General features: G+C 35.7%; 4 protein-coding genes and 1 pseudogene across 6 annotated transcripts; 3 read left to right on the plus strand and 2 right to left on the minus strand.

Moving 5' to 3' along the window:
• Window positions 1-3,200: 3,200 nt before the first annotated feature.
• LOC143576638 (phosphoinositide phospholipase C 2-like) lies at window positions 3,201-35,110 on the minus strand. The gene is made up of 9 exons (XM_077060684.1): window positions 34,813-35,110; window positions 5,720-5,916; window positions 5,389-5,524; window positions 5,070-5,315; window positions 4,674-4,885; window positions 4,344-4,461; window positions 3,843-3,995; window positions 3,670-3,756; window positions 3,201-3,581 (listed from the first exon to the last, which is right to left on the minus strand). The coding sequence occupies exons 1-9, from the start codon at window positions 35,014-35,016 to the stop codon at window positions 3,288-3,290; spliced, it is 1,647 nt and encodes a 548-aa protein (XP_076916799.1). The 5' UTR covers window positions 35,017-35,110; the 3' UTR covers window positions 3,201-3,287.
• Window positions 35,111-41,886: 6,776 nt separating this feature from the next.
• LOC143576639 (G-type lectin S-receptor-like serine/threonine-protein kinase At4g27290) lies at window positions 41,887-44,985 on the plus strand. 2 transcript variants are annotated; one of them, XM_077060686.1, is made up of 7 exons: window positions 41,887-43,203; window positions 43,355-43,486; window positions 43,578-43,735; window positions 43,803-44,013; window positions 44,083-44,320; window positions 44,422-44,572; window positions 44,685-44,985. In XM_077060686.1, exons 1-7 carry the CDS (start codon window positions 41,910-41,912, stop codon window positions 44,973-44,975), a joined length of 2,475 nt encoding a protein of 824 aa, XP_076916801.1. In that variant the 5' UTR covers window positions 41,887-41,909; the 3' UTR covers window positions 44,976-44,985. The 2 variants fall into 2 exon arrangements, with proteins under 2 accessions (XP_076916801.1, XP_076916800.1); XM_077060685.1 differs by having other exon boundaries at window positions 43,803-44,320.
• Window positions 44,986-58,436: 13,451 nt separating this feature from the next.
• Window positions 58,437-60,669, plus strand: LOC143576653 (sesquiterpene synthase TPS1-like; annotated as a pseudogene). Its single transcript, XR_013142981.1, has 6 exons — window positions 58,437-58,743; window positions 58,817-59,201; window positions 59,305-59,522; window positions 59,622-59,760; window positions 59,930-60,178; window positions 60,241-60,669. The product of XR_013142981.1 is annotated as a sesquiterpene synthase TPS1-like (transcript).
• Window positions 60,670-62,199: 1,530 nt separating this feature from the next.
• LOC143576640 (pyridoxal 5'-phosphate synthase subunit PDX1.3-like) lies at window positions 62,200-64,796 on the minus strand. Its single transcript, XM_077060687.1, has 2 exons — window positions 64,218-64,796; window positions 62,200-62,757 (listed from the first exon to the last, which is right to left on the minus strand). Exons 1-2 carry the CDS (start codon window positions 64,726-64,728, stop codon window positions 62,342-62,344), a joined length of 927 nt encoding a protein of 308 aa, XP_076916802.1. The 5' UTR covers window positions 64,729-64,796; the 3' UTR covers window positions 62,200-62,341.
• A 2,833-nt stretch (window positions 64,797-67,629) lies between these two features.
• LOC143576641 (uncharacterized) lies at window positions 67,630-71,394 on the plus strand. The gene is made up of 7 exons (XM_077060688.1): window positions 67,630-67,717; window positions 67,816-67,886; window positions 68,501-68,634; window positions 69,698-69,843; window positions 69,928-69,999; window positions 70,096-70,188; window positions 70,958-71,394. The coding sequence occupies exons 1-7, from the start codon at window positions 67,654-67,656 to the stop codon at window positions 71,140-71,142; spliced, it is 765 nt and encodes a 254-aa protein (XP_076916803.1). The 5' UTR covers window positions 67,630-67,653; the 3' UTR covers window positions 71,143-71,394.
• Window positions 71,395-72,089: the final 695 nt, after the last annotated feature.

Raw genomic sequence — 72,089 nt, forward strand, 5'->3', positions numbered from 1 at the left:
ACGTTTTCCAATATTAAAAAAATGGCGCCTTTCTCGTTGGTTACACAACGAAATATTACGATTGCATGTTTTGCACTTCACAATTTTATACGGAAAGAGGGTTTAAGCGATGACCTTTTTGATGAATATGATCACCCAAATGTACGTTTTCAAGATGGAGATGAAGATGCACAAGATAATGGTGAAGAAGGAGAAGCTCGACATGGAAGTGCAGCGGATCGTGAATTCATGAGTCAACTTCGAGATCAAATAGCACAACAATTAATGCAAAACAATGTGCTTTGAGTTTATTTTATGTTATGTGTTTTTTAAACTTGTTTTTAATATTATAATTTTATGTAACTTGAATATTAAATAACTTCTATCCAGTGAGATAAGTTTGATAATTTACATATTTTCAGTTTATGCAGACAGTATCAACTTATAAAAACAAACAGTCTTATTTTTTCAGCTTACAGAGCTTCAGACCACATCTTCAGCTGCAGACATAAAAACAGATGAAATCAGCTTACAGACAGTTTATGTCTGCAAAAACAAACAGCACCTAAATCATCATCACCTTCACACATTCTCTCCACCTTCCTCCACCTATCCTCACCACCGCACAACCACCGTCAAAGTCCACGCCAACGCACAACAACTGATACAGTCCGGCACGGTGGTGGCCGTTCTCCCAAAGGATGCAGCAGCAGCCATGAATGAAGGAGGATACAAACTCTTGGATATCAGGCCAGAATGGGAGAGAGAGAGGTCACGTGTTGCAGGATCAATGCACGTGCCATTGTTTGTCCAGGATATGGATAATGGACCCGTAACACTGTTGAAGAAATGGGTTCACTTTGGTTATATTGGGTTGTGGACTGGTCAGAGTTTTACTATGATTAATAGTGAGTTTCTTGATCAAGTGGAGAAGATGGTTCCTGATAAGTCAACCAAACTTATTGTTGCATGTGGTGAAGGTTTAAGGTATATAACATTAACTAATTAATAACTAACCTAAGTAACTTTAAAAGTATTCATGGATGTTTATATGTATATATACTGGAGCATCACAATGTAGCGGTTTCGGGGCGCTTTTATGGATGGAGGGGGGGGGGGGGGGGGCGTCGTTCTTGTAGAAGAACGCGCTGTATTAGGTTGGGTTTTCTTTTTCGTATTTTAGATAAATGATGCGCGCTTTACTTTTTTATGAATGTTTATATATTTTATAAATGTAGTCTTTTAGAAAAAATAAATTATTATAATTTATAATACATAAATGAATTAGTTGCTTTATTTTATAGTATAAAAGATAACTTTGGTGTCCTGAGGGCCCTTATTGGGCCACTTGACGGCATCTTAGTGGTTTACGACATTTTTTTTTGGTTTAGTTATCATCACTGTTTTGAAACCCGGCCCGGCCGGTCGGACCGGGACCCGATCTCAGAACCGGGCCGGGTGAGGTATTTGACCCGTTTTTGAAAAACCCGGCCGGATTTGCCGGGTGGCGGTCGGCCCGGACCCGGTGATCCGGCGGGTCGACCGGTAAAACCCATTTTTTATTAAATCTAAAATAAAATGTGCATGGTGGGATTTGAACTTGGGTCTTTTCCTAGATAGAAGCTTTAATAATTACCCATGAACCAACCAACCAACCTTCATTAATGTTTTTATTGATCAAATATATATCATATATATTCAAAAAACAATATATGAAACATAAATAAACATTAAAGTTTGTTATTATTATTATTTTTTGTTATTATTAATTTTTATATGTATATGAATTATATATATAAATATGTATATATTTAAATTATTTATGACGTCATCCGGGTCAAACACCGGTCCGACCTTTGACCCGGTAAGGCGTCCGGGTCGACGCCCGGGTCGGGTCTGAAAACATTGGTTATCATACAGTAACTAACATAATGTAAATCGACCGAATGTCAATTTTATTTTTTTAGTTTCAATACTATAAAGAACATGATGATGGAAGCCAACCGAATTCATGTAGACTCACCGTATTTTGTTTTAGTCATGGTATTGTAACGATGTGGCGAAAATCAATTGAATGCCAAATTTGTTTTTGTTTTAGCTTTAGTTTTAGTTTTAGTTTCAGTTTCAGTTTCAGTAAGGTAACACACTTGACGGAGACCGGCCGAATTTGCATTGACACACCGCTTGAACAGCTAGGATCGACAACGCTCGGATTTAACCAACGCCCGAGTTTTACCGACAGACACAACCCCATTGGTCCAACTCAATTATTATATATATATTTTTTGTTTTAGTTTCGATACCATAACGCACGTAACCGAAACCAACCTAATTCGCGTCGACTTACCACATCGACGCTTGGGTTTATCACCGCCCATGTTTCACTGAAGCCCAACTCGCCGGATGAAACACTAGTTAGTAATAAATTTAAAAAAGTTGTGCTGCAATGGAAATGTTAGTGTTTTTATCCAAGTTTTTTTTTAAATACGAGTTTCTTTTTTTGTTGCAACTGATTGGACGCGTTTAATAGCGTTTTAACCCTTACTGCTGTCATATTTTGATTTCGGTCCGTAGTTGTTTATTAATTCTTTATGTTTCAGGTCAATGATGGCAACATCAAAGTTATATAACAATGGATATACTAATTTGGGATGGTTGGCTGGCGGATTCAACCGTGCCATTGAAGGAGATTTCCCAGAAGTTGAGGGGCCAGAGAAGTTGCAGTATGCCACCATTGGAGGTGTATCCTATTACTTCCTTAAGCTCCTGCTTTTGTTACAAGCTGTGGGGAAGAATAATTGACTTTGACCTTTAAAAGTCAAATATACCCATGGATCTTTATGTCCCTTCAAGTTTTGAAACATTTTGAAGTTAATTTAAGAATTTTTGTACACATTGTCAAGGTCTATGATGGTAACATATGGTAAATGATAATGCACTACCCAAAATATCATTTCCAATTGCTTTTAAAGTAAATAGATGATCTTTGACTTTTAGAGGTCAAACTTGATATGCCAAAGTTCAAAATCAAGATACAATCCATCACTTATTTAACACCTAAAGTTATCATTTTTATATGTTTTTTTTTCTTCATTTTTTATGTAATTACTTAACCTATCTTGAAAATTTGACGAGATTACTTCAATATTGAATTGAAATTTAGAGTATTTGACTTTAAAACCTCTTTTATTCCTATAATACTGTATACAAACATATATTTTTTTTATTGTCCAACATTTACAATCACATATATTAATCACAATATCATAAAACAAAACATAAGATATATGATTATAAGTTTATATAACTTATACAAAATCAAAACGCATAAGCAGCTTCACAGACTTGTATTTATCACCCTTTTGATCATGAAGCGGTACTGCTTGAATCCCGGACCGTAATTCAAACACGGGAAGACAAGTTTGTCCTCCAAAATCATCTTTTTCGGTCATATCATATTCATGAACCTCTACACGAAGCAATGCAAGCTCAGGAACCGTTAACGGGAACTCAAATTCTTCTTCCCATTTTGGTGTCCAGTCATCTTGTAGGATCTTTGTTTTCTTCATAACTGAATCAGCTTGAACTCCAGCAATTCCAATCTAAAACATAGGTTTGACTCATCAGTTTTCAAAGTCAAAACATAAAAAAAAAGTCAACTTATTTTGGAAAATGAGTAGTAGAGTGAACCTTGACATAGAAATCTGGTGGAGAATATATGTCAAAATGTGTTCTTTTGAAATCCAAATGCCACCCATCACCCATATATACTTTCACCTTCAAAACATATAATTAAGTCTACAATTAATTAAACTTGAATTTACATAATGAAAGTTTAAAAAGACTATATAAGTTTGTGATACCTTGAGTGTCTTTTTGACAGGAAGTGTGTTTTTAGGATCAAAGATCTTGTCGTCGGGGCCGTTTTTAAGGAACAGGTCTGGTTTCTTAACGTACCCGCAGCCTCCATTGGCTCTGAACATTCCTTGCATCAGCCATAGTGACCTCCCATGGGTCTGTGGTAACCGAAAACATTAGTGCAACTATACTAAACAGGCCAAGCTGGGTAGGGTAACGGGTCAAATCTCGTCATTTCTTTTTAAAAAAGTTCAAACAAGACAACATCGTATTAGGTTGTGCCGCTATTTTATTTATTTCTTTTCTTAATAGCTAATATAATAGCTTTGTAAAGTTTCAAGTTCTGTATTTGTTGTAAAAGTTACATAAACAGTTTTGTAAAAGGATGAAATAGTCATTTTACACAGACTTAACAGAATTTCTAACAGAAGTTAGTGTTAATGAAAATGATTCTCAATTTGACCCTCTTTTGCTTCAAAATAAAATAAAGTGAGAAGGAACCAAACCTGCATGTTAAATGCAACCATTTGAGCTCCATGAGTCCAACCGATTAACGGATTGTAGTTTGATGAGTCAACTCGTGAGCCTTTCGGGAACACCCTCAACAAGTTCCTTTGGGTAAACCTTCAAAACATTAACCAACCTTGAGACACATTATTGACAACTTACCATTACAGCAAATATGCATGAAATATATTTATTTACACACATTTATAAACTTTAAGTACTTATAAAAGTGTAGTAATAATATTATTTGTTGTAGTATACCAATCACTCTAATAGGGTGCTTTTAGCTACAGACGAATCCTAGCGCTAGAAAGAAATGGTTGTTTAACCTGATGACATCTGTTGCATGATTCTCAATGGCCTTTTCAAGTCGCGTTTCCCTGAGGCTTATCCGCTTAGCAGCTGTAGGATCATCATGTAACCAGTCTTTCACTCCTCCTTTTAGTTTCTTCGCTTGGATCGCGATTAATTGTTTGTACTCGGGTGCTAAATTATGCTTCATGGACTCTTCTTCATAGTGGAATTCTTCATCCTTATGATCCTGACAAAAATTGCATCATGTTTAATAATAAAACCAATTACATCCAAATAATTGATGATTTTTGATGATTTTCTCTATTTAATTAGTATGGTAGAAGAAGTACTTATAAAACTATCTTCCATTCGAAACACTTGCATACAAGTATTATTAATATACGATAAGAATATGTATATTGTTTTCCAACCTCATCTAAGGACGTCTGTTTCTCAAGTGGGTTCGAAAAATCTACACCCCACGCATCGTCTTCAGATATGGTTTTCGTCTTCACCGAGCCCTCATTTTCACTCATGCTCTTGGCGGTGTCGAGATATTCCTTTGGTGGTTTTGTTGAGACAACTATTCGTTTCTTAAGCGATTCGGGGGATGGAAAGTCTATCATACTGTCTGATCCAGTGTAATATAACACATCACCATATGTTTCAGTCACCATCTAACAAAACAACATAAGATTACAAAGTTAATATGCAAATCGGGTTATATATATATAGGTAAAATATAATCACCTTGGCAACTTTGGCTTGAAGATCAGGAGTCAAGTGATCTTCAAGTGTGAGAATGACAGGATATTCAGATGCAACAAATGCATGGGTCTTGATGGCTTCCAAACACTTATTTAATTTGACTGGTGCTGTTAATGTCCTGCATTTTTATATTGACTATATTGTTAATATATAAAGACCATCCAAGAAACTTTATCTAAAGTAACTAAACTAAAATGACTTGATGACACTAATTACTTCACCATTTACAAGCGTCTATATGACTATTAAATTTGATCATACAGTAAAATGTGTATAGATCAACTTGTGAGAAACAAATAGGTAGCGTACGTACCCTCCATGGACGATATCAATATCATCTTTAGTGGAGTTGGGCCACATGTCGAGCTCAATGACACGAACACCTCTCTTAAGGGATTCGATGATGGGTACAACGCTACAATCGCTACTTATTTGGTTTCCGGTGAGATACGAGTTGTGTCCGGTGTATATGAAATAATGAGCTAGCGGAGCCTCCATATCATGGGTCACCTGCTAATTGGAGATTCAGTTAGTATCAACTTGGAATATATTAATATGTTTGATTATATTTGTTACTTGTAGTATTCACTATGATATATATGAAGGATGGTTTTTGTTTGTTAGTTGCACAATGTTTGTACACTTTTTATTTCTATGTATTTCAAAAGCATATACAAAAGATTTAATGAAATTAAGTACAATAATTAAACAAAAAAAAAGTAAATATAAAAATCAGCTACTTGTAAGACCAATCTCAAAAATAGAATAATATCCAATCTATTCAAAAGTACGTGTGCACACACTCACGGAATTATTGAATTAACATGAGAATTGAACAACATGAACAAATAAAAGCGTTATAACGGTGTTTTCTCTTATAGGTTAATATATATTTTAGAACTTTTACTTTTACATTCATATGCGTATGTTATGAGCACAATAAACTATTAAGTTAATTTTTTTTACATGTTTTTTTACATTTTTAAACGTTAACCTAGATATTGAGGCGGCTTGGATAATATATCATTATTCCTATATCTAGAGTCGATAGAAAGGTGAAATGGAATGAACACGTATTTTTGGGGTATTTATAAATGGTTAGGGATCGTACTCTAAAACAACAATTTCTTTAGTTAGATTTTTAATTTAATGACAATTAAAAATTTATTTGATATTATGAAAATAAAAACATGGAAAGAAAACGGCCAATATACCGAAAACAATATAACTGTATGTTTATTTTTTTTTTTTGAACGGCAAATTATGATCACTCACGGACCACTGGAGTATCATCGTGTCACCAGTAAAACCAAACGATCATATCCATCTCCACTAGGCAATAATGTCTAACCACCAATTCAGGAGGAAACCCAATAAATCTTGGGAAAACCCCCTTGTGGGATTCGAACCCAGGACCTTATGGTCCCTAAACCTTATCCCACCACCAAAATACCACTAGGCTATAAAGCCATGGAAAACTGTAAGTTTATTTAAGAAGATATAACTTTCAATTAAACCAGAATCCACATTCTATCCCACAATCCAAAGCAAAATATTTAGTGGGACAAATAGCTATAAAAGGAGAAGCTAAAGCAAAAAATTACGTGGGACAATAGCTATAAAAGGAGAAGCTGTAAGTAGCGTTTGGCTTTTTTTTTTGGCCTTTTGTCTAAAAAAGTATCCTTGCTTGTTTTTATGACTTGTTCTATAAAACTGTCAAAGTACACCATTTGTTCTTCATATTAAAAATTTAAAACGGTGATTTAGATGGTTTTTAGTTTTACTGGTTAAGTTGGTCCATCTAGTCAAAGTGTTCAAAGCATTGAAAACTAAATTTTGTTGATAATCTGTTTTGTACAAATTTCAGTTTTTTGCATTACAATTACTAATAATTTAAAATATATGCATGTATATTTGCCTTAGTGTTAAAAGTTTAAATCAAAACATTAATTTTTATTTTTTTTGAACGGCCAACTAAGTAACGCCGGGTACCCCGTACGCGGCCCCCATTGGCTAAAGGTAGCCCGAGCCGGCCACTAGTCCGGACGGACGGAGCCCCTATCGGTCCACCTGTTGAGGGATTCACCGGATAAAACCCGACCCCCACACCCGTCAAACGGCACGACAGCGAGGAGCCGGTAAAACCGGGTGAGATCGGGACTCGAACCCTGGCAAACCAGGGTCATCCCTCATATCTCCCATATAAGTTGGTGGTAGTGAGGTTTGATCCCCTACCTCTCACTTGTAAAGTGAGTGCTCTGCCATTGAGCCACAACCAACCTATAAATCAAAACATTAATAAAAGTAAAAAAGTTAACTTTAAATAATTGACTACTTATTAAAGGAGAAATGACAGAAAATGTGTGCATCACGTTGCATAAAATAAATTTGATTTTAATTGCAAACAATGATTGCAAGGGTGAGAATACTGGTAATTTGATTTAAAATAAATTTGATTTCTTAACCTTAAATTGTGTTGCGGAGCTGCTTAGCTAAGACTCTGAGTCCAACATTCGTGCATAATAATAATAATAATGTTATAACTTTAGGATTTATCAATTTTGTTTTTAAAATAGTGAGTTTTGTAATTTAAAAGAGGCTACTTGTTGGTTGTTTGCATTGCATTCTATCTTGATTTAAACATTACTTTTTTAAATGTAATCAATTTATAATTAAAATAAATAAAAAATAATAATAAACTTATTATATATTGTTTTGAATTGTGTGTTGATAAACATACCCTCTCCCATATACTTTTACTAAACAAACATCCTCCTAAGTTTCACATTAATATGATTAATATCTTCTTGTTTACTCTTTTGTCATTTTGTTATATTGTATTTATTAACATTAGTTTAGTTTTAGAAAGGTTTTTTTAACTACCTTTTTAAAGAAAGTTTTTATATATATATATTATAAATCTTTTTTTTTTTATTATTTTAAAACAACCAGAAAAGCATTTTTTTAAACTTCTTTAAACAGTTTTTTTTTCTCTTTAATTTTTTCTATAAAGTGTTTTCTTAAATAACAATAGGGATAATTTACATTAAAAATTGTTTTAATAGTTTTTAACATATAAAAAAATGAAATAACATATGACTTGATCAACAAGTGGTTCCGTTGTTAGGTGCTATTAATCTCATGCACATCAACCTAAAGAAATTCAAATTGCCTTGGTTTTATTTTATTTTATTTTGTATGAGAGAAGAGTCACATGATAAGAAAAAATATACAATATTTTTTTATCGTTTTATAAATACATTATACTATTGTTCTTTAAGAATATTTTATAAAAAAATGATTTTTTATATTTTTTAGAGAAAGTATTTTTAAGTTTTCTTACTATTAATTTTTGTATTTAGTATTAAAGACAATATATATTTTTTTTTACAAAATTAGAAACTTTAAAGTTTTTGATATAATATTTTAAATGAGACTGTAAAATAGAAAAAATGTTAATTTGGAGTAATATGTCTAAATAAAATTGTCAAGTGAATTGAAAATATAGGTGAAGGGGTATGGCAAATAGGAGAGAGTAGTATGTTTAGCATAACCCTTTTAAATTATAGATTTTAGTTTTTTCTACTATACTCAGCAAAAAAAAACCTTATTTCCAACCAACCAAATGATCCACGACGTGAATATGATAATACCATATTACCATGCATTACTTTCGGTGATCCAGTTAAAGTACGTAGCCTGATTTACTTTGTAAGGCCCGGTTTTGTTTAAATGAGTTTTTCGTATTTGTATCATTTTAGTTTACGTTTTCGTTCGTTTACGTTTATATGTATTGGGCCCGAGGCCTTGTGTACTTGGTGCCTATTGGGCTTATTATTAATGAAATGGTGTATAACATACCACACTATATATTGTGTGTGTATGGAATACACCAAACAACTCTTGCATTTTCATTTTTCATCTAAGTAACTAAACTCTCTCAACTCATTTACCCTTCTTCTTATTTTCGGCTCCCTTTACCTACATACAAGATCCGAGATCTCGGTCCAACTAGTTGTTTCCGCCAACTAGTTGTGAGGTTGATCTAAGAACAACTAATATCTTAGTTTGTTTTGTTGTTTGATCCGGTTTCGGGACCTACAATTGGTATCAGAGCTTTCGGGCTCTACTAGTTGTAGATCTTGGGTCACAACCTTGGATTTTGGTCTTGAGTGTGAAAAGACGGAATTTTGGAGAAAATAATTGGTTTTCGGGTAATTGTGTTCTTGAAGTTCTTAAGTTTTTTTTGGTATTCTTGCTCAAGAGGATGGTTTGAAGTTATTAAAGTTGGTGTTTGTGGCTTGTTAATCTTGAAGATTTGTGTTTGTGTGTTGCATGTGATACTTGCTTCAAAGAATGTGTCTCGCATGCATTTGGATATGCTTGAGAGTAGTGAGTTGGTAGCATTCCTTAATTGGTTCAAAGTAATCAAATTGTTGACCACAAACTCGAATACAATGTTCACTTATCCACCCACTTGCATACAATCCTTAGTCTCTTTCACCATATTCGCATACAATACTTAGCCAAATTCTCATACCCCAACTCGCATACAATACCTAGCCAAATTTTTTTCTTCATCCCAAACTCGCATACAATCTTCACATTCGCATTCAATCCTTAGCCTCTCACAATTCGCATACAATTCACATCCCAAGTCGCATACAATTCCAACTCGCATACAATCCTTAGCCTCATTCCAACTCGCATACAATCTTCCAACTCGCATACAATCCTTAGCCAAATCCAACTCGCATACAATACTTAGCCAAATCCAACTCGCATACAATACTTAGCCAAATTTTCTTCATTTCAGACTTGCATACAATACTTAGCCATATTTTTCTTTCATTCCACTCAATTACAATCACCTTGTTTCCAAATTTTTCTAAGTAAATTGTAATCTAATCAAACTTGATTAGAATACATTTCTCGTTAGAACATATCATACTTAGTTTTTGAGCAGATTTTAAGAAATGGCAAATCCCAATTCCACTGTGGCAAGTACTGAAGTTGTTCAATGTATGTTGTTTGAAAACATGGCTGGTACGACATCTAAGCCCCCAAAGTTGATGAAATGGGACAACGACTTTGACGAGTTCAAATGGAGATTAAAAAACTATTTCAGAATCATTGATCACAATCTCATTAGACCGTTTGAACAAGGCCCACATCTTCCTGTAACCACTAATCTTGATGGTGAGGTTCCTAAAGCTGTGAAAAAATATGATGATGATGATCGAAGGATGCTTGCTGAAGATCAAAAGGCTTTTGGTGTTCTAACTATCTGTCTCTCACATGAAATAGCCCTAACTTTAAGAGAACACACCACTGCCAAAATCCTTTGGGATGCATTGGCTGCTAAGTTTGAAGGAAATTTGGAGATGAAAAACAGTAGAAAAGGGATGTTGAAAGGTGAGTTCAACATGTTTAACTACATTCAAGAAGAGACCATTTCTAGCCTTATCTCAAGATTTGAAACGTTGATCACTAAAATCAACAGTGCTGGAATTGATTATGATCAAATTGAGATTAATGACAAGTTGCTCAACTCACTTCCCTATTCATGGAGCAGTAGTGTCATCACTATTAAGAGAACCATAAACCTTCAAATTACCAGTCTTAGTGACTTGACCTCAATCATCAAGTCATTTGAAATGGATGACAAGCTAAGAATGGGTAATCATGTTAGTTCTCTTTCGAAGGCTGGTATGACAACTGGAATCGGTGTGAGTTCTGCATTCATAAGCCAAACCAACTCCACTGCTCACAATCCAAGTTCAATCTTCAAGAATGCCGGTTCATCTCATGATTCATCTAGTTCAAGTTCAAGCTCCATTCAATCAGTTGTTGATCAAGCTGTGGCTCAAGCACTTAAAGCTCATGGAATCAAGTCTACTTCAAGCACTCCAACTTACACTACTTCAAAGCCAATCTCTACTGAGGACTCCACTGTGGCTTTGATTCATGCTTTTCTATCAAGTCATGAGGAGTTGCTGCAAGGAAAGTTGCTTCCTCCATCATTTGAACAATGAGATCTTCCCGAGATCAACAAGTATGATCTCAAGAAAATGGATATAAAATACCAGATGGCCATGGCTGTTCATCGGGCAACAAACTTTATGAAGAAATATGGGAAGAATAGCTTCAGAGATGGGAAGAATTTGGGTTTTGAGAAAGACAAGCTTCGCCGCTACAATTGTGGGGAACCAGGTCACTTTGCACGTGAATGCACAAATCCGCCAATGGCCGTGGGAGATATAAAGATCACTGAGATGTCTGATAATGAAAGTGGCCAGAAGTCTGATAAGAGAATCATCCCAAACTACTCCTCTAAGTCAAGGATTCCCAAAGTCAATCATGGAAGCACATCAAAAGGGAACTTAGAGTCGAGCTCAAAGGCAATGATCGCTAGGAATGCCGAGTCAAATGTACCTGATTGGGAAGGAGATCAATTTGAAGAATTGAAGAATCCACTGAACTTTGCTGGGATGGCATTCACCGATCAGGCTGGCACCTCTTCAAGCATCTCCGATGAGATTCCTACACCTGCCTCGCTCATTCCTGAGGTACACAAACTTTGCACTCTAGAATGTGTAGACAAAGTTCTTCATTATAGAAATCACAATGCTAAAATTCTTGAACAAATTAGTAGCATTAAAGTTCAGAATGATGATCTTAAGAAAGCTGCAAAGATTTATACCACTAGGATTAACACTCATGGTAATGATATGGCAAAACTTAGAGAAAAGGTCGCTATAGCTACATATTTAGCTCAACATCATGAAAAACATATAGATGAACTAAATGCTAAAATTTCCAAGTTAGAAATTGAGTTATCTCAAAAGAAAATTGCCATAGAAAACTTTGAGTTAGCCTCTGAAAAGCTGAACAAACTAATTGGATCACAAATGGAATTGAGATTAAAGACTGGTTTAGGCTATGATAGTTCTGATGTACCTCCACCGTTTAACAATAACTATACTAGCCTTCCTTACTTTGATTTTAACTCTCCTCCTGAGGAAGAAATGGTCTATGGTATTGGTTATGTACCCTTATCAAAGACATTTGTTCCTGCTGCTCCCAAGACTGTTAATTCAGCTAATTCTTCAATTAATCCTAAAAGTGATTCATCTTCTGTAGCAGGTTGTGTAGAAGAAAATGGGTGTATGGAAACAAACACGGGTTATGGAGATAAAAATTTACTTTTTGGTTCATCTATTATCAAACCCATCTGTAATAATTTTGTTTCCAAAAACATTTTGAACAATGATGTTTGTGACGAGGATGTTCATGTTGGCACCTCTATTGAAAAAGAAAATGATGTTTCTATTTCAGATAGTGATTGTGAAACTATTTTTTATGAAACCATTGTTAATAGAACTGTGCATGAAGCGGTTTCTGTGAATACTAACCTATCCAGCTGTTTGTCAAAAGATTGTAAAGTTGAGGTCACTAAAATTAATGAAAATCGTTTTGAAAAGGAAAGGGCAAGCACATCTGGTAAATATGTGCCACCTCATAGAAACAATTTTTATCAATCCACAAATCAATATTATCAACCTCAACTATACAATCAATTTGATAATAGCTACTATGGTTACTATACACAAGATTATGTTAACTCTTTCTATACAAATGTTTTGGATGATCGGGGTCATAGATCTGACAGCTTGTTTGTTCCCATACAATCATTTCCTTATTCGCCACAACCCATGTATTATCATTCTGATGTTTTCTATAAGGAAGATAGAAGAAAATTGTGTTTTGTGTGTGGTAACCCTTCTCACCTTGCAAGACACTTCAAGAACTGGCATGATATGAAAAGGAAAACGAACAATCCATTTAATCAATTCAGATCCAGAGCTAAACCAAGCTCAAGGAATAGAAATGATCAATCTGATAGTTCTGCCAGTGAAATGGACGTGAGATCCAAAAATAAAAGAAATGACAAACCTCCTTTTTGGATAACCAAGAAGGAGAGAGCAAAAGGAATTCAAAGACTGAAAAGGCTGAGAATTCATCAAAAATAAAGCAGAAAAGACATCCAAAGATTGAAAGATCTAAAGATGTTCTTTTAAAACCAAGAAGGAGACAGTCTGGAAAATCATTTAAAAACAGGAAACCTGCTCGTGCATGGAATCCTAAAGATTGTTCTTCTGATTCTGACACGTCCCACAACTTCATAAACAACAATGAGAAAAGGACATTTGACCCTCCCGAGACAACTAAGTCTCGAGAACCTGTATCTAATTAAATTGCTAATGTGTAGGGTCAGCCAAGAAAGTCTGTAAATAGTATATGGTATTTGGATAGTGGCTGTACCCGACACATGACAGGAGACGAATCCTTGCTTTTTGACATTAAACCGTTCGATGGCGGATACGTTTCTTTTGCTGGAGATATGGGTGGAAATATTTCAAAACTAGGAAAGGTGTCAAATGGAGTCCTGACATTTGAAGATGTCAACTTGGTGGAACAATTGAACCACAGTCTTCTCAGCGTTTCTCAAATCTGCGACACACAGTACTCCACACTATTCACCGAGAATGAATGCTTGATTCTCAAACCAGGTTTTAAGGTCCCAGAAGAATGGATTATGATGCGTACTCCGAGGCACAATGACTCTTATGTTATAGACATGAATAGCTCTTACTCACGTAAAGCTGCCTCTTGTTTATTATCTAAGGCCTCAGAGAACGACTCATCTCTATGGCATCGTCGTCTAGGTCATGTAAATTTTAAAAATCTAAACAAGTTGGTTAAAGGGGAACATGTGAGGGGATTGCCTGTTAAATCTTTCTCTTGCATTGAAAAATGTCTTTCATGCTCTAAAGGCAAGCAACACAAGCTCCCTCACAAACCCAAGACGATAAGTTCCATATATTCCATTCTTCAATTGTTACACATGGATTTGTTTGGTCCTATTACTCCTATGGCAATCGGCCGAAAAGCCCATTGCCTTGTGATTACTGATGACTTTTCTCGTTTCAGCTGGACCTTCCTTTTAGGGCATAAGGATGAAACCGCACAGTTTTTAATCAAGTTTATAACCTTAGTGGAAAGACAAACTGACAAGAAGGTGAAGTGTATACGAAGCGACAACGGAACTGAATTCTGCAACCGATCTGTAGATGACTTATGCAGTTTCAATGGAATAGAACGCCAATTCAGTGCACCTTACACTCCTCAACAAAATGGAGTTGCTGAAAGACGAAACCGAACACTGATTGAAGTTGCACGAACAATGTTGTCTGATTCCAAATTACCTCTCTTCTTTTGGGGTGAGGCCATCAGCACGGCCTGCTTCATCCAAAACCGTGTGATTATAAACAAGCGTCTGACGAAGACCCCGTATGAAGTTTACTACAAAACAAAGCCGCTGGTCAACTACATCAAAACATTTGGATGTCCTTGCACCCTACTCCATACTTGTAACACCCCGACCAAAGGCGGATTATACATCGGTGCGCCACATATTGTTTCATTACTCGTGACACTATTGGGTGTCAATATTTAATAAATATATTCATTCACGCACGCGCAACGTAAACACAAGATAACATAAATTAACATAAATCAATATATTATAAGGCAAGATATTCGAACAACAATAACTTGTCTTGATACATTTTAATCTAGGTCCAAAAGTAAAAACGTCCTACGTGTCCACAAGCTCCAGATGTAGCTACAGCAAACCTGAACATGTGTTAAAATAAAACGTCAAAACACTTGCGTGTTGGTGAGGAATCAAGTTTAATAGATAATAATAGATAACAATAATCACTGCGCGCAACACGTGTATGTCTGGTGTTTAACAAGGGTGTAATCAGATTGTGACCAAGCCTAAATAGATCATAGTTCATAGTTCAATCCGTGCTCCCAAATGAGCACAAAAAAACAAGAAAACATCTGTGCAAGTGTAAACAAAGAAAACCGTAAACGATAGGTCTCCCGTGTTCATCTAATGGATCCATGAAAACTTCGGAATAGGCCGAACAAAGCGGTTAATGATACACACATACAAATAAACAGCCAAGTAAACGTCCTCAACACATGGGATACTGCGCGACTAAAGTTCATAAACAAGTTTAAGACTCAAGTTTGTACGAACACATGAACATCCCAAAACATTAAAAAATAAAAAGGGATTAGGTACGAGATTACTCACTTGATAAAGATGCGTTGAAAGATAATGCAAGAACCAACTTTAAACAAGCACAAGTTAACCTATAAATAAGGATATTATTGGTTTAATGATTTGTTTTAAGTCTTGAATATATGTTAGCATTATTAATAAGCAACTTTAACAAATTATTATATATATATATATTATATATTACCGGAAGTCTGGGCAGAACAAAGGAGAAGACGGAGGCAGAGAGAGGAGACGGCAGAGGACAAGGAAGATAATAAGTGTTTGTGTGTGTAGTGTTAAGAAAATAGCATTATTATTTATAGGGAAACCCTAGGGAACACAATCCCTAGAAAAGGGGAAAAGATCTCCAAAAAGTAAAAGATTCCAAAAGCAAAAGATATCAAAAGATATGGTAGCTGCAGGGGACAAAGGAAAAGCTGACAGGGAACAGTAAACAGGCATGGGAGGGTCAGATAAAGGTACTGGTCAAGCATGGAAAAGCAGATCTCAAAAGATAATGTCAGTCACTTTTTCTGTCAACCAATGGGGTTGGTGCGCATGCTGCGCCAAAAGTGGCTTTTCAGACATAAGATAGGTCAGGTCAAAAGCTCAGAAGATAAGACATCACAAAAGTAAACGGCTGGATAAAACAGAAGAAAAGACTCCAGGGTTTAACGCGAGAAGGCATCGAGCGCTGCGAGCGCGAAGGCAGACAGAACCAACCTTAGCATGTCGCGGGAAGAACCATAATCCTTAGCGCGCTGCGGGGACAGTTCGCCTCGCGTGTCACAGCAACAGATGGTCTTCACGCAGGCTTCCTTGTAAGGAGTCTGGCGCGTGGAACTGCGCAGACAACCTTAGGCGGGAAGAAACAAAGGACAGAGTTAAGAGAAAAGGAGGGGTTCAAGGCTTAAGGGTTAAGCAGAAGGGCGGGACGGCGGAAAGGGAGAGAGAGAAAGAGGCGGGAAGGAAAATATTATTATTATTAAAAAGTAAAATATAAGTATAAATAAATATTAAATCATAACAGAAAGAGATCGGATAAGAGAAACGGGTACCTGGGTCGGGTCGGATCGGGCAGATGTCACAGTCTCCCCTACTTTAAGAAATTTCGTCCCGAAATTTATCTCGAAGTAGGTTGCGCAGAGAACAGGTGCGGGTACTTGATCTTCATTTGATCTTCCCTTTCCCATGTAAACTCAGCTCCGCGCTTGGACTCCCAGCGAACTTTCACGATAGGGATGCGACTGCGCTTGGTTTGCTTAACCTCGCGATCCATAATCTCAACAGGCTTCTCAACGAAATGCATAGATTCTTCAACTTGAACTTCATCAAGTGGTATGTGAAGGTTCTCGTCAGCTAAACATTTCTTGAGATTGGATACATGGAACGTTGGATGCACATTGCTGAGCGCGGGCGGCAGGTCTAGTCTGTAGGAAACTTTTCCCACACGCGCGAGAATCTTGAATGGACCAACATAACGAGGAGCAAGCTTACCTTTCTTCCCAAAGCGGACAACACCTTTCCAGGGCGACACTTTGAGGAGAACAAGATCACCAACTTGAAATTTGAGAGGCTTTCGCCTGCGATCTGCGTAACTCTTCTGTCGGCTTCTGGCAGTCAGCAGATGATCACGGATCTTGGCGATTTTATCGGTTGTCTCTTGAACTAGTTCGGGTCCTGTGATTTGAGCTTCACCCACTTCGCTCCAACAAATCGGGGAGCGACACTTTCGACAGTAAAGTGCTTCAAATGGGGCCATACCAATGCTGGAATGATAGCTGTTATTATAAGAGAACTCGATCAAAGGCAGGTGCGAATCCCAATTACCTCCAAAATCAAGAACACAAGATCGGAGCATATCCTCAAGAGTTTGAATAGTTCGCTCAGACTGTCCGTCAGTCTGAGGATGATATGCAGTACTCATGTCCAAGCGAGTTCCTAACGCAGATTAGAGAGATTTCCAAAAGCGGGATATAAAACGGCCATCGCGATCGGATATGATGCTCAAAGGAGTGCCATGACGGCAGACAATCTCCTTGACATAAAGCTGCGCAAGTTGCTCAACACGGTAGTTTTCACGAATGGGCAGAAAGTGAGCAGACTTAGTCAAACGATCCACTATTACCCAAATGCTATCATGTTTGCTTGCTGTCAAAGGTAACTTGGTAATAAAGTCCATCGCTATACATTCCCATTTCCACGTAGGAATTTCTGGTTGTTCGAGCAAACCAGATGGGCGTTGGTGTTCAGCTTTTACCTTAGAACAAGTCAGGCATTTAGCTACGAACACAGCAATATCCTTTTTCATACCGGGCCACCAATAAGTAATGCGCAAATCCTTGTACATCTTATCAGCGCCAGGATGAATGGAATACCGAGATTTATGCGCTTCACTCAGTAGGACAGAGCGAAGATTCTCATCAAAGGGAATCCAGATGCGGTTGAGATAACAGAGAATTCCACTCAGATTAGGGACAAAGTGCGCTTCCGCGCCACACGCTAACTCGGCGCGAAGGTTGCCATTGCTGATGGATGCGCGCTGCGCGTCGCGAATGCGTGATTCAAGATTGCTCTGAATCGGCGCAAAGTGAAGCTGCGTGCGCGGCAAGATACAGTTAAGCTGGCAGGGTTTGCGGCTGAGCGCATCGGCTACCACATTAGCCTTCCCAGGGTGATATCGGATCTCACAATCGTAATCGCTGATGAGTTCGTTCCATCGGCGTTGTCTCATGTTGAGTTCCTTTTGATCAAAGATATGCTGAAGGCTTTTATGGTCAGTGTAGAGGATACACTTAGTACCATAGAGGTAGTGTCTCCAGATCTTCAAGGCAAATACAACTGCACCAAGTTCGAGGTCGTGAGTTGTATAATTCTTTTCATGAACCTTGAGTTGCCTTGATGCGTAAGCGATAACCTTGCCTCGTTGCATAAGAACACAACCGAGACCTTAGTTGGATGCATCGCAATACACGACAAAATCATCATTACCCTCAGGTAGCGCAAGAACAGGAGCTTCACACAACAATCGCTTGAGCGTTAGAAAGGCTTCTTCTTGCTTCGAGCCCCAAATATACGGTTTGCCTTTGTGCGTTAAAGCTGTTAAAGGCAATGCGATCTTTGAGAAGTTCGAAATAAATAGCCGGTAGTAACCAGCTAAGCCCAAAAAGGAACGGATTTCGGTAGGAGTAGATGGCGTCAACCAGTTCTTGATTGCTTCAATCTTGGATGGGTCGACATGAATACCCATCTGGTTTACAACATGACCAAGAAACTGTACTTCATCAGACCAAAATTCACACTTGGAAAGCTTGGCAAAGAGCTGCTCGGCTCTAAGCTTTTGCAACACCAACCGAAGATGTTGCTCATGCTCGGCCTTGGTCTTAGAATACACCAGAACATCATCGATAAACACAATCACAAATCGGTCCAAGAAAGGCCTACACACCCGATTCATCAGATCCATGAAAACGGCGGGTGCGTTGGTTAAACCGAAGGACATGACCAAGAATTCAAAGTGGCCATAACGAGTTCGAAAAGCAGTCTTGGGAATATCTTCATCGCGGATACGCAACTGATGATAACCAGAACGGAGATCGATCTTGGAGAAACAAGAGGCACCTTGGAGTTGATCAAAGAGGTCGTCAATACGCGGTAAGGGATACCGGTTCTTAATGGTGAGCTTGTTCAACTCGCGGTAATCGATACACATGCGAAACGAACCATCTTTCTTTTTAACGAACAACACCGGAGCACCCCAGGGCGAAGAACTAGGGCGAATGAATCCTTTAGCGGTCAACTCTTGAAGTTGGCTTGCCAATTCTTGCATTTCAGCGGGTGCAAGACGATAAGGAGATTTGGCTACGGGGGAAGCACCAGGGACAAGATCAACACGAAACTCGACTTCACGAGCGGGAGGGATACCAGGAAGATCATCGGGAAAAACTTCAGGGAAGTCACGCACAACAGGGATTTCGCGAAGCTTCTTCTTTCCTTCATCAGGTTTAACCACATGGGCTAAAAATGCAATACACTTCTTCCGCATAAGCCTTTGGGCTTCAGCGCAGGACATAAGCTTAAGACCGTTGGAGGGTTTCTCGCCGTAGATGTGAAGATCACCATTAACTCGAGGAATGCGAATCAACTTCTTGGGGCAAATAACTTCGGCGCGATTCTTCGAGAGCCAGTCCATACCAATGATAACATCGAAACTTCCAAGGGGCATGGGGATGAGGTCGATTAGAAAATCGCTTTCATTAAGGTTAAGCGTTCAATCCTTAATCACGGAGTTAATTAAAATAGTTTCACCATTAGCCAATTCAACTGAAAAATTTTCGCTTAAGTTAATGCGCTGTCGCGCAAGCTTCTGCTCAAAAGCGCGAGAAATAAAACTTCTATCGGCGCCAGTATCAAAAAGTACGGAAGCATAATGTCCGTTAAGCAAAAATGTACCATTAACTACGTCATTGTTTGCTTGCGCTTGGTGCGCGGTTATATTAAAAGCTCGTCCGCGCGTCGCTTGGTTGGAAATTTGGTTCACCGGATTTGCTTGTGTGATTTGCACTTGTAGTCTCGGGCACGCGTTCCGGAAATGACTGGGATCACCGCAGTTAAAGCACGACCTGGGTCGTGGATTAGGGTATGCTGGTTGAGGGTTTTGCGGGTAGGTTGGTGTTTGTGCGATTGGGTTGACGGGAGGGACTCTACAGAACTCGGCAGAGTGACCAACGCGGCCACATCGGTTACATTGTCGACACGGGGTTTGGGTTGGGTGATGAAGTCTACAGGTTGGGCAAAAGGGTTGGGTTCCTGTGTAAGGTTTCTTGGTTGGCGGGGCAGGGAGTGCGGGATTGGTTAAGGCATAGCTGTGGACTATAGGGGGAGTTGGGTAGGCTGACAGTGGGGTAGGGGCGTATACTGAAGGTTGGTAGGTGGGTTGCTGGACAACAGGCGGGTTGGTAAGCGCGTAAGCTTGTCTGCGCCTACGTTTGGGGTTGTTATGGTTTGAGGGTTCTGGTTTGGTTTCTGTTGGTTCAGGGGCAGTCTTGGTGGGTTTGGTCTTCTCAGCTCCCCGCAGGAACAGGGTTCCTGCTCTGACATGGTTGTCGCTGAGCACAGCGGCCAACTCGATGGCGTCAGAGAGGGTTAGTGGATTCCTGGCCCATACAGAATCTTGAATTTCCATGGGAAGACCCCCAAGGAATTTCTCGATGGCTTGGCGGGAAGGGGTAACTAGGTGAGGGACAAGCAAACCTAGTTCATGGAAGCGCGTCGCGTACTCGCGCGCTTCGCCACTGTATTGTTTCAAGTTCCAAAATTCTTCCTCCAGGCGCTTAACTTCGTTGGGAGGGCATAATTCTCGCATCAAGAGATCCTTAAATTCCTCCCAGAGCATGCTAGAAGCAGCTTCTGCGCCACGCGCATGAGCTACTCCATTCCACCATGTAAGCGCTCTAGATTCCAGGACACTGGAAGCATATAGGGTTCGTCTGTCAGGAGGGCATTGGGTATGGAGGAAAGTGTTTTCAATCTTTTCGAGCCATTGGAGCATCACGGTGGCTCCTTCAAGCCCTGTGAATTTCGGAGGGTTACCCGCATTAAAGGACTTAATGTTGTAACCGGAGGTGTTGGTATTGTTTTGGCTCAAAGCTTGGGCTATTGCGGCGGCCATTTCCTGGGAACGTTGCTGCGATCGTCTGCGCGCGGCTTCTTTCCTCCTAAGATGGCGAGCTGATAGCGGAGGCATTCTATAAAAGTTTTAGTTTTGTTAATATCTTAGCGCAAAGTATAATCTTATAAAGCTTGGTTTCGCGGGGTTAGATACCATCAACATTTCAAGTAAAACATGAATTTGAATGCAAACTTAATACAGGTAACAAATTCGAATCGAGAATCGACAACTCATGTATCACCATGACTTTCCGAATTCTCAATTTAAAATAACGAGTAAACGAGTATTGGAGATTGACGATTCATGTATCACCATGACTTTTCAATCCTCAATATAAAATATACAAGAAAATGAGTATTGGAGGTTGACAATTCATGTATCACCATGACTTTTCAATTCTCAATATAAAATATACAAGAAAATGAGTATTGGAGGTTGACAATTCATGTATCACCATGACTTTTCAAGTCTCCAACCTCATAACATAATCGTAAATGGAATTTGAAAATCAACTATTCATGTATCACCATGACTTTTCGGATTTTCAATCCCAACAAACGAATATGTAAGTTAAACCAATAAAAATCGAAATTCGGCAAAAATCGAAATATCGCGAAATAAAACATAAAACCATACGCTGCGTCTGCGCAAGCATATTTATAAATAACGAGTAATTAACAATAAGCGCGCAAACATGAGATTTCTCTCATGCGCGAGAATGGACTCTTAGGTATTCTAGGCCGTTACGTCTAACCACCTATCCTAAAGTCAACGAGCTCTGATACCAATCTGTAACACCCCGACCAAAGGCGGATTATACATCGGGGCGCCACATATTGTTTCATTACTCGTGACACTATTGGGTGTCAATATTTAATAAATATATTCATTCACGCACGCGCAACGTAAACACAAGATAACATAAATTAACATAAATCAATATATTATAAGGCAAGATATTCGAACAACAATAACTTGTCTTGATACATTTTAATCTAGGTCCAAAAGTAAAAACGTCCTACGTGTCCACAAGCTCCAGATGTAGCTACAGCAAACCTGAACATGTGTTAAAATAAAACGTCAAACACTTGCGTGTTGGTGAGGAATCAAGTTTAATAGATAATAATAGATAACAATAATCACTGCGCGCAACACGTGTATGTATGGTGTTTAACAAGGGTGTAATCAGATTGTGACCAAGCCTAAATAGATCATAGTTCATAGTTCAATCCGTGCTCCCAAATGAGCACAAAAAAACAAGAAAACATCTGTGCAAGTGTAAACAAAGAAAACCGTAAACGATAGGTCTCCCGTGTTCATCTAATGGATCCATGAAAACTTCGGAATAGGCCGAACAAAGCGGTTAATGATACACACATACAAATAAACAGCCAAGTAAACGTCCTCAACACATGGGATACTGCGCGACTAAAGTTCATAAACAAGTTTAAGACTCAAGTTTGTACGAACACATGAACATCCCAAAACATTAAAAAATAAAAAAGGGATTAGGTACGAGATTACTCACTTGATAAAGATGCGTTGAAAGATAATGCAAGAACCAACTTTAAACAAGCACAAGTTAACCTATAAATAAGGATATTATTGGTTTAATGATTTGTTTTAAGTCTTGAATATATGTTAGCATTATTAATAAGCAACTTTAACAAATTATTATATATATATATATATTATATATTACCGGAAGTCTGGGCAGAACAAAGGAGAAGACGGAGGCAGAGAGAGGAGACGGCAGAGGACAAGGAAGATAATAAGTGTTTGTGTGTGTAGTGTTAAGAAAATAGCATTATTATTTATAGGGAAACCCTAGGGAACACAATCCCTAGAAAAGGGGAAAAGATCTCCAAAAAGTAAAAGATTCCAAAAGCAAAAGATATCAAAAGATATGGTAGCTGCAGGGGACAAAGGAAAAGCTGACAGGGAACAGTAAACAGGCATGGGAGGGTCAGATAAAGGTACTGGTCAAGCATGGAAAAGCAGATCTCAAAAGATAATGTCAGTCACTTTTTCTGTCAACCAATGGGGTTGGTGCGCATGCTGCGCCAAAAGTGGCTTTTCAGACATAAGATAGGTCAGGTCAAAAGCTCAGAAGATAAGACATCACAAAAGTAAACGGCTGGATAAAACAGAAGAAAAGACTCCAGGGTTTAACGCGAGAAGGCATCGAGCGCGCGAGCGCGAAGGCAGACAGAACCAACCTTAGCACGCCGCGGGAAGAATCATAATCCTTAGCGCGCTGCGGGGACAGTTCGCCTCGCGTGTCGCAGCAACAGATGGTCTTCACGCAGGCTTCCTTGTAAGGAGTCTGGCGCGTGGAACTGCGCAGACAACCTTAGGCGGGAAGAAACAAAGGACAGAGTTAAGAGAAAAGGAGGGGTTCAAGGCTTAAGGGTTAAGCAGAAGGGCGGGACGGCGGAAAGGGAGGGAGAGAAAGAGGCGGGAAGGAAAATATTATTATTATTATTAAAAAGTAAAATATAAGTATAAATAAATATTAAATCATAACAGAAAGAGATCGGATAAGAGAAACGGGTACCTGGGTCGGGTCGGATCGGGCAGATGTCACAATACTGGTGCTCAGCATGATCCTAAGTTTGCTGAAAATGCCGATGAGTGTATGCCTCCAACAAAACTGCTTATCGAGTCTACAACAAGAAAACAAAGCTGATCCTGGAATCCTACAATGTTGACTGGCAAGAGCAAAATCCTACTGACGCTCACACAGGACCAGATTGGTTGTTTGACTATGACAGCCTTTTTAATCAGTTTCGATTCATGTCTATTCCACATCCTGCTAGTACTCAAGTTCCATCTTCATCACAAGACCCTTTGTTGATGCAAACACTGGTCAATAGTTTGTCAGAAGTGGATCTGTCTATCATGCCCCCATTTCCTGCACCACCTGTTTTTCAACCTCCTCCTCAAGTCAATAATCAAGTCGTTAATCAAGCTGTTCCACAAGTAGCTCCTCAAGCTGCTCCTCTAGCCGCACCTCTACATGCTCCTCAAGCTGCTTCACAAGCTGCTTTTTCGACTGAGATGGTGGTAGTTGAAGATGCATCAGATTCTGACTCAGATGATTCCTTCCAGTCTGCTGACAATGTTGACCAACATCAGACTGAACCAGTTGCCGATCCTCAAGTAGCTCCAAGTGTGGTGGAATTTGTTGCCACACCTCCCTCTGCAAATGAAACTGTTGAAATAGCTACTCATGTTGAATCTGCTACTGTTGATTCCGATAACACTGCTTCAATTGCAATCAACACAATCATTGTTCCTTATGGTGAGGAACTTTGGGAAGAACCGATAAATCAAGAAAACAGAGTTGATCAAACCGACTCCGTTCAATCAACGGCTGATGCTCTGGAAGGTGCACCCCGTATTTTTCATCCCATTAACAGTCTCACCGTAAACCTTCAAGCCAAACCAGTGACCATTGTTGAAGACATCCCTCAGACACTCATTCACAGAAGTCATCTATCTGAAAACATCATCGGTTCTCCATCTGCCGGCATCCAGACAAGAAGCAAATCCGGTACTATTAACAGATGTTTGATTGCTTGTTTTATTTCACAGGTTGAACCAAAGGACTACATGATGGCCCTAAGGGAAAACTCGTGGGTTGAAGCAATGCAGGAAGAATTGTTACAATTTAAGAAGCTTCAAGTTTGGAGATTGGTCAAGATGCCTGCGAACAAGAAACCGATTGGTACCAAGTGGGTGTTTAGAAATAAGAAGGATGATAAAGGGGTTATTACAAGAAATAAGGCAAGATTGGTAGTTCAAGGTTTCTCTCAGCGTGAAGGTCTTGATTATGATGAAACTTATGCACTGGTGGCTAGGTTGGAAGCAATTCGTCTGTTTCTAGCCTATGCCTCGTACATGAATTTCAAGGTCTATTAGATGGATGTAAAGACTGCATTCTTGTATGGAAAGGTCAAAAATGAGATATATGTGAAGCAACCACCAGGTTTTGAGGATCCTGATCATCTTGATCATGTTTACCGTCTTGACAAAGCTCTGTATGGCCTGCACCAAGCACCTCGTGCATGGTACGCAACATTAGCAAATCACTTGCTTAAGAATGGCTACAGAAGGGGTGTAATCGATCAAACACTCTTCATCAAGAAGGTAAAGGACGATTAGATCCTCATCCAAGTCTATGTTGATGACATTATCTTTACTTCTGATAAACTGTGTAGAGAGTTCGCCGAGGTTATGTAGAATCGGTTTGAGATGAGTTCATTGGGAGAAATGAGTTTCTTCTTGGGTCTTCAGGTTGAACAAAAGGATAATGGTATATTGATCCATCAAGAGAAATATGTTCTGGACATCGTTCAGAAATTTGGGTTCAAAGACTCATCTCCCTTTCTCACTCTGATCGCTACCCGACTTGTGCTTGCTCCAGATCCATCAGGAACTCGTGTTGATCAACATCTTTATAGATCCGATCGGCTCCCTGATGTATCTCACTGCCAGCAGACCGGACATCATGTTCCCTGTCTGTCAGTGTGCCAGATATCAGAGTAATCCAACAGAGTCCCACTTAATTGCTGTTAAGCGTATCTTCCGGTACCTCAAAGGAAAGCCTTGCTTAGGTCTTTGGTATCCCAGAGACTCACCTTTGGTACTTCACGCTTACACCGACAGTGATTACGCGGGATGCAATCTGGATCGAAAGTCAACATCGGGCGGATGTCAGTTCCTGCCCGACAGATTAATCTCTTGGCAATGCAAGAAACAAGTCACCGTGTCCACCTCCACTGCTGAAGCGGAATACATTGCTGCCTCCGCTTGCTGTTCTCAAGTCATTTGGATCCAACATCAGCTGTTGGATTACGGTTTGAATTTCTTTAACACCCCGATTAAGTGCGACAATGATGCAGCTGTGTGTATTGTGAAAAACCCGGTCCAGCACTCTAAGACAAAGCACATTAACATCCGAATTCATTTTATTCGTGATTGTTATGACCGGAAGCTTGTCACAGTAGAGGTCAAAACTGATTACAACTTTGCGGACCTATTTACCAAAGCTTTTGATCGTGCCCGATTTTTGTTTCTCGTTGAGTCACTTAGCATGATTTCTTTTGAACAAACTTAAGTTTTTTTTTAAAATTAGTTTACTTTCAGTTTACTTTGTTTTAGTTTACTTCATTTTTACTTTTATCTAATTTAAATATATATATATATATATATATATATATATATATATATTTAAAAAAAACTATTTTATTTTATTTTTTTTTTTAACTTTTCTTTTGTTCTAAGTTTTAAAGCCTTTTCATTTTAAACTATGTTTTATTTTTAAATCTTCTTTTTGAATTTCATTTGAATTTTTTTTCTTCTTCTTTATTTTATCTTTTTGTATATAAAATTGTAAATATTTTTTAATATGTCACAATTTTAGAGGGAGAAAATGAGTCTTAACTCACCAAAAAGATTTTGCTTTTGTTAAGAAAATCAAAAATTCAGTCACTTGACTTCCAAAATTCAGTCACTTGACTTCCAAAAATATTTTATATATTCGTTATTTTATTTAAGAAAACCTCAAAAAGCCTTAAAAGTATAATTTCTCGTTTAGTTGGAGCTCCTGTTTAGAGGGAGTCGGATAATATTAAAATATCAGAAAATTTTGAGAAATTGATCCGACCTTTGGAAAATGATAGAAAATTGTTTTAGGTGATTCTAGCACATGAAAAGAGTAGATCAAAAGCCAACAACATCATTGCTTGATGTGTAGATAGGCTTAACAAATGGGTAAGTATCATAGTGATATAAACTTAAATATCTGCCTATGCTAGTGGTTACACTCTTATGAAGCGGTTGCCGACTCCAATTAAGTCATATTTATGAAGGCAAAAATCTTAATAGTCAGTCATACACGAGCCCGTTAGTGATTGGTCACAATGAAAATTATTTCTTGCTTTTGCTTCAAATATTAAAAAAAAATATCAATAATTATTGAAAAAGCAGAAAAACTGCAAAATACTCGAAAAGTATTCAAAAATCAACAACAAAATGTTGATAATTTTATCAAACTAAAGGGGTATATTAGAACCACGTAATGTGAGGGCAAACAAGTAAGTCCTAAACACTTTATATGAAGGCATAAGTCAACAAGGCTAGTAAGTCCATGGTTCAACCTTTACATATTGTTTGAAAGAAAAGTTTGCAAAAAGTCTATAGAAGCTCAAAATGTTTTGATCAATCATTAGGGGGTCGGAGTCAATTCGGGGTGATACTGATGAACACAAACTATGCCCGAGGTATGATGGAGTATGTAACATGTTGGATTAGCAGGGGACCACACAAGTATTGTGCCTAATTATACCTTAACATATCACGGTGAAATTAAAATACTTGTTAAGTTTAAAGTGGACCAATATATCTACAATCGACTTTGGGTTCTTGGCATAATAATATCCAAATAAAAGTGTGATCTAGGACACTATAGACAATATGATTCATTGTCGTGATCTTTCTCACCAAAAACAAGTATCATAAATTTTTGTAAATTAATTAATATAATTAATATTATATTAATATTCCCCTTATTTAATTTTTTTAAAATTTTACTTCATTCTTAAGTTTTTATTTTATTTTAGTTTACATGTTAAAACTAGTTTAACTTGTATTTCTTTTAATTTTATTTTATTTTATTATATTTTAACCTTTATTTTAAATTTTTTTAATCTTATTTTAGCTTAATTTTATTTAAACTTTATTTTTAATTCTTATTTTATTTTCTCTATTTATATCGATTTATTTTCAAACTTTATTTTAGTTTTAATTTTAGTCTTACCGTTTTTGTAAAGCTTTAAATTTTAATCTTGTGTTTCTTTGTACTTTTTATAAAATTTTAATGTAAATTTAAATTTTATTTTATTTTAAAATTTTAGATTAAAAGGTTTTGTGAAAACGGGTTTAAGCTTACTAAGAGGTCTTTCATGCAAAGTTTGTTAAGTTTAGACCCGACAACATTATACATTTATAGGTGCTTGGATTCGGTTGGTAATTTTTCGGTTTTTGAAATGAAAACATTTTCAAAGATCGGTGGTTGGGAGAGAAAATGTGTTTGAGACTCGGGGTATTTTGACTCTTTCACGATATATGTTGACCTTATATATATATTTAAAACCCTATCTTCTTTCTCTCTTTCTTCTCTTCTGTCTTTACCTCAGCCACTCTCCCTCATCCACAAACCCTAAATCGGGTTCTTCAAAGCCACAAACACAGATCTGTCACTCTTGTTCATCTTTAAACATGGAAAACTTTCCTACGGTAGGTGTCTATAAAAATTTCTTTCTGTTGGGTTGTTCCTGGACGTGAACAGCGACGAACTGTTCTTCCATAGTGGCCAGTGTCTGTTTGCTTGTTGAAATTGATAATAATTTTTTTTATGGTCTTGAGAGTTCATTGCTTGATTTAATTGAGTTTTGGTGTTGATTTGAGTTAGGTTTTTCTTTTTATTCTTCTTTTCTGTGTACTTGAGTTCACAAACCCAGTTTTAAAGTCTTGAATTCGCTCACACTTGTCCAGATATGCAAATTATTTTTGTACTCAGACTTGGTGTCAAGTAATTGTAATCGAGTCTGAGTATACATTCCTTGATATCGAATTAACTGTTTTACATTGTATTCGAATTGACTGTTTTAATTGTAATCGAGTCTGAGCATTCACTCTTTGTATTCGAGTTTGTTTGAGTTCAAGTATATGTATTTTTGAATAAGGCCAGTGTATTCGAGTCATTGTGATAGTCCAGATCGTAATCGAGTCAGTATTTACTTTGTAATCGAGTTACCTGGATCTCAATTGTATTCGAGTCTGTGTCTTGTAAGCGAGTTTAACTGTTCATCAAAATTGTAATCGAGTCTGAGTGTCCATTTTGTATTCGAGTCTGGGTAAATTGTTTCAGTGTATTCGAGTCTCTGAGTAATCGAGTCTGTCTTCTATTTTTACTTGTAATCGACTTAATTTGTAATCGAGTCTGCATTAAAATTGTAATCGAGTTCAGCGATTATAAATGTAATCGAGTTCTGGTTTTTAGATTGTAATCGAGTTGCGTTCAGATTGTATTCGAGTCAATGTTGTCAAATTGTAATCGAGTCTGTTCATCAAAATTTGCAATCGAGTCTGAGTTCTATGGTTTTTATTTGTAATCGAATTGATTGTGCTAATATTGTAATCGAGTCTGTGTGTTAAAATGTAATCGACTTACAGCTTAAATATATGCTATTGTAATCGAGTCTTTGTTTTCAAATTGTAATCGAGTCTGTTGTTTTGTATTCGAGTTCAGAGTCTTTTGAAAATGTATTCGAATTTTTTTGAGTCTGTGTGAACTGGATTGAGACTTCATTTTTGTAACAGATCTTTGCATTCTAACTTGAAGCTGAATTCAATTGACCATTGTATTTGAATGATTGTACTGAGATTAAAATGTAAACGAATCTAATTCAAAGGTCAACTGAGCTGGTTGTGTAATCGGGTTCATAAGGTCTTAAAAGTTGGTTTCAATGAGTGATCAAAATTGGTTTTGAGATTGATCTTAAATGTGTTTTGTAGATAGTGTATTCGAGTTAGATCAAGATGTGTTTTCGGTTGAGTATAATTGGAGAACTTGTGAAAATTGGCTAAGTATAGTGTAGTCTATTTCATTGGAATGTGTATGGGTTTATATGAAACTTTCTTTAAGTAAAAAGTAATCTAAATATTCAAATGGACTTGTGAAAATTCTAAGTTCAAAGTAATCTAATTCACTCGTTTACAAATATAATGATTTTCAAAATGATTAAGTAATTTGTACTCAAAAGGAGTTGTATTCAAATGCTTTGAATAGAATACTTTTAACTTAAAATTTTCTTCAAAATTCATCTCATTAGAATACTTTATACTCAGACATTTTTCTATCCATTAGAATACTTTATACTTAGAAAATTTTCTGCCTTTGAGTCTTTTTGTAAATAATTTTTGTCAATCAAGTCCCTTTGTTGCAACAAGGTGGTGGTGATGACAAGGATGATGATGAGGGAAATGATGAAGAGGATGGTAATCACGAGCACGATAGTTATGATTAACCTCGTGATGGTGGAAACGATGATGGAAATGATGGTGGTAGTGGTAGTGGTGATGCCACTGAAAATAAGACGGCTGATGCTGAGCCGTCAAAAGAGGCTAAAAAAAGAGAGAGAGAGAGAGAGAGAGAAACGGAAGCTGCGGTGGAGGCCGAGCTCGCCTTCTTACTTAACGTTTGTTCTTTTGCAGGTACCGTTCCTTCAGTTCAGAAAGCCGGTGAAGAAAATAAAGATGATGACGACGACATCAACTATTCTCCCGAACCCGACACATCACCAACTGGGAAGAATGTTGAGCCAACCGTTGACAAGCATGTTGTCGCTCCTGTTGCTGCTCCTGCTAGTAATCGGTCAAGAAGAGGAATAAATACTATAGCATGAGCTTATTGGGAAACATGCAAGAAAGGTCAAAGTCAACAACAAATTTGATGATGTCATCATGCATTGCACTCGAAGTCACGAGCTCATGTTCTTTGATGAGCACGAATTGACTAGACTTGGACTCCGCAACCTTAGGAAGCTAGTTGAGTCGCCCCTTTGCACAGTCGAAGATGTCCGTCGTGACAACACGGACGCCATCGTTGAAAAGCCAACAAGTTTGTCAGATTACTTGTTGAAAAGCAACATTTTGAAGAAGATCCAGATGGTGTATTTGACTATGAGTCCGAGTGGTGAGAAGGAAATAAGACAAATACCAAAAGACTAGAGGGAGATTGTAAGGCCCGGTTTTGTTTAATTGAGTCTTTCGTATTTGCATCATTTTAGTTTACGTTTTCGTTCGTTTACGTTTATATGTATTGGGCCCGAGGCCTTGTGTACTTGGTGCCTATTGGGCTTATTATTAATGAAATGGTGTATAACATACCACACTATATATTGTGTGTGTATGGAATACACCAAACAACTCTTGCATTTTCATTTTTCATCTAAGTAACTAAACTCTCTCAACTCCTTTACCCTTCTTCTTATTTTCGGCTCCCTTTACCTACATACAAGATCCGAGATCTTGGTCCAACTAGTTGTTTCCGCCAACTAGTTGTGAGGTTGATCCAAGAACAACTAGTATCTTAGTTTGTTTTGTTGTTTAATCCGGTTTCGAGACCTACATACTTCTAACGGAGAATTTATTTTCGAATCTTATTTTGATGGTTTCCTGTTACATTCTACAAGGATCCCAAGTCCTCAATAGTGATTTCTCATGGCTAATTACTAAAAATAATATTAAATTAAAATTTGAAAGTTTATGGTAGGCAGCATGTCCTTGTCTGCAGTAAGTGCTCAACAACCATGTTACCAATGACGTCTTTGGCTACATCACAAGTCTTAACAAAGAAAACACCCCTTTAGAAAGAGAAAGCCAAACGATCACATTTCTTTTGTAGCAACCATCACCAATTTATATTTATATTTGTGTTTATATTTATATTTATATAAATATACAAACAAAATACTAACAATTAATAGATTCGTATGGATGTAGTTCTATTCCAACTTATGGGAAAAATAAAATACTACCAATTATAAAGAACTATTAAAATTTGTTAATTAAATTGACATTGAATAGGGGGCGAACATTTGGGCTAGAGATCGCAAGATCTCAAGTTCAAATCTGATTCTAACCGAGTTTTATCGAGGTTGATCTTCGAGTAGCGGGTTTTCCTCGTATCAAGAGATGATGGGTTTGTACTACCTAGCGTTGTATACGATTACGGACGTTTAAGGTCGTCTTTTGCCATTAGGTAATCCCAGGTAGCCGGGTATTGTTGGTTGTAGGTTGTTCAAGCCATAACACTTTTTAGATAAAGATTTAATCCAAAAAATATTACTTCTCTGTGAAAGATTATTACAAAAATGGACAGAACAAGATTATTATGTGAAAGTATTAATTATATGTTTTTATGCGATTCTTTTCATCCTCTTAAAGCTAGGTGTCTAATTCGACACGCATAGCAAATTATATATACCCTAAAACGAGTATTTAAACAAATCTTTGATATTAGATAAAATATAAAAGGTATAGAGAAATATAATATCAAAAATAAAAATATGGATACGAGTATAATTGTTACTTTTTATTTACGAATAATACGTATTATATAACTGTATATAAAACATATTTGATCGATCTACAACTTATGTGCAACTTAAATTAATATATATTATTAATGTTCTATTTTATATTAACTTAGAGATATCTAGTTTATCTTTTAAATTATATATTTTATCAATTGTTCGATTAGGTTACAAGTTGTGTGCTTTTAATTAAATATCCTAAACTTTTTTTTTATAGGTATTGATCTTTTTATATATAACACAAACCGAATTACATCTGGATAATGGGTAAGCGAGCAACAAGCTGCGCCGCTATCCCCCTTTTGAATCGCAAAACCTATTCTACTAAATATAAATCCTTGGTTCCTCGGGCTCTGCGAGTCACTGTGGACCACCTTCTGCACCCGCTCCAAGAAGCGAACCGCCTCGGGAGCTAGGGAAATGGCTTTCAATTACAATGTTTCATTTGTTCTTCCGCAACATTTTCGGCCATTTTCACTAACGGACATTAAGTTTTTCAATTAAATCGCCTCTCCAGGACCGAAAATAAAGTTGCCAGAAAAATGAAGCCAACTAGACAAAGATGATGGGTTAAGTTGCTAGGGTAGGGTTTTAATAGACATTGAACATGAAGGCTCCACCGTTTTAATATCTAGTTCATTTGTTTTTTATTGTTAAGTCATGTCTATGACTCGGTATTGTTTACACATATAGCCCTTCAAGAAATGACTTGCTATTGTTTACACATATAGCCCTTCAAGAAATGACTTGCTATTGTTTACACATGTAGCCCTTCAAGAAATAACACGACTAAAATACACTCATATGCAGTAAACATAGGGTGATTTAATTTAAAAACTTAACGTTTGTTATTGCAACAGTCTAAAAGTAAGACGGAAATTCAAATAAAGATTAGTAAGATAAAGTCATTTTCATAAAGAACTCATCCCAAAATTTGTCACACTCAAAAGGACCAAACTGTAATTTAGTGAAAATGCTAATTGTTATTTTATGTAGTTAGTTTTTAATTGTATGTAAACAAGAATCATAGATATTGGTGATTTTTTATTATTATTTCTTTGAATCCTCATATGCACATCTCAATGTATTTGTGTGATAGGACGAGAGACAAATCAATAATGTAATCAGGCTCAAGATACGTGTTTAGATTGATTATAATGATTTGAAATGAGAATTAATCGCATCATTTTATAATGTGAGCAAACAAATAATTATAGTTTGATTGTAAACCAATAATTAGTCTAATTCGTTGTCCCGTTATAAAATACTTTTTACCATTAAAGATTTTCAATCTCACCTTGATCGGTGGACCTCCCAGATGCTCCACGTTCGACAAGATGGAATAATTATGTGTCTAATAATAATGTCTGGAGTGTTCGAAAACAGTGGATGTTTTAGACCACGATTTCGAAGAATGTCAACATGTCAGTGAGATTTAGATCTCGATTGGCCTATGGTAAGATGTCGTTTTCCCATCAAATTAGGCCATAAAAATATCATTGAATGGTTGGATTTTGCTAAATGAGAGACGTTGAGATGATCATGTTTACTATTTGGTGGAATATTTTGGAAAGCTTAGAATGAGTCAATTTTGGTTCTCAAAATGAATTTAAAGATACTCTCTTTGAATCGATTATTTCTTTGTCTTGTTTATGATTTTTGCCTCACAATTGTAAATTTAAACTGAATTGGATAAAGTGGTTTAGAAACTCTTTACTTAATTAGTATGTAATTTGTTTTATTCACGGTTAGGATATTTTAACAAGGAGGGGTGTTTTATATCAATTTGGTATTAAAAAAAATAAATAAATACACAAATAATAAATTATAGTTTGAATGTCTTATTTTTGTTCGTACCAGTTGAATTCTAATAACCCGACTATATTGCTGATCATAATTCATACTGACAACTTAGTTAATAAAACTTACAACTTTTATTTTGACTATCAAGCTCAAGCTCACTCACATAATTATAATCGATCTATATTTGATTTTGCACTCAATTATTCTTAGAGAGATTGTATTGGACAACAAAAGTGAATGTTTGAAATGTCATTTGCTATGTTAATGTTAATAGGATGAATTTATTATCAACCAATTTGTCATAATATGAATTATTATATATCCAATTTACCTTTTTTCTAATACAAGATTAAGTATAACTAAACAATATCATATCATCATACAGATTAAATTAGTTTTTAGATATAAGAAGATAAATAAGAAAAAGTAGCCTTAAAAAAGTTGACTAAAAATTATGTAAGATTGTGTGGTTTAGCATGATGTTTAGTTCCTTATATATTTTAATAACATAAAAACAAACTTCAACCTTAATTTATCTTCCAATAACCAACAAAGTCATATATGAATACCATATGGCAAACAAGATGATTACTATTTACTAATTATTAAAAGCATCTAATTAAAAGTACCTTATGAGGAAAAGGTAAAGGATGATTGTAGTCACTCAACAGGTACCGAAAAAATGCATCAAGATTCAAAACTCTCCTATGAAAGATCGGGAGGTGTTTGAGCTCTTTGATCGTAGCGTCCACCGCAGCCTCCGCCTCCTCTTTTGTTACCTTATCCTCTCCTTGTACCTCTGCCATGAACCGTTGCAAATGCTCAGCGGTCATGACATCGTTCTCAGAGTAACGAAGGAAGAGTTCCTTGATGTCCGTTAGCGGTTCAGCCTCACGGGGCTTGAACCGACGACGGAAACACAAACAAACTCTACATGCTTTAGGAGAATAAGAATTGAGAGTGACTGTGAGTGTTGAGTTTGGTTGCGTGAGAATATATATAGGACCAATGAATATAGGTGTAAGCTCAAAACTGAAATAAACTAATTTGTTCAAACTTTGTGGGTTCATTTTCAATTATTTTAGTCCCTAAACTGGAAAAAGGTGAAAATGAAATGGATCCAAGTTTGTTTTATCTAAAATATAATTTATAATTTATTATTATTCTTAATTTAATGTTTTATACTTCATCCTATTTTATTTTTGTTTAAGTGACACGTTGATCTACCCAAACATATATATTATTATTTATTTTATTTATTAATATATAGATAGAGTTGATTTATGAATTTTATCATTAAAAAAATCTATATTTGTGACTAATTAACTCTATGACATAATATATTATTTAGTATTTATCACCAATAAACCAACGAATGGATGTCCTGACAATCGGGTAAAGGCAAAAAGCCAAAACCCCACTTGTTATTTGGGGGTATAGATGTATAATTATTAACTGATATCCATCGGTGTTTTGTTGAAATACTTTCGAGAGATGACCGACGTATATTTTGATACAATTAATGACGGATACTTAGTTATCTATCAGTGATCCATATCAAAATTGATCATTATATATATGTCCATGCTTAACCTCTCTTGACCTGATTGATCTAAATTGACTATATTTTAGCATGGTTCACTGTGATTAACCTACATTGAGTAAGTTTCTATATTGTTGAGCTAGTGTGTGCTAAGGCTATCCATAGTGGGGCGAATTTGAGGGGGATAGGAGTTTAAAAGGGTCATATATGTCTATGTTTGACCACTTTCTTTCATGATTAACCAACATTGACTATGTCTAACCACAGTTAACCATGCTTGATCCATATTTTCTATGTTTTACCATGGTTGATGATTTATAACAAGTCATCGTGGGTCATATGTTTTTATGATAAATGTTAGTAACTTATGTTTGATATGTGTTATTATGTGAAATTGTGTTGTTTTCAGCCGCACAAGTGGCTTCACATCACGAATTATATACAAATAAAATATCATATATTTCAAAAGTCAAATATTGTTGTCGCACATACATTTTAAGGTTTACAAGGAAAATGAAGATATTTTTATGCTACATTTTAAGGTTTACGGGTAAGTACAAATATATTTTTACTACATTATACCACACCTTTCTGAAAGTAGAGGAAAAAGATACACATTATGCCACGCATGTACACGAATTTTTTTTTAAAATAGGAAATATTAAAGAGGTGTAATGGTTTATAGGAGAGATAAATTCTTTTTGAGTTTTTAGGTGTTCCGCATTTCAAATGGCGGAACCGACCATGATAGCATAACCTGTCAGAAACTGTCTGGTGACCTGGCTCTTATTTTGGTGTTCCGCCATTTGAAATGACGGAAGTAAAATATAAACCGCATGTTCCGCCATTACAAATGGCGGAACACAAAATTCGCCCATTATAGGCTGCCCCTATTCATTTTTCTCACTTCCGTCATTTGAAATGGCGGAAGTGAATAGTGTAAATCCTGACACATCTGACGTGGGTGGTGTTGACCAAAACTATTCACTCCCGCCATTTGAAATGGCGGATGTGAACAGTACCCACAACCTATGACATGACCTTTCTGGCATCTTTTTGACCACACTATTCACTTTCGCCATTTGAAATGGCGGAAGTGAACAGTGACTGACACTTTTTCTGCATGTTTTTTGACCACACATTTAACTTACCCTCACTATTCACTTCCGCCATTTCAAATGACGGAAGTGAACAGTGACTGACACACTTTTTCTACATGTTTTTTGACCACACATTTAACTTACCCTCACTATTCACTTCCGCCATTTCAAATGGCGTAAGTGAACAATGACTGACACACCTTTCTGCATGTTTTTTGACCACACATTTAACTTACTCTCACTATTCATGGCGGAACACCAAAATAAGAGCCACGTCACCAGACAGTTTCTGACAAGTTATGCTATCATGGTCGGTTTCGCCATTTGAAATGGCGGAACAGCTAGAAACCCAAACAATTTTTCTCTCTCCTATAAACCGTTACACCTCTTTAATATTTCCTATTTCTAAAAATTTTCGCATGTACACTGTAAGTTTCAGATGCACACATATTCTGAATCCAATTTCTAGCGACTTATAAATATCCAACAGTCATGTGAAAGTCTTATAGCATACGTACCGCTTGAGCACACATAATACGTTAGAGACGTTAATATATTAGTCTAATCACTCCCAACATTAGTCAGCTTGCATTGTATGCTGTCGGCCGATTTTAATTTCGAGACAACCAATTCAAACATACACGTGCGTAATTCTTATTTCACCATTTATGGGCACACATGTAGAAGTCCCCACTGGTCCAACTGAAATATTCAACATCAGATTTTAATAAAAATTATTCCAAAGTCTATCGATTCCATCAAGCGTTAGGTTGAGAACCAAGATTAACGTTGTATATATCGACGAATTCACCAAGAGCGAACATATAATTATGTGAAAATCGTAACCCAAAAAGAAACCAAAGAGAGCTTAAGAGAATCAATAATAAACATTTACAATGGATAATTGACAGAATGCATGTCGCTAATTTATTTCAGCCGACAACGACTAGAAATCCTAACAAGAAATCTAACACGAAACTAGAACTGAAAATTCGGTAAATCACATACAACGTTGAAAAGCCTTAACACAACCTGATCTGGAATATAATTTTTAGAACTTTTTGATGGATTCGTAGACAATCACAGAGATATTACCTAGGAGCAATATTGTGAAATCTTATTTGAAATAGAATTTGGTACAAAAATTAGTAATTGCTAGTCCACTAAGACATAAGACGTCTACTATACAAATTTTTGCAATAGCAAGAATATCAAATATCATTGTATTGTAATATTTGTTTGCAACGTTTAATTAGTGGCGTTTTCTAAGCATTATGTTTTTCATATAATATATATATAGGGGCAGCACATAACACAACTATTTCAGTTCGTATTTATTTTGGCTGGTAGCCAGTTGCTTTCACGTTTTTGTTTCATTGTTTGGATACTTGTTTAGACGTTCACAATATCTTAATTATTTGTTGTTGGTTTGCTTCGTCTCCCATTGTATTGTCAAGTGGTGGGGTTCACTGTGTTTGTAACATCTTCTCGTTATTTATAATCTTTTCCTACACTACCATTTATTCAAAGAAAGCCGAAATAATATTATAAATACCATTTGTGTAATGAACTCTTATATCTATCTTCAAGTCCCGGATCAATAATCAAACACGAACTAGATGACTAACTCTCGTTTATATTAATCAGAAAATCTTATTCAAAAACCTATTACAAACTCTCAAACCCTAACTCGGTTTGACTCTTGATGAACCCTAACTCGGTTACATCTCTTATGTGCCTCTTGGATGAACCCTAACTTGGTTGCATCTCACACCACAATCTATAGTGTCTAACCATGACTTGGTTTATATAGACTAACACAACTTGTTAGCCAATACATTACCTATTATAATTACAATACAATTAGGAAACATGATCAACTATGACCAGCTTGTCAACATTGGTCCCTCAAGTTCACCGATTTGTGACTTAGAGTCCGAAATTACTTCCAGCATATCTATCTATCTAAATGTCTAACAAAAGTTTATATGTCACTCTTTGGTTGATTCCCTACCTCCTCTCAAGCCACCATATTATTTGATTTATGATTTGAGGTTTCTCATTCGTTTGACTCGAATTTGCAGCACATATATATGTATATGTGTGTATATAAGGTTTGATCCAATACAAATAAACTTATCATACTTGAACATACGAATAAAAGAAAATTAGAAAAACAAGTGGTGGCAAACTTGTAAATACTTAATCAAAATTAATTGTTCTTCCTCATGAGTCTGAATCTTACATCGTTTTCACTTACTCTGCTAACTTGTCATTACCACCGAAGTTGTTGCTTTTTATATCAATTGCTTGATAAGATAAGGTGAAGCAATTGCTTTATCAATTGAGCTTGCAAATTGGACTATCATTATGTTTCAATCTAGTTCGTCAAGTCGATGTAGCTGTTTAATTTTCTAAATCGATGTACTTGAATAATTTCAAACTATACGATTGGTTTTTACATCAAGAAATTAATAGACCTTTTATTGAACTGCTAAGCGCGATAGGGAAGTTATGTCAATTAGCGCTTTACTTTTTATAAGAGACGAAGATTTATATGTATGGAGAGAAAGAGAAACAAAAATCAAGTGCAAAATCATTAATAAACCCCAGTTATTTAAATTAAACACCATCCAAGTGATTACGTTATATCATCTTCTGTGCTTTCTCGTTTGATATTTTGTTTGATTTCCGAAGAAATTATTCGTTTGACTGCCTTTTTTTGTCAGATTTGAGGGCCAGTTTATTACAAGTTTGCCACCACACTTTTTTTTCTAATTTTTTTCAATTTGCCCGTGTATAATAAAGTTGGTTTGTATGATATTCCTCCACACACATATATATATATATATATATAGGGGAGGGTTATCCTAAAAATAAGTAGTTTCCTAGGTAGACTAGGATTACTCTTTCACCATTATAACCGACATAGTTTCCTAGAATTGTTCTTTCACCATAGGTTGTAATGTCACATGTCACAAATTTATTGGTTCTTACTATTCTTAGGAAACTCCTTATTTTTATTTGAACTCTTTTCTCTCTCTCTCTATATATATGTATGTAACACGTAATTGTAAATTTTTATATAAGTTGAACAATCTAGCAACTAATTAATTAAAGTTTTGAGTGGCGCAATAATTTTGGCGACAACAAATTTGATGTGCTTTTGGAGGCATTATTAAAGTTTTCTTTTGTTTGGGCCAGTGACACGTAAATATGTTTACATGTGATCGTTATTTGCGGAGGTTGAAATAATCCAAACAAATAATATTCGGAATAATATAATATGAGCAAGTCAAACGAGAAAACCAATTGATTCCTTACAAAAATAAATCTATTGGGACACTTCATCATTATGTTGTCACCAAGAAGATAACAATAGTGGGTGGTTAAATGTTAAATCTTAGGAGAGATTTAAACGTAAGGTTGTAAGTACTTAATGTTATTAGTTTATACATAGATCTATTTAGATAACACTTTTTAAATAATAGTACAAAAAAATATATTCTCTTTTAAATGATAAGTTTTAGCCTTTCTAGTTCGATCATAAGAATTTAACAGCACTATTATCTTAAAATAGTCTTAGGTAAAATGGTTGGGAGTTCGAATCCTGACACAAAAATTGGTCTTAATTGGTGTAATAGTGCTAAGTCACTCGAAAATAAAGGGTGTCAGAATTGATCAATTTAGATACACTCTCATCTATTGGGCCCTAGGGCTACACCGTCATCATTTACTTTTTGCCGAGTGTAATGGATGATTGTTCTATTGTCCAATGGCTATAATGTCGTTATGATTTAAATGGAGGTGTGGGTTGGACGAAGCAAAAAGGTTTTCGGTTAAGAGCATAAAGAATCAGATGCAGTCGGTCAACCGGGTAACATCCAATTATGTGTTAAATTGGAATAATTTGATGCCAAAAAAAGTCATAATATATCTTAGTTTGGAGGACGGAAATAGAAAGGTTACCGATGTTATTCGAGTTAGCTAAACGAAACGTTACTTTTTAAGAAAAAGGCTAGAGTGGCCCTTGAGGTCATCTTGTCTACTAAAGATGGAAGGTGTGAACCGGTCTATTGTTTAGTAAAAATCCCCAAAATGTCGCTTAGATCTTGTTGGAATGGGATGATTGGGCGCGGAATCGGGCCAAGTTATTTGGGCTTCAATTGGATGATTGGAGGGCTTTCAACGTAGTTAATGTTTTAGTTTATTTATTTCAATTACCTCTAGTTTATTCCGCTGCAATTAGTGCTCATTTGTTTACTCGTTTTTTACTTTTTAGCAATAACCATCAAGTTCTTTAGGCCCGAGCCATTATTGTGTTTGATTATACTTTACACGAACCGCATTACTATATATCATGGTCAGTCACGTATATATAAGCGTATGTAAACAAGATCAAAGTTGTTATAACAAATATCTCACTTTATCATCAAACAAGATAAAGTTTAATTATTCTTTTGTGTTCTTTCAGTTCTAAGCTTTTCTGTGTTTTAGCTCAACTGACATTGACATTGGAGGGAAGTGAAGATTTGGACCGCAGACTGCAAGGTCTCAAGTTCTAACGCGCTCCCAACCGGGTTTTACCACAATATGCCTTCGGGCAGCGGGTTTTCCCCATAACAAGATATACCCATCTGATGTATGCGATCACAGGCATATAGGGTCGTCTTTTACCATTGGGTAGCCGGACTTTATTCGTTGCTCGTTATCGACTCCTTAGTCCTTAATTGGAAGTTATCATAAGGCTAAGTGGCTTTAATTAATTACTAAAACAACGACCCCGTTTCATACTAGAAGATATAAATATTGTGAATATTGACTATTGGCAATTGGTTGGTGTAATACTAATACCATAAATTATATTTATTGAAAATAATATTATCATTTTAATTGAACGAATCAGATTACATCCAAGTTGCATCAGATCAAATGATTAATAACCAGTAAGTCAATCATGCATGCAGTCGATTTGGACTTGGACTTGGAAATTCAACCATTTGAATTATTTAGTATTCACAACTTTCCTAAAAGGTATTTCACTATTTTGCAGTTTTTTACTCTTCTAACATTAATAAAAAAAATGTGTAATAAGATAATTGCTATGTATCATCTATGGATGATCATTGCATATTATTATGTACCGTTATCAGTTTGTGCTGCCCTTGATAGTACTGTCTATGCAGATCAACAAGTCAAAGATGGTCAAACCATTGTTTCGACCGCGAAGATGTTCGAGTTAGGATTTTTTAGCCCCGGAAGGTCCCAAGACCGATACTTGGGGATATGGTATAAAAAGATATCGGTTTGTACCGTTGTATGGGTTGCTAACAGGGACAAACCGATTACTGACAATTCGGGCATGTTCAAACTCAGTAGCAATGGAAACCTGGAAGTTCTTAGTGGTAATAATACTTTGGTTTGGTCATCCAAATCGACTGTATCTAGGCGGAGTTCTAATCCGACGGTGATGGTCCAGCTTCTGGATTCTGGAAATCTTGTTGTGTCCGATAGGGACGATAATAACACGATTTGGCAAAGTTTTGATTATCCTGCTGACACGTTACTACCAGGAATGAAAGTCGGGAAGGACTTTGTAACGGGAATAGATCGAACGTACACTTCTTGGACGAATCCTGATGATCCTTCGACAGGTGTTTATAGTACTAAATTTGACACAAATGGATATCCGCAAATGCTCAGCTTGCATGGCCAAGATGTAATATCAAGACTTGGACCATGGGATGGTCTCGGGTTCACTGCCATTGCTATTGAAAAAGAAGCTAATATTTACAAAGCCGGGTTTGTTTTTAATGAGAAGGAAGTATATTATTCATATGAGCTTAGAAGCTCTGTTGTTCAACGGATGATCATAACATGGGATGGAAAGTTACAGATAATGCGTTGGATCGATCGAACCCAAGAGTGGATTGTTTACGCAGATCTTCGAGTAGATAGTTGTGATCTTTTTGCCGTCTGTGGTCCTTATGGAAGCTGCAACATTAACAAGCGTCCACCTTGTATTTGTATGCCAGGTTTTGAACCGAAGAATCAAGAAGAATGGGATGTATCTGACTGGTCGAGTGGGTGTAAACGCACAACGCATTTGAATTGTACGGATATGAACGCGGATGGGTTTCTTAAAACTACAGGAGTCAAGTTACCAGATACTCGAAGGGCGTGGTATAATATAAGCATGACCCTTGGAGAATGTGAAATGGCTTGCAGAATGAAATGTAATTGTACGGCTTATGCAAATATAGATATCAGTAACGGTGGAAGCGGATGTTTGCTATGGTTTGACGAGCTAACAGATATACGAGACTACGATGCAGATCATCATATTTACATAAGAATGGCTGCCTCTGAGTTAGCAGGTACACATGTTTCTTCTGTTTGACTTAATCAAGTTTTGATCGAATCTCGTATTCTCTGTTTTATTCTTTTGTTTCATTCTGGGCTATTATCTTCATTACCTTGTTCCGTGTCTACCAAAAGTAACTAACTGTTACTGTTTATCAATGGAAGGTTACCAGTCCGATCCCACCGAAAGGAAAATAATAGTTATCAGTGTGTTATCATTTACAACTGCAATGCTTCTGTGTGTGTTAGTTTATGTGTGTAGACAGAGAAAGAAAAGGCTTCAGATAAAAAATCAAGGTAACACAAATAAGCATTTATGCATGTTTATAACAGTATGGTTTTAGTTTATAATTTATTAATCTAGAGTAATTGGGCATGTCTTCTTTAGGAGACATGGAGTATGCCCTTGATAAAAAGAAGGAAAGTGTCCGGACGCAACTTCTTAGTGATATACCGTTCATTAGCCTATATAAAGTTGCAAAGGCTACAAATAACTTCAGTGAGTCCAATAAGATCGGAGAAGGTGGCTTTGGTCCTGTTTACAAGGTAATTAAATTAATTGATTCTTCTACAATACAATCGTAAACGGATGAGTTAAACTATAATCTTTTAGGGTGTGTTGGAAAACGGACAAGAAGTCGCTGTGAAACGCCTCTCAGACACATCTCAACAAGGGATCGAAGAATTCAAGAATGAACTCATCTCAATTTCTAAGCTTCAGCACAGGAACCTTGTAAAGCTTCTGGGATACTGCATTCATCGAACTGAAATGATTTTAATTTATGAGTACATGGTTAACAAAAGCTTGGACTCAATTATCTTTGGTATTAGAATTTCTTACCAGATTGACATATTTGTAGTACACAGATCGAGTAATATATTATTTTGCACAGATGAAACGAAAAGTTCAATGCTTGATTGGCCTCAACGCTTTGGTATCATACATGGAATGGCTCGAGGCATTCTGTATCTACATCAAGATTCTCGCGTGCAGATTATCCACCGAGATCTCAAGGCGGGTAATATATTGTTGGATGGCGACATGAATCCAAAGATATCTGATTTCGGCCTTGCTAGAAAGTTTGTAGGCCATGATACCACTGGCAAGACAAAGAAAGTGGTCGGGACATAGTAAGAACCTATACCTAATGTGCTCTAGTATATTACTATTAAATTCAGGTGAATGAAACTAACATGTGTTTTTCTTATTATTATTATCTACTATGTTGGAGTGGTTACATTTCTCCTGAGTACGCTGTACACGGGCGTTTCTCTATAAAGTCCGATGTATTTAGTTTTGGTGTTTTGGTGTTGGAGATAGTGAGTGGTAAGAAAAACCGAGAATTCTCACATGAAGACCACAATGACAACCTTCTTGGACATGTAAGTTAATTTGTTGTCCTAAATTCCGATGTCGTGAACTCGTGATCAATTCTTCTTTTAAACAACATCCTTTATGTATATATACTAAAGTATTAATTCTGGCATGATGTAGGCATGGAGACTTTATAAACAAGGAAGGTCAACTGAACTTATGAGTGCATCCTTACGTGCCTCGTGTGTGGTCCACGAAGTAATACGATCAATACATGTGGCGCTATTATGTGTGCAGCATCATGCAAAAGATAGGCCAACCATGTTATCGGTACTTCTAATGCTTGTTAGTGACAGTGCTTTGCCTCAACCAAAGCAGCCTGCTTTTTTTACAGAAGAGGAGAAAACCTGTAAAGCTGACATTGATTCCTCACTTGATGAATACACGATAACACTATTGTATCCTCGGTAGCAAGCTTTTGGATGGCTGTTATACATCCTATGATACTGGCATTGTGTACCATTTACAAGAACATATATTAGTCACTATGTCATAAAACTATACACAAGATATATGATCACTTACACAAAATCAAAATGCATAAACAGCTTCAACGACATATATTTATCACCTTTTTGATCATGAAGCGGTACAGCTCGAATCCCCCGCCGTAATTTAAACTCCAGAAATTCCAACCTAAAACATTAGTTTGACTCATCAGTTTTCAAAGTCAAAACATGAAAAAAAAGTTAAATGAGATTGATTTAACAATTCTGTCAAGATTGATTATTTATGGGTCAGTTTTGACTTTGGAGTAACGGGGAAGATCAATGGAATGTTTATATCATAAAAGGGTATTTTGGGTGTTATTGAAAATCCGTAAATTGAAATTGTTCTAGTCCAGTCTGACTTTATGCGAGACTTGGACTTTTTTATGGTAAAAATTGATATGTGGGCGTGGTTGACTTTTATGGTCAATTTAGACCAAAAAGTGATAATCTGGTCATCCACTTATTGGATAATTGCCGGTATTCGAGTTCCAAACCTAGAGCAATGTTCTTTTAAGCATGTAGTTATATTTAGTCAGTAAAAATATCTTTAAACAATTATCTAATAACTTTTTTTACAATGTAAAATAGCTTTAAAAAATATATAAACTTTTAACACCACTGGATTAAGTGTGAGGCAGTGGTGATGTACGGATGTGAAACAAGCACGTGACAAGAATTATGTGGAAACCTTCTGAGTAGTCCTGGTTTAATTCCAACAAAGAACTTATTCGAACTCAGATAAATTGAGTTGTATGCGTTGTTACCAAAACGACAAAACCGTTAAAAAAATTAATAGAAAGTAAATACATGCATCTTCGAACAAAAAAATGATGTGGTTCCAACAATTAATCGTTGGCCAAAGAAAATAGACGGAAACCATATTAGAAATTTAGAGAGATAACTAGAATATTAATTCATATTTCCATTCATAATCTTCATACTATACCTAAACTCCTTAAAAAGGATTACAATAACAAAATAACAGGAACTAACTCTAAACTTGAGAACATGAGTCAACTAACCACCCACTACATGCAAAATAAATAATTAAAACGGTCAGGACCAATAACAAAAACAACTTAACAAACAAATTGAACTATATTCTCGCATCCCCTAAAGCTTATCTTCAACTACAACAAAAACAACACACTTGTCATCACCATCCTTCAAGAGAGGGCGCCACGTGTATATATAGATCCTGCTATTTCTTACACGAAGCAACATTGTTATTATTAAAGTTTATAACTTATAAAGCTATAAACATCACCGAAACTCAAAACAACTCAACACATCAACGAAAGATGGCCACCGGACAACAAGAGGATATGAAAGTGAAGTGGATGGGGCGGCGTAGTACACCGATGAGCCCCGCCACCATGGTTGTTGCTGGTATCGTCACCACTGCCGCAATTGGTTACTTCTATTATGGAAACAAAAAACGCGAAACCGAAGATGGAAAGCGCAGGTACCCGGAAAATACTCCGCCTCCGCTGGCTCGACACCAATGAATTATAGGTTTAAAAGAGTTTGAAAATGATGCATGTTAGCTAAATATGATTTTATGTATGGTTTCTTTCAAGTTTATGTACGTTATACATGTTTTGTAAGTAGTATAATAAAATGGAAAGTTTTATGGATTTCAGGATAACAACTTTCTTTTCTTTTTTTTTATTTGTATTATCTTAAGAATTAAGAACTACAAACTAAATTAAGAACTACCATGTGTTACCTGTAACACATCAGGACGTCAAGAGAGTTCTGCTCTTATGGGTGTCATAACGACCTCGGTGTTCTTTGGAAACGCCCCAAACTCTGACCCAGCATTGGCCCGGTTAAAACAACCCACTCTGGGCCAGAGTGGGGCATCTGGAGAGTGCGGTAACCCAATATGTAAATGCGGTAATCTAAATACAAGAAAGTCGACGTTCTAGTCCCGTCCCGTTAAAAGACCTTTTAACGGGGAGATTTTGTTATGTTATATCTCATTGGAGATGAGTCATCGATTAACATAAGGGGAAATTTCGTTATGTTATCTCATTGGAGATGAGTCATCGATTAACATAAGCATGAATAATCAATCCACAATTCTTTGTGTTGTTCAAAATCATCGCTCGTGTAGGGTAAGTTGTTTATTGACTGATCTACCAATAGAATTGAATGGTATTATTCACAACATGTTACATGTATCTGTTACATTGTATGTACCATTGGATGGTATTAAATTTGATGACACAGCTCGATTCTGTGAAAATACCCATAGCCATTCTTGACCCCAATGCTACACTACAAGCGTAATATGTCTAGAAGAGTTACAAAAACTAGTCCACATAAAAGTACTGCTAGGTTTAAGAGTTCAATGAAAGTCAAAATGCTACCACATTAACAAAGATAAAACAAAAAATTACCTACTACTACAATTTTAAACATTATTTTTTGTCAAATAAGGCATGTTTAGCCGAAATCAACTTTTGTAAACTATTTTCTTACTACACGTGCCAGATCACTTTTTGTAGTAAATTATTTTCTTATTACACACGTGTAGATATACTTTACATATATAATAGTTATAAATGACGAATAGTATCCCAACCAATTCATTTTTACACACTCCTACCTTTGATGATGTTTAAGTTTTGTTATATATAGGGTTCTAATGATTAAGTTTCCCGGTTAGTTGCTTTATCTCTCCGATTTTAAGATTGACGACTAGGATTCCAACCTCACATGCATCATCTTTTTCATATTTAATCTTTCTAGAACACTTGTTACCATAGTACCATCGATATAACATCATGAACTTAACTAAAACACGATATGTTGAACATCATAAACTAAAAACACAATATCCTTTAATCATCTTAACACAAAAAGAATTAAAACACACCATAAGCAAAATCAGTACCAATACCTAATACCATTTGCAAAATCAGTACCAATACCTAATACCATTTGCTCATCCCTACGTGACACCTAAGTCAATACTTTTAAACCTATTATATGTATTATCTTTTTTAGCGGTCATATATTCCATTTACATATTCATAATTGCATCATATATACAACTTCAAATTATATACATGAATAATACAAACAACCTAGCATATAAACATTCATCTACACTTAGCATAAAATTTTCAAATTATATACATAATTAATACAAACAACCTAGCATATAAACATTCATCTACACTTAGCATAAAATTTACACATGAAATCATTCATAACTACCATTAAATAACATATCATTATACAACCAACATATACCTACACAAATTTTTAAGAGCCTATATAGTTTATATGTATTCGGAGAACTAAATCAACATATACCCACACAAACTTTAACAGTTTACACATTCAGTATGTATTTAGAAAACTAGATTAACATATACATACACAAGCTTTTAACAACCTACATAATTAAAATTTTCTTTATACAAATACACAAATTGGTGATTATTGTAAAAAAAAATTGAAAAATGCACCTACACAGTCTTACACTCTACCCACACACAGTTAATCTTATGTAGGCTTGTGTATTTTTGATACATAAACTATTATATGTTTTATTTTTTCACTTTCAAAAAAATTATATCTAGAAATATGTAAAAAAAAACAATGAAGATAATTTAGTTTATAAAAAAACAATGAAGATAATTTAGTTTAGGATAGTCGACTAAGTTATCTAATTTTAGAAAACTTAATTAAACAAATAGGTTAGAGACTCCTGTATAAAACTGGTTGAAAAATAACAAAATATAAAGTAAAAAATGTTAATATATGATATAAACATGTAATATAAGCATTTACCGATCAATAATTTTAGGGTTGGAAGTACATGTAGGTGAATGAATAGAAACCATACCGATTGAAATCCATTGAAAACAAAGTTCATGTCTTCAATTTTTTAAAATGCCAATATAATTGTGTCCTCGTAGGTAATAGTCGAAGAATTATAGTCTATGTGTTAGCATATGTGAACACTCTAGTTATGTGTCGTGTGTTCATATATGTTTGTTTTAATATAGGGTTAGGCTAAACGTACTGTACTTTCTTACTTGTTATACACTCTCTCCTCTGATAATTTTTTTACATACTAGTCTCATCCAACATTTTTGGTCATTTTAGTGCCTTTCATTAAAATATCAATCATAAACTATAAAAAAAATTATGTTTATTGTTCTTGATCATAATAATAATATTTATCATTAGATGCATTATAAAACGATAAATTTTATATATTTTTATCTTATCATATGTTTTTTGCCCGATAAACAAATATCAATTGATTTTTTTATGTTAGATTCAGGTGCATGAGATTAAATTCATATGAGAAAAAAATAAACTTTTTGATCAAGTGTTATGTTATTTAGTGTAAGGCCCCGTTACCGGTAGCCCTACTTTCGTGTTGGATTTACTCATAAACGCAGTTCTAAATATCAGAGTTAATTAAAACATTCGCGGAATATAAAAGCTTTCATAAAACATTTCATAACAAAACACGTCTTGTCTTAAAACATCATTTTGTCTTTAAAAATAAACGAAACATTAAACTTAAACGTCTTGAGTCTTCCGATGCCAGCCTCTTATTCAGTGCCACGTGTCTCCTCAAGCGAGCTGCCTCATCCTACTCACCTGCGTGCATACTAAAAGTCAGCTACGCTGAGTGAGTTCTAGTTAATCATACACTATACAATACACATAAACTTATATTCTTTCATTCATACTTTCATACTTTCTTTTGTATTAACTTACTTTCATATCTTACGTTATAAAGAGCATTACGCCCTACATTCCTCGAGTATTATTAGGGCTCGGTACCCTCCTTCCTCGAGTATTATTAGGGCTCGGTACCCTCTTTCCTCGAGTATTATTAGGGCTCGGTACCCTCTTTCCTCGAATATTAGTAGGGTTCGGTTCCCTAGTTCTCGAATATTAGTAGGGTTCGATTCCCTCTTCGTTACCATACAACCATACATCATACCTCGAGTATTATTAGGGCCCGGTACCCTCTTCGTAACCATACAACCATCATTTCCTTCTTTTATTAACTTTATCACATTCATACACATAAGCATACATATCATACTTACCTTATAATTAGCGTTACAACCTGACAGTACGTGCAATATCCGAAGATCGTTCACGTACCGTCAAGCCATCATTCATACATATCACATCATTCACATAAGGCATACACTTATCTCTTAGCATAAGCTATTAACAAACATATCGAGTATGCACACAGCCCCGAAAACATAACACATAATTGGGGCTAGAAACTCACCTGAACACGGTTACGTTCACCGTTAATCGTAATCCCTTTCTTCAGTTGTGCACGGCTGACTGTATAACAAGTATACGTATCAATTAACTATCACTACTCATATCATCTTTCTAGTCTTAACTATTACCCACAACGAACGGGGGTCCGGGGGCAGCGCCCCTGACAGCGGGGTCTAGGGGCGGCAGCCCCTAGCAGGGTCCAAGGGGCAGAGCCCCTGGCTGGGGTCGAGCTATTAGGTTTTTAATTTATTTTCTAAGCGAACTTAACTTTAGGCGAAGTTAAACCTTAAGCGAACTTAGCTTTAGGCGAAGTTATCAGTTAGGCGAACTTGGCCTTAGGCGAAGTTATCAGTTAGGCGAACTTGGCCCTTAGGCGAACTTGGCCTTAGGCGAAGTTACCAGTTAGGCGAACTTGGCCGTAGGCGAAGTTAAGCTTTGAAGGCGAAGTTATTCAGGTCAGCTACGGGTTTGGTTTTTATCAAGCATTTTGGCGATTTTAATACCCTTGTTATGGTTCGACATCACCCCCTACGTTCCCTAACCGTTTCGTTCGTATATATATCCCGTATATACTATAAAGCTTGGACCTTTAAGGTAAAAACGTTCAATACTACGTAAACTTTAAAGGTCAAGAACATACCTTTTATACGTTCGGTGTGGTCGCGGTTTGCTTGGTTATCTCGTATATTGAAGATCTAATAATGGTCGGCTTGATTCTTGGTCTCGGATGTCTCTCTCTCTCTCTCTCTCTCTCTCGGCCGAATATGGTGTAGTGTATGTGTGTGTTTTTGAGTGTGTAGAGATTATGATGGAAATGAAATGAGGGTTTAGGGTTTTAGGTTGGCTTAGGGGATATTTATATCTCTTAAAGCCCATGGACCTAAGGCCCATTCTCATTTAACCCATCTTAATTAATCTAAGTCCATGATCCAATCTTTACTCGACATTAATTAATTAATAACGCGAAATCACTAAACGTAACTTTCTTTATTTAACATTATAAATTTTAGGATGTTACATTTAGTCATTTTTATTTATTAATAAACAATTCGATTTTAATAAAGGTAAGCAATCTCCAAAATTAATTTTAAAAAATCACTCTAAAAAACTAAAACGCTTCTAGAGAAAAAAAACATATTTTTTCTTTTTATTTAAGAAAATAAACAATTTGTTTATGTAAATTGTTTTGGTTATTTTTAAAAACTAAAAAAATGTTTTATAATGTGCAAAAAGAAATAAGGAAAAAGAATTTAAAATATGATTTTTTTTTAAAAAACAATAATAGAATATAATAAAATGGTGCAGAAAAACCAAAAAGTTTAAATCGTATTAGTGAAAAACTTGGGAGCGGAGTATATATTTAATAAAAGTAAATATAGGGGGTACGTCTCCAAAAGCAGACGGCGTCGGACATCCCACGACGGGTCACTCCCCATCTCCAACGACTACATATTTTTTTATACCAAAAGGAAAAATATCAATAACATCAAGAAAAAGATGACGGGGGTAGGAGGAAAACAAATAAAAGTTTGTAGAGATCAATAGTTTAAACATATAAAAGTTTATAAAGAAAGAAAAAGAGAGAGTGAAGGTAAGAGAAAGAAGATAGAAAAATGGGTAATTTTTAATAAATAAATTATAAATATATAAATAATTTTAACAAAGTATTTTGATTTTTAATTTAATTTATGAACAAGTGTGTTTTTAAATGTTATTTTTAGTTTACTTTTTTTTAATTTGCTATTTATTTTTATATTATAGTTTATTGTTTAAACATATATGATATAAAAAAACAATTTAATATAAAAGTAATTTGAAAATTAATTTTAGATGCATGTCACACCCCCATCTTAGGCCTAGGAGTGTGATCCATAGTTGATACCATAATTGTAAATAAATCAGAGTTGCGTTAGTTTGCGGAAGACTTATAAAACTTTAAGGATCGAAATATAACATTTACATATATTCAAAAAGACGGGATTATAAAATACCCGTTTAAGTTGTTAACAAAACATTACTTGTTTCATATTTACAAAGCCTATATTAAGTTTACAAAATAAATCCGAGCCATCGGATATTCAAAGCACTTCGTCACTCCAAGTGCTAATCTTGTTCACCTGCAAAATGTAAGAAAATACGTTAACAACGAATGCTGGTGAACACGCTGACGCAAAAATATTTTCTTTTACTTTATTACCCCTCGAGACTACGTCTGCCTCGGCCCATCGTGGCTTAGGAATAACAAAGTTAAATAACACATTATAAACTCGAGCCTCTACTCTAGGTCACCTCAGCAAACACCGCAACGTTCGACTTAGTTAAGTACCCGTAAATATACACAACGGTCGTACTCCATGCAGGAGAGCATCCTACAACCAAGGGTGGTGCGATGTGCCCATTCATCGCATAGTACCACCTATGTAAGGATTCAGACATACGTATACCACAGCTGAGGGCTAGGTTTATACTCTTACTTATAACGGTTTTAGGAACACATAGTTCCTTGTAAACAATTTCATATAACATGTTTGACTTATTTGAAAACAAGTTTATAAAAGTTTGGGGGCGTATTCACCTTATCGCTTTGGGATCGGCTTCAACACCGTCCGAGGGTCTTTCCCTTGCTATCTCGCACCTATAGTATGAGTATAACCATTTGTTAGTCGGATACACGATCCAGCTTAAGACCTTTAGTCTTATTTTATATCTCAACCTCGATGAACCTTTAGTTCATTTTCTTTTACTTGAAAACCTTTAATTTAAAAGTAATTATAAACCTTTAGTTTATATTTAAAACCCGACGTTTCTTCTTCTCTAAGAAACGTAATCTTTTCTTTTTATTATTCAAGAATACTCTTTATTACTTAAATAATAATTTCATAACAAAGAATATAATCATATATACTTACACACATACATATTTGTCAAATCATATTCTTATTCATTTCTTTGTTATGTTCGTATTTCTTTTATCGAGGGATCGAGTATAACCTCGACTTAAGACTTAAGCCTTATAATATAATATTTCATTATATTGAATTGTCGTTACGCCTAACCTTAGTGGCGTATTGGAAACCCTAGGAACTCGAGCAGCACTCCAACGTAGATTGGTCTCCTTTATCGTTTTGAACAATTCTTAGCATGCCAACTTCAACACTCGTCGACACGTCTTTCGAGACTCCTCGCCATTACAACAACGCCTTCTCGATCGTATGCGGGTGGAGGGTGGCACGAACTTTGAGGAAACGTTGACACGGAAATCGAAGGTCGGGATACGCTTATCGAGGAATTAGGGCACGCAAATCGAGGTGGATCGAGAATACGATTGTCAGGATTTAGAGAGATATTAGAGAGAGAAAGTAATACTGATTTTGGTGTGTGGCAAATGAGAACCCGGACCTTGCTATTTATACACATAAAATTGGCTCCCATCGCGGTACGCGATGGATTCCTGGGCTGGCCTATCGCGTACCACGATGTACGCCTACTGAATCACCACATAGATCTGCCACGTGGCGACACGTGGCAGCAGTGTTGCCCCGTGCTGACACGTGACAACAGATGATGCCACCGTGTGCCACGTGGCACACGTGTCAGAAACCCCATCGCGTATCGCGATGGGTCTCTCTGATGAACCATCGCAGATGGGTCAGAAAATCAGAATTTTCACTTTAAAAACTAAGGTTTGGAATTTGGCATTTTCAGTCCATTAACTTTGGAAAATTGACATTTTGAACTCGAAATTTTCACGATGTTACAATGCATGTAATATTTTTTGGATGTTTCTTATTAATTTGTAGAGTCAAATGAAGGGTCTTTTAGGAAGGTTTGCAATTTAAAGCCAGGCTTATATGTGAGTTTGTGAAAGTTTGTTTTTGTAGGTGCTGTTGGTCTGGGGTGTGACTAGCAGTTGCTTCTGTTTTGTAAAATATCAGAGTTACTTTCATTTAGGGAGAGACTTTTAATTCAAAATATTCACTTATATATTAAAACTCCGAGATTTAAACATCCGAGTAATTGTTACAAAACATCTGTTTAATTAAGTCTAGAAGACACAAGGATTTCATTAAACAAATTTTGAGTCATCTAAATTTTAGCACCCGTCTATCCTTAGCTTGCATGACTCCTAATTCTCATACCACCTTCTACGCTTAGCCACCTTAAAACACTTATAAAAATACGTCATATAATGAAAAGCTAACGGACTCAAAAACATTTCGTAATTCTCGTTAAAATACCGTATAGTTTTCTTACAAAACTACCCTAGGAGCACAGTTTCCCTGTAATATAGTAATCTGGGTACTTGAGAATGATTCCCGATATACCTACCAAAAATCAAATATGCATGGATCCAGACACTTGTGGATTTAGTCCAAGTGTTTTTATTATGTCTTGTGTTGTGACGTTTTAGGGATTTCATTATCTCATTCAAATGTTTTATTGACTATTTAAGACAGACGACTCTTTTTTAGTAAATCAATTTGATTAAAAGTTTAAAGATTTAAAGTATTCATCTTTCTACTCGGTTTCGTGAATTTTGTTCTAAAAATCTCTATCGTATCAGATGCATAACCTATTACAATAGGTTTACATAACTGTCTTATCTTAGTAGGATCCGACTACAGACCCTATAAGATATTGTTTTATAGTTTCAAACCTTTCTTTATAACATTCATTTATTTAAAGTTTAAAACTATTTAAAATCTTTATTTTTGTTTTAAAATGACGTTTCTTCTTGAGTAAGAAACCTTAGTGTCAATACCTTTTAGGCTAGAACTGTCGGTATAGGTTTTACCATGCCTCGAATTAGGTTTAGCTAAGCTTAATAAAATTATTAGCATAACTACTACCTTGATAGCTTAAGGTATTGGAAATTGGTCGGACAACACATCTACTTAATTTAAGAGCTCAAGAATTCTTCTACGGCTTCTGATCGGATCGTTGGGATGTCGTAATAGATCGAAAACAACTCGTCAGAGTCGGGAATCGAGTATTGGGGTTTAGGGAACGATTTTCGAGGTATGATGTGAGGTGAGATGGCTAGAATAAGGTTGCTAGTTCCCAATATTTGTACTGATCGAGCTCAGACCCGGTGAACCATCAAGAGATCAACAGTGGTCCGTCAGTCCTTATTTTGGTCGAGTCACGAGAAACGTGTCATGGTCGCTCTGACAACGAATCTATCACAGTCGTCGGCGGACCGTTAGCGTAACCTTTGGTGGTCCGTCGTGGTGCCACGTACCATTATTCAACGATTAATGTGTCACTTGCAGATTGATTATTTAAGGGTTAAGTGACAGTTTTTTTAAGGATGAAAAAGCCTCAAGGGGTAATATTTGATGCATTATTATTGTTGACTTTTTTCAAGTGCTCCCGTATTTTTAAATATCCATAACTTTTTATACAATATTTTTTTAGAAACCACACCATAATCGATTAGTTTATTCTTTTTAATATGACTACTGATGTACATAAAGTTATACATCTTTTCAGCATCAAATAATCTCTAAAAACTGCAATTTCTATCAAATAACATAGCATAAAAGGCTACTTATCATAATAAAATGTAATTTCATGTGAAACCAAGCCCCAAACGAAGAAACAAACGAAAAGACGAAGAAAAACAGAAGAAAACACAAGAAAAATAAGAAACACGCCCCCATGCCTCAAGAAACACGCCCCCATGCTTCTGAACACCAGAAAAGACAAAAATCTACAAGAAAAGACTAAAACTGGGAACAAAAGCATGGGGTCGTGCTCCTCAACCACAGGGCCGTGGTCGTCTACAAGAAAAGACAAAATGAATTTGGCACATGTCATAAAAATGCACGGGGGCGTGCTTACGTAAGCACGGGGCCGTGCTTCACACTCCAGATTGCCTATAAATAGTGGTTCATGTTGCACTCATTTGGTGTGCCTTGAAGAGAGTTCTATCCGGTTTTCACTTATAAAAACACACAATTACACTCACATTGAAGATGTAGTGAAGAGTTTGAAGGCTTGGAGGTCATCATCATCAATCATAATCATTATCCATCATCATCATCCATCATCGTCATTAAGAAGGAAGATTCATCCACATTTTGTTAGATTGTTCTAGTTTAATCATGTGTTTGTTATCATCATCCATCCTAATGTTATTCACCATGCTCATTATGAGCTAAACTCCATTCACCATCTAATATCTATAAAGAAGTTTTGTTTTACTTGATAATTATATAAAACATGTGGTTAGTCTAGTAAAGTACATGGTTATCTTACAATTATCTTTTGATGAGAAATGTTTCACCGTCTTAAATCAACAATTCAAAGTTGGTGATTGTCAATTCTATTGGCAATCGTTCATGATCGATTCATGTTCTTGAAAAATAGAAATAATTTGATAAATTATCGAAACATGGATCCTTATATTGTACTTAGAAATGATGAGATATAAGTTATGATCTATTTTTCTAAGTATTGGTAATCCGAAAATGGCATTACTTAGGATATCATGCTAGTTAAAGAAATCATATGTTAATTGAATGTGTAATTATAACCTACTTTAATCAACCAAGGGGAGATTATATGATGAACTATAACCACCCGAAGTTGTTAGAATTGGTATTTGAGAAATCAAAGTCAATCCTAATCTTTCTACTTTACGAAACTACTTACCAACTTAAATTAACATTCTCGTGGTAGCGTGACATTAGGAAAGGTTCGACTTTAAAATGCGCACGCTAGTTGCTTTTATGTCAATGATGCTCACTTAAGGTTTAAGGAGTTATCTATCATCTATTATTACGGTAAGTTTACCACATGTTTACAAATTAATTATCAAGGATAAAATGGAGTGGATTCTTGATCTTAAATGGTAACCTTCATATAATTGAATTACTTGTTTAGAATTTCTCGTCTTGGTCACCTATATATTATATATAAGTATTTATATTTTAAAAAAAGTTCAAAAATTAACCCCGAAATGATTAAAACCTCCGATTAAAGTAAAACAACGATTTATTATTAGAAACATTTGTGTCTACGGATCAATACTTGGTTCTTACCAATACTATTCAACATATACGATAGATACACTTACCTATTTTGTGTGTGTTTAGTCTTTGTAGAAATTACTTTTATAAATTTAAAACACGATCTTGCGCAAAAACAAATATCCAATCTATCATAATTATACAAGCTACGTAGCACCGCAATCAACTACCCTATTGCAATATTAAAAAAATGATTTTTTTTTTTAAAAAAACAAGATTTAATGTGCGTGATTATTTACATGCATGATTTGATAAATTAGTTGTATAACTATTATATAAGTTATGTAGTTATTTATATAAGTTGCGTAACTATAGATATATGAATTTATGTGTGTGCGTAATTTTCATACAATTACGTGATTATTTAGATTTATATGTGTTTATGACGTGGACGAAGTTACCTCTTTTTCCAAAAACGCATGTTGTCTCCTCGTACGTTTTCCAAAAACACATGTTTTTGACACAAATGTAAGTATGTAACTTTCTATTTTCGTGTTCGCTTGATGTTTCACATTGTACAACTTATGCAATTGTTATTTTACTCTTGTTCACAAATGTAGCACACCACCATAGTTTGTAAGTTATCTAGAAAAGCTATACATTTACTAGTACTAGTGTACTACCGGGTGGTCCTGATTTAACAAAAGATTCAAAAGCTTGTTAGTTGCAACCTCGTTTATTTAAAAAGTACATCGTCAATATATTTAACTTTTTTTTCTTCTCAGGTTCAGATTGACGTCATGAGGGTCTTACTTCATCACAACTCTATAAATACATGCATATTAAACTGTAGATTATCATCGGAGAAGAACATACGAACCTTAAACAGAAGGTGGTTGTTCGCCCGCTTGCAAACTTTCATCCAAGTCTTTGGGGAGATATGTTTCTCGTCTATGATGAGGTACATATGATTGACATATATATGGAAGCATATAAACCTTTTGATAATCTTTTTGTAACCAACATCAAATAACTTTTCTTAAAAAAAAGAAAAAGAAAATATGAACTATGAAAATGGTGTTTGCAAGCGAGTATGCTTATGATCTAACTTGGAAGCTGCACCTAATCTAATTTCATATGACAACCTTTTAATTTAGCAAGAAGAGCAAGCTAATGTAAATCAAATGTTAGAAAGCCTGAATGAAGAAGTGAAGAAAGACATACAGGCAGCGTCGGATGATCCGACCAAACATACTTACTTGTTAAAACTAGTCAATGATATCCAACGCCTCGGCATCGCCTACTGTTTTGAACAAGAGATTGAGCAAGCACTCCACTGTATATATACTGTATACGGTGATTACTGGAACGGTGGTAGTGTTTCCCTTTGGTTTCGACTCCTTCGACAACATGGGTTTTATGTTTCATGTGGTGAGTGCATATATAACTTCAATTTACTAATCACAATGGATTAGAAATTAACATTTTTAGATGATGAAATCAGATATTTTCAATAAGTACAAGGATGGTGAGGGATCTTTTAAGGAATCCTTAACTAGTAATGTTCAAGAAATGCTTGAATTATACGAAGCAACATATATGAGCATCAGAGGCGAAGTTGTACTAGATGAAGCTCATGTTTTTGCAAAACAACTTCAAAAGATAATAAAGGATCCCGTTCGATGGAACTGTACTCTTTCTCTTTCAAAGCACATACAAGAAGCGCTAGAGCGACCTATATGGAAGAGGTTGCCAAGACTAGAAGCCTTGCGATACATACCTTTCTATGAACAACAAGATTCACATAATGAATCCTTACTAAGACTTGCAAAGTTGGAATTCAATAGGGTTCGATCCTCGCACAAAAAGGAGCTTAGCGAACTTTCCAAGTACGTTTCTTTGCGACTTTGCCCATTCATTAGTTAGTTATAATAACTATGCATTTGAAATGGTGTTTATTTTTTGTTGTCCTTGTGTTCTAAATTATTGTAGGTGGTGGAAAGCTTTTGATCCTCCAAAGAATCTGCATTATATAAGAGATAGATTGGTTGAATCCTATTTTTGGATTGTAGGTGTCTACTTTGACCTCAATATTCTCGTTCGAGAATGTTTTTAACAAAAGTGATAAAAATGGCAACAATTTTAGATGACACTTATGATTCTTACGGTACTTATGAAGAACTTGTGCTTTTCACCGAAGCAGTTCAAAGGTATGTAAACATATCATAGTAATTGATGACATATCATAGTCCTTCTCTTATAATCAAATTAATTGATGACATTATACTCTTTTGTACATTATATTTTAGGTGGTCAATTACCTGCATCGACACACTTCCAGATTACATGAAGTTGACATACAAAATACTCTTGGATTGTTATGATGAAATAGAGAAAATCCTGGCAACCGAAGGAAAAGCGTATCAAGTTAACTATGCCAAAGAGGCGGTCAGTTTATGTTCTTTTTATACTGATGTTGGCCACGATAGAACAAATGAACCGAGTGTACCATTTCTCAAATATTTTTTATTTCTAGGATATTTGTAGAATTGCAAGTGTTTCAAGGAAATTTTTGAAAGTGTATAATCCAAACAGTTCATGATTTTTTTCTTTGCAGATGAAAGAGTTGAATAGATATTACATGATTGAAGCAAAATGGATACATGATGGGTATGTACCAACATTGGAGGAGCATGAATCAGTTTCATTCATAAGTTGTGGCTACATAATGCTTACAACATCAAGTTTTATGAGCATGGGCGATACTGTCTCAGAAGAGTCATTCAAATGGGCTCTTAGCAATCCCGCTATTGTTAAAGCCGCATCTGTAATTAATAGAATTATGGATGATATTGTTGGTCATAAGGTATGCATACAACTTTTCTCTTTATTCTAAAGTAATTGTAAAATTCATGGGCAAAACTGTAGGAGGAGCAACAAAGGAAGCATGTCGTGTCGAGTGTGGAATGCTACATGAAGGAGCATGATGTGACACTAGAGCGTGTCTATGATTTGTTCAAGCAAAGAGTAGAAGATGCATGGAAAGATATGAATCAAGAATTGCTTACATGTAAAGATGTTCCGATGGCTCTTAAAATGTGTGTGGTCAACCTGACACGCGTAATGGAGACATTATATAAGTATGATGATACTTTAAAAAATGTTGGAGAAGAATTGAAAGATTATATTAAGTCTTGTTTCATAAATGTTATGAGTGTTTGAGTTCCTATGTTCATAGCCTATTATCTCTCATAAGGCCCTAGATAAGACCTCAACTTATTTGAGTCAAGTACTTTTAGTTATTGTTTGTATTTTGATTTGTGGTTTGTACTTGGTGTTTTCAATAAAATCATTGTCATCAATGAAAGTATTGCTTTAATAAGATATACTAATTTTTTAACCAAATGTTATAAAATTTCAGTATGTAAAATTATATTCGTATATATTGACTCAACGTTGTGTTCCGGAGTTCATTTTCCATTTTAAAAAGAGGTGCAAGGAATAGGAAGAATTGAAGAAACAAGAAAAGATTTGTGTTTCGAAATTTTTGAACACTCAAAGAGCGATAGTTCTTTGATGGACTCATACATTAGTTTCATTGGCATCTGTCATTCGGATGTTAGTTGAATTCATTTGATTTTCAACGTTTACTCTCGATTCCAAGAGAAATTCCCAAGCCCCTGGCCGTGCTCCTCGTGAGCTGTTTCAAAATTGCTTTTAGGTAATCAGTAAGGTATGGTTAAACGAGATAAAAAGAAAGATGAAGATGGATATCATTAGATGATATTTGATGGCTCCTAATATTTGGTGAATATAAATGTAAATTACGTTTTTGAAACAGAAATCTGATGGCTCCTTATATTTGGTAAAATATAAATGTAAATTATGTTTTTGAAATAGAGATAGTGACTTGTATTTGCATCCCTATTTATATAAAATAGTATTTGAATCAAACCAATTTACGTTGTGTAACTTTGATAAATTAACAAAATCGACACCCACACGTCTAGACTCTCCGACGCTAAGTGTTATAAATGCACAAAGACAAAGATCTTTTATTTAATTTCAAAATAAGACAAAATAATAGTGTGAATTTAATAACGGTCATCGTGCATGTTACAAGTCACATTAGTGCAAGTTATTAGTACAAGCTACAAGGTGCAACGGTTATCGATCTTTCTCATAGCTAGAGGTGCAAAAAAATCCAAACCCGAACCCGAACCGGATCCTAAATAAAACCCGGAACCGGTTTTTTTATACCCGGGTTTTTAATACCCGAACACGTGTACCCGACCCTACCTGTAGGGTACGGATAGGGTACGCATTTCAGTACTACAACCTGAACCCGAAACGGACCCGATTTGTACCCTGTAATACCCGAAAACCCGAAACTGTTTTTCAATATCTGAAACCGGGTATTTCAAATACCCGATCTATACCCTAAAAATATCGCTATTAAATGTACATTTTAAAAAATCCAATCTATACCCATGAAAATTGGGTTTTTTTCAATACCCAAAAATAGGGTATTCAAATACCCGATTTTAAAATACCCGGTTTTATACCCGGCCCGATACATATGGTATGGTTTTTAGAAACAATACTTGGACCCGAACCCTACCCGGGTATTTGGAAAACCCGATTTGTGCACCTCTAGTCATAGCATCTCAATAATCAAGCTTAGTCCAAAGAAACTAATTGCTCATCACATGAATATGCAATGGAGTTAATGACATGAAAGAATCAATGACAAAACATTAATAAGCGGGATGAAATGATAGGCCCTTGGGCAACCTAAGGAGTCACGCGATAACTTAGTTGACAACCCCACAACAAATGGTGTTAAGAGTGGGTTTAAGCTTCAAACAGGTGACAAATTATAAAAAAAAAAATTTTTGTCTTTGATTATATAAATAATAACATTATTTTTCCAGCAATCCTACATTCTTCAACAACAAAGCATAGCTAACCATTTTCAAACCTTTCATAAACCAGATGAACCACATTCTTGGAGCCCAAACCCTTACTCTTACTCGGACCGGTTCGCATACCTTTCCACATTCTTGTCAAGGTTCAACCCAACCATGGCTTCACCCAACCCACAGCTCACCTCCGCAAGTACCTTAGGGTCTGTGTAATGTGTGACCGCTTGAACAATAGCACGGGCCCTACGAGCCGGATCACCACTCTTGAACACACCTGAGCCCACAAACACACCATCACACCCCAGTTGCATCATCAAGGCTGCATCGGCTGGTGTAGCCACACCACCGGCTGCAAACTGAACAACTGGGAGCCGCCCAAGTTGTTTAGTCTGCATGACCAAGTCATATGGGGCGGCTATTTTCTTGGCGAATGTGAACACCTCGTCGTCGTCCATGTTTGCAAGGACACGGATGTCGCCGTTCACGGATCTAACGTGTCGAACGGCCTCGATTATGTTACCTATAATGTTGAATAAATAAGAATTCTTCTTCACATGAATATTATTATTCATAACATAAATGTGAATAATATGCTTTTTTTTCCATGTATAAATAATACAGATATAGTAAATTCTTTATTTGTTTCTCATTTTAGCATATTATAAAATGCAACTTGGTCATTTGTCATTATGTTATGGAAAATATGTTTTTTTCCATGTATAAATAATATATAGTAAATTCTTGATTTATTTCTCATTTTAGCATTTCAAAAAATGTAACTTGGTCATTTTGTCATTATATTCTAAGACTCCCCAAATACATGGAAAACTTTTAACATAAATAAAACCAAACAAAACAAAAACTGTAACGCTCTGCTAAAACAAATGGAAGGTAAAGTTTCAAAACTGAAAGTTATAATTTTCACATCGACATGGTACATCTTGTACCATTTTCCTCATAGAATATATTTTCAAAGTTTCAGATAGTTCAAAAATTAAGTGCATGAATACTTAAATCTCAATAAAATCATATCTCAAATGCAAAAAGAACATATGAAAGACATAGCTTTAAAATTAAAAATACATGTAAATTTTAACAGAAACAAAACCAGACACAAACAAAAGACCAACAATAACACTATTAAACTCAAAGCATACGAAAGACAAAGCTTTAAAATTAAAAATTTTAGCTTTTTAACTTCAATTCCTCTTCTATTCATGGTATATCTTGTACCATTTTCCTCACAAAAGTACACGTCTATGACAGTCTGGACAACAAAATTGACTATTTTTAGCATATTTTAGGGCTCAAAACAGTTTAAAAATTAAATGGATGAAACTATAATGAAAATCATATCTCAAATGCAAATAAGACAAATAAACAAAACAAATAAAAATTGTTTGGCTTTAAGTATTCCTTCATATAAGACAGATATACACAAAACAAGCAAGAATTGCTTGGCCTCAAGTATTCCTTCATATAAGACAAATATCCACAGCAAACAAATCTTGTTCTTGAAAAATAGTTCATAATACTTCAAACAAATTAGTTAATTCCAACTCGTTTCTCATCAATTTCTAAAAATTTGACATCAATTTTAGCATAAGCAACAAAAAAATAAAGCCAGATTTCAGCATATCATCAACAAATCAAACCTAAACAATACACAATTAAAAGCAGATTCCAACATATTAACAACAAATAAGACATATAAACACAAAACAAGTAAAAATTGTTAGCTTTATTTAAGTATTCCTTCATATAAGACAAATATACACAAAACAACAATTTTTTCTTGATAAATAATTCATGTTTGAGAATCTACAATCAATTAATTAATTCTGACTCGTTTCGCGTCAAGTTCGCATCAATTGCCACCAATTCTAAATCAATCTTAACCTAAACAACACAATAATATTAAATTAAAGGCAGAATTCAACATATCATCAACAAACAAGACATATCAAAACAAAACCATACCAGTCCCAGCCTCGCCTTTGGTCCGAATCATGGCAGCACCCTCCCGAATCCTCCTCAACGCCTCGCCCAAATTGCGGCACCCGCAAACAAACGGAATCCTAAAATTATGCTTATTAATATGATTAGCATCATCCGCCAAGGTCAAGACCTCACTCTCATCCACATAATCCACACCAATCGCCTCCAATATCTGCGCCTCAACAAAATGCCCAATCCTCGCCTTCGCCATCACCGGTATCGTAACCGCCTGCTTAATTTCCTTAATCAGCTGCGGATCACTCATCCTCGCCACGCCGCCTTGCACACGGATGTCCGCCGGCACACGCTCCAGCGCCATGACGGCGCACGCGCCGGCTTCTTCCGCGATACGCGCTTGCTCGGCGTTGACGACGTCCATGATTACGCCGCCACGGAGCATCTGAGCCAGCCCGACCTTGACGGAGTACGTGGACTTCTTGCTCTCCGTTATGGCGCCGTTGCCGTACACCGCCACTACTCCGGTTCCGTCCATTGGCTTTTGTTAAACCCTAACCCTAGGTGTGTGTGTGTGTGTGTGTGTGTTTTGGGAGTGATAAGAAGAATGGTGAATGAGGCGGTTATGGCTGTCTTCATATACTGGTTTTAAATAATGGTTTACGGCGGTTTAGGACCTTTAGTTTTTTAAAATTGACGTGATTAACCCATTATAATATACTTTGAACCAAACCCGAATGCTCTTAAACAAAACAATATGTAGACCTGAGTGTAAACGAATTGAACGTTCAATGACCTGTTTGACGGGAACTTCGTTTATTTAATAAACGAACAAACATGAGCATATGTCTCGTTCGTGAATACATGTTTGTTTACATATTATTGAATATTATTTGGATGAGTCATCTACTTGATAGTTTTATATTTGTTGGTTTGTGTTTATCTGTGTTTGTTTTTCTTTATTCATATATGCTCGTTTATCTTTATTCATTTGTGTTCATTTATGTTAGTGAGTTGCTCGTTTAAATTTTAAATGAACGAACATGAACACAAATAATTATCCGATTAAGCGTTCGTGCTTGTCTAAAGTTAAATGAACGGAAACAATTGTGTCCTTGTTCAATTCGTTTACAGGCCTAACAACATGCCTTGGATTGGCTTGGCTTGTTTACACTTTTAACCGATATGCCCAAATAGAGGTAAATAAATAAATTGTTTTGTGAGTTACTTAATATCAACCTGAAATAGTTTAGATCGAGACGAATGCAAGTTTTAGACCATGTTTGATCCTAAAGAAGAGGTCACTAATAAGCGTGCTTAAGTCTGAACTTTATGTATAATGGTTAATGGAATCATGAAACTAATATGCTTGTTACTTTTGCTAACACGCTATAGTATAAATGATAGAAATATATGTAATACAAGTTGTTTTTTATGTAAGAGAAATTGTGATAGAGAGAAGAGGAAGAAGGGGTGTTTGGGTAATTAAGAAAGAAGAAGGAGAAAGTTTGTAAATAAGGAATGAAAAGGGGGTGAAGAACGAGTGAAACGGGAATATGCTACGTGGGCCGTCAGACGTCCAGTCCACCAGACGAGGCTGCAAAAACTTTCATTATCCTAAATAAATAATACCTTATTTTTGCTAACCATGTCATGTCCACCACAATATTATATTCAATGGGTTTCTTTAATTGTTTTTCTTTTCCAAAGTAATTTAATACCAAAATAAACTAACTAATTGACTTATTACTTAACCACTAATTTAAGACTGACAACCAACTAAAGAGTTAGCTTGATATGATCTTGTGCATAATAATCAATCAATAATATCTAGTAAAAAAAACATATCAATGTCAAGGCTGTTAGCAGAGTTTGGGAAGGCTGGAACATGGACCAACCGTACATCTATCTATGGATGGCAATAAAACTTGAACCCGACGGAAAAACCTGAAACATTTGGGACGAGCAAGAGCGTATAATTCTCTCTGCCATGCTTAAATCTCATATAGCTCAAAACCCTCGAGGAACTTGGTTTGTAACCGAGTTTTTTCAAGACATGAAATCAATTGCCGACAAATTGGTTCTCGCCCAAAGCCCTTTCGAAGAAAAAGACTTAATTACACACATCATTGGACAATTAGGTGATGACTACAACCATATCTCACCGTGGTCCTCAAAGTACGAGAACCTGTCTCATTAATTCTAATTCTATCTCAAATGTTCATTTCATTATGATTATGTTATATCGATAAAAGTCATAATTTACCTTTAAGACCAAATTCATTTATCACAAACAAACCGTTAGAGCTTGTGTATTTGATGTGTGTGGACCAATTAAAAGTTCAATAGATGGATTCAATTATTATGTCGTATTTGTTGATTACTATTCAAAATATACATGGTGGTATCCTATGAAAGCAAGTCCGATGCTCAATCTTTACTCGTGCAATTTAAACGTCTAGTTGATAAGTTTTTCCAAACACCTTTATGTATTCACCGATAATAGTCGGTGTTATGTCAGACTTCTTCTCAATCATAAAGTGGTTGCTTTAAAAAAAATCCTTGGTATATAATAAGCATGAAGAGAACTATATGTGGGGTCTACTTATAGTTAAAGATAGTTGGGCTCATCTTCATCCACACAAGCTTGACACATGAGTGCCAATGGGTTTGCAACTTGCAAGACATGAAATCAAGCTTTTAGGAAATATCATATGTGTATTTAGATTTATTATATTAAAAAAAAAAACTTTTTACAATTTGTTTATTTGAAGACAAGAGGAAAATGTGAGCTATCCCGTTAACTTCATATTAAACTTGGGAGTGGATATTGAAAGTTTATGATTAATAGACCTAAAGATACTATCCATATAAGTTTTACAAGCAATATATAAATATATTTAAAGAGATATGGTCCCGAACTGGGCCGAACATGAAAACAGCCTAGGTATCAAAGGGAAAACGCCAAAGGAAGAACCCACCCGTACGCGCGCACCTGAACGAAGACGTCCAAGACGCCGCACATAGGGAGGTATAATCGGGATCATCGTTAGTACCAGAGCTATGTAGAGAAAAACACGAACAAAGTATTACCGATGTACTTTACTATTCTTAATAATCGTCGCCACTTGGTATATTTTGTGTCACAACGTTAAGCACCGTAAATAAATAGTAAAAAAAACTTATAGCTATTTTACGTATTAAAATAAAAATTAATATTAAATATTTTGAATCCAATAACTAAAGTATCCTAAGTTAATGAGTTGATGACAAAAATGAATGTTGGTGTTTCAGGTGACTCGTGTTCTGTTCATGCTCTTAACATTTCGTCCGTGTCTTTAAATGAAGGTTTTTTCTAGATAAAAACTCATATTTTAAATTTAAAAAAAAATATAAGTCAATAAGCAAAAAGTTTTCTATCATCTTGAAGTTGATCTAGATATTGAGGGAAATAGTCAGTGATATGGACATTGCTCTGTTTTCTCCATCTTCCTTGTTTCATGATGATGACGACACAACATCTACAGGTAATCTTCACTTAAAACACAAGTACAACTTCAATGGGTTTAGTTACATTTTCATGATAAATAAAACAAACAAACTGTTGTTGCTGCTTTGCTTGCAGATGAAGAAAAAACAACAATAACAGACAACTCTCAGACATATGTTGAGAGAACTCATCAATTTCCTCAAATGGTCAGTTTTCATTATTTATACCCATCCATCTTTGCTTCCGCATAAACCCTAGATAAATACTCAAAATGCAAATTCAAATGTTGGTCAAAACCGGTTTGCCCCAAACTGCTTCGGGTTATAAAGCAATTTAGGAGGAAAAATATTCGAGCCTATCAAATCGATTTAGTCCCGATTATAAACCGGTTTTGGGGTGTCATCGGGTCGGTTTGAAAACGTTTTTTTTTTAACATCTCTGCATACAACCCATATGACGTCTCTGGAATGCACATCACTAGTGTTTGTAACTTGGTACCATGTGGCCATTAGTCATCAAACTAATAATAACATGTCTGATACTCAAGTAAAAGTAGATACACGATTCAGAAGTCACGGCTAAATAAGTTATCTGTTTCTGACATGACTATACATGTAGAACGCACCGAACAAAATGATTGTTTTTCATGGTTTCTTTTCTTTATTCAATGGTTACTGATGTGTTGATTCTTGTTTCAGTATTGATAGTACTAATTAGAGTTATTCTTATTTTGTCATGATGGAAATAATCACATACATAGATAGTATAGAAACCGTATATTTTTGCCCTGCGCTTAATAACTTATTTAATTTGATTGCAGGAATTGGTGGTTCGAGAGTTTTCATTTCACCAGATGAATGCCAATCTACTATGGCCTGGAACATTTGCATTTGCTGAATGGTTAGTTCAAAACCAGTCGAAAATACAAGGACGCCACATCCTTGAGTTGGGCAGGCAAGTAACAAGTTCAGTTGGCCATGCCTCAATATTTATGCTTTAATCCTTGCTTTCTGTCACATGTTCCTGTTTGCCTTTTAATGATGCTATATAAGGGTGTGAGTTCATCCTAACACGAAATTTGCAGGTTTGAGTTCAGTCTAAATGGGTTTGGGTTAGTTTCGGTTGAACCCACGAACACGTTTTAGCTAAATGGGTCTTGTTTTTCGAACCTGGCGGGTTCACAGGTCCGGGTTTACTCGTTTTAAACCATTTATTTATTTGTTTGTTTTTAAATGTTTTGGGGTGAAAAATTTAAAAATAATGTGGCATATTATCATAATTACTTTAAAAAGATAAAAATATTTTTTTCCGGGTTAAATTGGTCCTGTACGTGTCAAACCGTGAATACGCATGTTGTGTTCGATTTCATGTGTGTGTCGGCTTGTAAACAAACCAAACGTTCATTAAATAGTTCGCCTGGAAGTTCGTTTATTGAGTAAGCAAACGAACACGAACATATGTCTAGTTCGTCCATTTATGTTTATGAACATGTGTTTATATTCACTTGTTTACCTTCATGTATGTTCGTTATTTTACAATTTAGTCAAGTTTTAGTAGCTTTTTATGCCAATTACATCATTATTCACATTTAGTTTTAATCGATTTTAGATCAATTATGTTTGTTCATCTATATTTAATTATGTTCGTAAACTGTTCATTTACGCCGTTAACAAACGAACATAATCATACACAAAACACTCATTTTTTTAACAAACAAACACGAACAAGAAAACCATGTTCATTTAATTGTTCGTGTCTGATAGTTTGTTTTGTTAAAGTTAAACAAACAAATACAAACATTCTCCTTTTGTGCTCGTTCACAGGCGCATGCCAATACGCATGACACATTTTTCATGTTTTTGTCACATTTGTGTTGCGTTTGACTCTCCAACCGGCAAACACGACCCGTTTAGCAACCCTAATGTTACTATATCTTGGTCTAGTATTGTTTAATCTAGTGTATTTGTCATAAAACTTGTATTTCTAAATTCTAAGATCATCTTTAAATTTATGACAGTGGGACAGGTGCATTAGCTATCTTTTTAAAGAAGTTGTATGAGGTAGACATTACAACTTCAGACTATGATGATCAGGATATTGAAGATAACATAGCTCATAATTGCAGGGTTAACGAAGTAACACCCGTACTTCCTCATATCAAACGTTAGTTATCTTGTCCACTTATACAGTTGTAAAATGTTTTAAACGGTCAAACGAGTTGAGTTGACTTGTTTTATTGTTTACCAGATTCATGGGGTGAAACTTTTCCAAATGCTCATCCAGAATGGGACCTTATTATTGCTAGTGACATTTTATTATGTAAATCCTCCTTTAATCTTATTTTCATTTTTTAATGATATCATAATAAATTTAATAAACAGTATACTGATTGGTTTTTAACCTTTTTTTGAACAGATGTGAAACAATATCCAAATTTAATAAAGACTTTGTGCTTCCTTTTAAACTCATACAAGCCACGGGAAACCGTTACAACACTTCAGATTCAAGGTAAAATGTCTATGTTGTAAATTATTATTTATTTTTAATTCGTCAAACTAGAGGTGGTAAAATGAGTGGACCAGGTAACGGGTCAAGTTGGGTGGGTTTGGTGGTGGTTGAAACGGGCCGGGTTGTGTTGGTTCGTTTATTATTCGGTTTGAAATCAATTAAGTCGAAAACTGAATTTTATTCGGTTCGAGTTGTAACGGGCAACGAAAAAACCAATTCAGTTTTTGGTTCGGTTATCGATTTTACAAAATGCTGAATTCGGTTAACTAAAACCGCTTAAACCGATTAAGAGATTTGGTTATTCAGTTAACCAATTTGTGGGTTGAACTATATAACCGAATAACCAACTTGGGGGTTGTAAGCTGTAACTGTAACCGAATTAACCAGTTTGGGGCTTCAATTCGGTTATTTGGTTAACACCCCTAGTTGGGTTCGAAAACTGAACTGGTAAACACCCTTCATTGGCTTTAAATATCTTTTGTCTAATTATTTTAAGTATGGGTTGCCTCTTTTATCATTGTGTTAGTTATGATTATAAAAACAGTCTTATTACAATGATAATTATAAGTTATAACCTTTGAAGAACATGATATAAAAACAGAAGTTGGTTGACTTTCAACGTGTATAACACGTTGAAAGGTTTCTCTATTTAACTATTGTATTTATCTGAATTGTTTTAGATAAGAATTAAAAACACAACCAAAATTGACCCGTTTTTGGTGAAGGGTAAGCATATTTTATTAATCTATATATATTTTTCTATTTTTAGATGGTCTTTTGGAATTGGCCCGGCCCGCTTTCTTGATGAGTTGGAGACGCAGAATTGGGAAAGAAGACGAGTCATTGTTCTTCACGGGGTGTGAAACCGCCGGTCTTCAAGTACAACATCTGGGTTCTCGGGTGTACTGTATCACACCCACCAAGCCTGCAATTAGTGATAATTTAGGAGTTTAGGTATGCTGTTCAAACAGTAAACCGATTCTAAGCATTTAAACCAGATCAAACTTGTCGAAAAATTTAAACCGAATCAAACTGAACTTTTACTTTGGCGCTAGTTGATTTGACCGGAAACAATTATGTAGCATTTTACTTGGCATGTATTAGATATTATAAAGGACAATTTCATATAAATGACCAGCAGTTTTAACTAGGGGCTTAAATTTTATTTTTGACGGGACATGAGAACATGACAAGAACCTGACACAAAATTTACGTGTTTGATTGTTCGAGTTAGTTTGGTCAGATCTCGACTGTAACAAGACCCTAAAAGACACCATTAACCGATAGGTAAAGAAGGAAACAAGCATTTGGATGTCTACGAAGAGTCATCAGCATAGGCCAACTATCATGTACAATATTAATTGTAACAAGTTAGACATATCGGACAATTGACGACCTCTTTCGTAAAAGAGTTACAAGACATTCAATAACAATTTACTAGTCATTTACTACACATTCTCTCTATGTTGCCTTCTTATAATAGTTAAAAGTTTATATATTATTCAACATCCTTGAGTATACTCTTTTCATGTTTGGTTGTCATGATCTTGCTATCACGAGTCGGAATCCTATTATCGAGAACTTTTGTTGCTACAAAGTTTTTGTTAGAGAAGTATACTAGGTTTATAATTCTAATTTATTTATGTCCACGATTATCGGGAGCAAAGCACACATGTTGCCTTGAACCGAACAACGTTGGTGGCATTGAGGTTATTACGGACTGGTCTTTTATTAAAGAAAGTCTTTCTTCTCTAACATAATCGTTGATTGCTTGTCTGATTCCCAAGAAATTGGATTTTGTTAGTTCGGGTGGAATGTTGGTTTCTGATGGTGAAGCGGTATATAGTAATGGTTGCACCAAGAGGTACTGAACTAACAAGAGGTGTTAAAAGTAGTAAAAG

The sequence above is a fragment of the Bidens hawaiensis genome, unplaced genomic scaffold (genome assembly GCF_021521415.1).
Source record: "Bidens hawaiensis isolate Kalapana, Puna unplaced genomic scaffold, B.hawaiensis_p1.1 tig00028250_1, whole genome shotgun sequence".
NCBI lineage: Eukaryota > Viridiplantae > Streptophyta > Magnoliopsida > Asterales > Asteraceae > Bidens > Bidens hawaiensis.

Coding starts and splice junctions, on each gene's coding strand:
- LOC143576638 (XM_077060684.1), bottom strand. CDS start 35,016: ATGACCGCTGAGCATTTGCAACGGTTCATGGCAGAGGTACAAGGAGAG. Junction 5,525..5,719: donor ATTGATATCGTCCATGGAGG/GTACGTACGCTA, acceptor ATAAAAATGCAG/GACATTAACAGCACCAGTCA. Junction 3,582..3,669: donor CACCAGATTTCTATGTCAAG/GTTCACTCTACT, acceptor CCTATGTTTTAG/ATTGGAATTGCTGGAGTTCA.
- LOC143576639 (XM_077060685.1), top strand. CDS start 41,910: ATGTGTAATAAGATAATTGCTATGTATCATCTATGGATGATCATTGCA. Junction 43,487..43,577: donor GCTTCAGATAAAAAATCAAG/GTAACACAAATA, acceptor TGTCTTCTTTAG/GAGACATGGAGTATGCCCTT. Junction 44,573..44,684: donor ATGACAACCTTCTTGGACAT/GTAAGTTAATTT, acceptor GGCATGATGTAG/GCATGGAGACTTTATAAACA.
- LOC143576640 (XM_077060687.1), bottom strand. CDS start 64,728: ATGGACGGAACCGGAGTAGTGGCGGTGTACGGCAACGGCGCCATAACG. Junction 62,758..64,217: donor CAAAGGCGAGGCTGGGACTG/GTATGGTTTTGT, acceptor TCAACATTATAG/GTAACATAATCGAGGCCGTT.
- LOC143576641 (XM_077060688.1), top strand. CDS start 67,654: ATGGACATTGCTCTGTTTTCTCCATCTTCCTTGTTTCATGATGATGAC. Junction 68,635..69,697: donor CACATCCTTGAGTTGGGCAG/GCAAGTAACAAG, acceptor AATTTATGACAG/TGGGACAGGTGCATTAGCTA. Junction 70,189..70,957: donor TACAACACTTCAGATTCAAG/GTAAAATGTCTA, acceptor TTCTATTTTTAG/ATGGTCTTTTGGAATTGGCC.